The sequence below is a fragment of the Oryctolagus cuniculus genome, chromosome 6 (genome assembly GCF_964237555.1).
Source record: "Oryctolagus cuniculus chromosome 6, mOryCun1.1, whole genome shotgun sequence".
Lineage (NCBI taxonomy): Eukaryota > Metazoa > Chordata > Mammalia > Lagomorpha > Leporidae > Oryctolagus > Oryctolagus cuniculus.
The window spans coordinates 78,953,127-79,023,503 of record NC_091437.1 but is presented as its reverse complement, the minus strand read 5'-3'; the positions used below and the strand labels follow the sequence as shown (position 1 = coordinate 79,023,503).

The 70,377-nt window shown below is 43.5% G+C and overlaps 1 protein-coding gene and 1 long non-coding RNA gene across 2 annotated transcripts; one reads left to right on the top strand and one right to left on the bottom strand.

The window, feature by feature from the left end:
* Positions 1-45,848: 45,848 nt before the first annotated feature.
* Positions 45,849-57,020, bottom strand: LOC127487313 (large ribosomal subunit protein uL15m). The gene is made up of 5 exons (XM_051832529.2): positions 56,816-57,020; positions 55,885-56,039; positions 55,076-55,241; positions 52,040-52,163; positions 45,849-46,339 (listed from the first exon to the last, which is right to left on the bottom strand). The coding sequence occupies exons 1-5, from the start codon at positions 56,921-56,923 to the stop codon at positions 46,002-46,004; spliced, it is 891 nt and encodes a 296-aa protein (XP_051688489.2). The 5' UTR covers positions 56,924-57,020; the 3' UTR covers positions 45,849-46,001.
* Positions 57,021-61,323, top strand: LOC127487315 (uncharacterized). Its single transcript, XR_011389990.1, has 2 exons — positions 57,021-57,294; positions 60,847-61,323. It is a non-coding gene; the product is annotated as an uncharacterized lncRNA (long non-coding RNA).
* Positions 61,324-70,377: the final 9,054 nt, after the last annotated feature.

Here is a 70,377-nt window from a genome sequence, read left to right as displayed (position 1 = left end):
CCTTTTGTTTTTGCAATGACATATTTTAAATTTATTTTACAATCACAAGCTTAACCCTATAATAAATAAAGAATTGGACAAGTTATAAGTAAAAAAGCCACTGCTCCTCAGGAGTATACATAAGGACTATAAACAATCATCAAAACTCAAAAGGTAAGTTTCATTCACACACATTTTTTGTATGCTCTATTTAGTTACCATAAATCAGGGGGAAAATGATAGTTGGCTTATTTCACAAAGCATAATGGTCTCCAATTGCATCCATTTGGTTTTGAAATCAGGATTTCATTCTTTTTAATGGCTGAGTAGTGTTTCATCAGGTATCTATACCACAATTTCCTTCTGCAGTCCTACATTGATGGATATTGGGGTTGAGTACATATCTCGGCTATTGTGAAATAAGCTGTTGTAAACAAGGGCTACAGATGATTTCTTTATATTCTGTATATCAACAATTTATACAAGCATGCTTATTAAAAGAACCAAATATGCTGTTTTTATAGAATTTAAGAAACCAAGAGTTTTAAATTGATATAAAATATTTATCACATTTATATTCATCTAATTTAAATTTAACAAGTATAGTTACATTAGCTATGAAAACTGAAATATCAGGCAAGCATGGTGAAGTTAAACTGTTATCCTGAAACACAGAAGAACACTATATTGTACTCTGACATGAGCTTAGTTTGGATTTCTATTTTCATGATCTTAAACATCTAACATAAACAAATATGATCCAGATTGGCCAGTAAACCCAGGCACAAACATGTTAACAAACATAAAGACATCTTTATTTCACCAACAAACTTTAACTATTTATCAAGGATTTATAGAAGTCCCATGAACTAAAAGTAGATGGCTTATTAACACATTTAGAACATATATCACAAGAAAAAAACACAAGAGGCTCTATAACAGCTTTTTCAATTATTTGAAATGCAGAGTTACAGAGAGGTAGATGAAGAGAGAAGGCTTCCATCTGCTGGTACACTCCCCAAATGGCTGCGATGGTCACAGCTGGGCCAGTTCTAAGCCAGGAGCCAGGAGCTTCTTTCAGGTCTCCCACACAGGTGCAGGGGCCCAAGCGCCATCTTCCGCTGCTTTCCCAGGCCATAGCAGAGAGCTGGATTGGACAAGGAACAGCAGGGACAGGAACCTGCCCCTATAAGAGATGCTGACATCTCACATAGAGGCTTAGCCTGCCATGCCACAGCACCAGACCCTCCCTTGTTCTCATAAAGCCAGTTGGAAGTTGCCACAGAAGTCCCTGGTGCAATTGACAGTGGGGAGTAATAAGAATAATCATAATAATAATGCCATAGAAAGTGTTTCTCTTAGAGCACCAATTAAAGGCTCTGAAATTCAGTGGCTATTTCCCCTCTACACCAAAGTGCCAGCCCCCCTGGAAGAGCTTTAAAAAAAAAAACTTTTCCTTTCGTCTTTTATTAACATTAATCAATTAGAATTATCTCTTACTCTTAGATACTTTAATTAAACACTATTTTTAGTCAAAAACATGATAAGCAGTTTAAAATTATCACATTCATAACAGCTAGAAACAGCAGGGGAAAAAGTAGTTTCATACTTTATGTCATAACTATAATCCCAGAAAAGGAGGTGAATATTTTTTCACGCAACAAAAATAACACCTGAATTTCAGAGCCTTTAGCTGACACCCTAAAGAGACATGCTTTCTATGACATTACTATTATTATTATTATTATTATTATTCAGCACTATCAATTGCACTTACTTGCCACTACTGAAGTAAACTGATGGAATAACTGCTTATCCCTGGAATTACCTATAGTATACCACAGGAAAATTCACAATTGTTATTCATAGTAAGAACTAAAAATAGTTTTCTCCATTAATATCAAAACGAAATTATTAAAAATGCTGACATAAATGTATAAGAGAAGCTGGCACGTGGGTCATACCATGATCACTTTCAATAAATCAATGTAACAGTTTTGAGTCCTTAAAATTCTCACCATTTAAACCCAAACAATGATTAAAAAAAAAAAAAAACTACAAATAAGACCCCAAACAGCTCAGCACGGGTCCCCAGATCCCCTATGCACCCTGAATGAAAACAGCGATTTCCGCTCCCCAGCCCCTCCCCATCTGACACAGGTCTTCCCCAAGATCAACTCCTTTAGGTGCCTGCACTGAGTCCTACATTCTCAAGGTCAGGCATTAGGGCTGTGTTTCTGTCTCCTGTCTGCTCTGGCACTGTACCACGTATTAGACCGGCAATGGATCTGCGGAATAAATTTTAATCGTTTTAGCCACTTGGACAACAGAGGGTTCACCGAGCCCAATACTGAAATCAGTGCCATTGACATCGCTCAGGCGGGGAAAGTGGGGACTTTGGGCAGGAGTCCGTGTTCCCCTTTCCAACTGTCTACAGGAGGCGGGGAGCTGACCCCAAACCTGCACCCTGGTGTGTACCCAAAGGCGGACACAGCCCCAGCCCCACCCGCCTCCCCGAGTCCAGCGCTCAGGACTCGCACAAGAGGAGCACCTGGCACTGGCCTTGGGAGCGCTCCTCTCACTGCAGAGCCTGCGGAGCTGAGACGGAGCCGGGCTTCAGGCAGCAGCTGCCAGGCCGGGATGGAGAGCGCTGTCACCCCGGTCCGCCGCGATGGCCAGCGGGATGCAACGTCTCCCTGTGCCAAGGAGAGGTGTGGGGGGAAGGGGTGGTGCGCTGGGGCCGCAGCCAATCCCGAGGAGGGAGAAACTCCTGTATTGTGACGTCCGGAGACGGGGGCGGGGCGTCACGCCGGGAGGTGAGCGGCACGCGCAGAGGGGGAGGCGTGGAAGGCCGGCTGAGATGGGGTCTTGCTGGCCTTTCAGCGCGAGTCTGGCGCTCTTCTCCCTTCCGCTTCAGGTGCGCTGTCGGCCGAGTCGGTGCATGCGCGGTAATACAGTGTCCGCTCCGCTGCCCGCCATCGTTCCCGCCGCCCACCACAACCGTTTGGCCCGCCACCGGTAACCGCCCCTTACTAGCTGGAAGTCGCAGGCCATGGTGAGGTGCCAGTGGTCGGAGCGGCCGGGCCTGCGCCCTTCGCGTCCCTCAGCGTTGCGAAGAGGGTGCGACCCAGGACCCTCAGCGCCCCTCGAAGGGGCCATGCTTCTGTGCCTAAACCGCCTGGTTCTGCCGGGTTTGGGGATGAGAGAAGCGTAAATACACGAGGAAATCGATTTATTGTCTCGCCTTCCACTCTTGTCCTAAATGAAAGAAGTTTGACCATGTTGGGTCTTCATCGCATCAAAGCTGCTAGGGTTTTGGTTGTGTTGTTTTGTTTTGTTTTGTTTCCTTTCAGGAAAGCTGTGTATGAGAATCTCAAATTTATTTTCTGCCCCCGGAAGCTCCTATTTCTGATGGAAAAAATTTCAGTGTATGTGAGGCTTTGATGGTCTGGTTGAGACAGACCACTTCTCTTAGGACGTGGTAATCTGCTGCTGAGAATGCTGACCGGCGACCTGTGAGTGCTGAAACCTCACTTGCACTCTCCCAGGCACTGAAGGGGGAGAAGTTCATTCTTACTTGTGCTATTTAGTACTTCCTGAAGGAACCTGCATATGCAGATTCAGTATTGTATATCTTTGACAAGTAGATGCAAATTTAAAATGGGACTTCTTTCATCTGACAAGATCAGAATAGTGTCCTGCATTAAACTGTTAAAACTTCTCCCTTTTCTTTTTTGCCAATAAAGTTGTCAATAAAGACTGTCATAAATTAAAATCGTAAAAAAAGAAAATACTGCAAAGATTAACTGAATCATCCCAAGAAAGGTTCTGTAATGGTGTCTTGGGTTTTAAGAACTTGCATTCCAATTTTCCTAACGTGTTACTTCTGTTGCCTTAAAAATAGCTGTTTTGTTTTTTTAAAGCATTTAGAGTGGCTGCTCCATTGGGTTACAGCTGTATATTTAAGGCTAACACTGGTTTATGTGATTGTAAAATAAAATTAAGAGTAGCAGAATATCGTGGGAAAAAAAAAAACAAAAAGAAATGAATAATAATAACTTTGGAAAAATACTTTGGGGCACAAATAAAGATAACTTATGAAAAGTAGAGATTTAGCATAAAATACTATGCATTGCCTATATAATTGGATTGACTATTTGAAAGGCAACACTTTAACAGCCTCTCGCCCCCTACGTGAGTAACTGGAAAAGCCTTTGAACTACCAAGCATCTATGTCCTAAAGGCCTGGTACTTTTTCACAGTGAGTTTCAGCTTTCATATCTTTATCCAAATGTATATAAAAGAGCTATGAGAGGAGAAAATAGCCAAGGTTTTATACTTTAAGGACAATTATAAGATAACATTAAATTTTATTCTGTTTCTCTAGTTAACAGAAGTGTAAGACTTTCCTTCTCAATGAACTTATATAATGATTTTACAATGTAAAGTGTACGGGAATAACGTTTTCATTCATGTATGCCAGCCATGTTAATTCAAGATTTTTTAGATGCAGTAATATTCTGATTAAAATTGTTGAACCTGTATTCCATTCAGGGCTCTAGTAGGTAGATGGAAGATGATTTTGCAAACATGGCTTCTTTTTTTGTTTTTTGACAGGCAGAGTTAGACAGTGAGAGAGAGAGAGAGACAGAGAGAAAGGTCTTCCTTTTCCATTGGTTCACCCCCAAAATGGCCACTATATGGCCGGCGCACTATGGCCAGCGCACTGGGGCCAGCGCACTGGGGCCAGCGCACTGTGCTGATCGGAAGCCAGGAGCCAGGTGCACCCTCCTGGTCTCCCAAGCAGATGCAGGGCCCAAGCACTTGGGCCATCCTCCACTGCCTTCCCCAGCCACAGCAGAGAACTGGACTGGAAGAGGAGCAACCAGGACAGAATCCGGCGCCCCAACTGGGACTAGAACCCGGGGTGCCTGTCGCCATAGGAGGAGGATTAGCCAAGTGAGCCACAGCATAACTATGCATTCCCAAGCTACAAGTTGCTAATTAAAAAAAACCCTGATGTATACAGCTTCTTTAATTGTCCCTGAAGTCATTAACACAATTATTAAAATACAGAATACACTAATAATTAACTTAGATATCAAAAAAGATAGAAACTGACACAGCATACATAAAATGTTAACAGTACCCATGGGAAATATTTTATAACTTGGCTATACTGTTTTCTTTGGCAAGGATAACAGATAAGTTTGATAGTTTAAATGCAGCTTGGGATTGGTTTTTCAAGATGGTAGAATTGGGAGGGGGCTTACTGCTCTAGTCTAGGGAAATATTGTTTAAAAAGGGGGGGGCAGAGAGTAAAATCTCAAGGAAGCGTTAGGGAGAGGGAACACCACGCAAATTATAGGACATTGTGGACCTACAGGGAGGGTGTGGACATGCACAACTCAGGACCATTTCACGTTGCCATTTTTTTGTGTCCTACCCCTCTATCTGTGCGCCTCTACCTGGCCCACCTTCTTGGCTCACTGCTGAAAACCGAGTAATGCAGTTGTGTTGCTCTGGGCTATTACTGTCTATAAACACATATAAACAACTCAGCATGGCTAGGTGTACCTGTTTGTGGATGTGGCCATATGTGGCTGTGTAGCTGTGTGTGGTTGTCTGTGTGTGTCTGAATATTTGTGTGTGGCCACCTGCTGACATGGACACAAATGCAGATACCTCCAGTGTTGTCTGGGTCTAGTGGCAGTTCTTGGTGTATATTTCTCACCTCCACTATGAGTAGTGTCAGGTGGCTGGGACCCCTTGAGAGCCAAGATGCAGTGCTCAGGAGATGTACAGCTGAAGCAGAAGTGTATGTTGTAGCTGCTAGAGCCTGAGAAAGGACCTCAGACATGGAGAAACAGCAATGCAGCCACTTCTGACAAGAGTCAGAGAAGACAGCTCAGCCAGTGGCAGCTGGGGACAAAGAAAATGCCATTGATGTCATCACACTCCAGGTTACACAGAGTACCAAAAGATCACCCAAGAAGTGTAATGGTTGTGTTTTCTAGTTGTTGGGAAAATTCAAATCCTTCAGTGTTATTTGAGGTCTGATTACACCTGATTATTGAGTTTAGATTTGGATGGGGTCCTGTTTGTAGGGCTAAATCCAAAATAATGAAAGTTTCTAAGTGTGCACTCGGCTTGGGGCCCTGATTATGTTTTGATTTGGAAATGCGTGGTTTAATGTGATATCCAATATTTCTAACAATACATTAGCTCCATTCTGTAAACAATGGGATGATAGCCTGTGACTTGCCATGGGAGATGGAAGATAGACTGCTGGACTTTTGCACAATTAAGATGTTTACAATCTGATGGTGCCGGGCCAGCACCGTGGCTCAATAGGCTAATCCTCCACCTTGCAGCACCGGCACACCGGGTTCTAGTCCCGGTCGGGGTGCCGGATTCTGTCCTGGTTGCCCCTCTTCCAGGCCAGCTCTCTGCTGTGGCCCAGGAGTGCAGTGGAGGATGGCTCAAGTGCTTGGGCCCTGCACCCCATGGGAGACCAGGATAAGCACCTGGCGCCTGGCTTTGGATCAGCACGGTGCGCCGGCCGCAGCGCACCAGCCGGAGCAGCCATTGGAGGGTGAATCAACGGCAAAGGAAGACCTTTCTCTCTGTCTCTCTCTCTCACTGTCCACTCTGCCTGTCAAAAAAAAATAAATAAATAAAAAAAGAAGACCTATCTCTGCTGCTTCTCTCTCTGAGTAACTCTGACTTTCAAATAAATAAATCTAAAAAAAAAAAAAAAAAAAACAAACCTCATGGCACACAATCTGATGGTGCCAAATACCGTGATGGACTGAAGAGCTTAGCAATCATGACCAACTGGATTTGCAGCAAGTTGCTTGCCAACTCTGCAGCTCAGCTACCTTGGAAGGTGGCCACAGCCACTGACTAAACCACACTGCACTTGGTTAGCAAACTTCACTTGGACTCATCTAGAGACTTTAGTCCAGGAGCAATATAATGAAAGTCACTGTGGGTTGGGGTATTCTGTGTTGTGTCTTATACTTTCTCATTGTAACTTGCATTGTTGTTATGGCCTTTGGCTGTAATGTTCCACACCCCATGTGTACTCCTCACCCCAGCCTCAGATCTCTCCAGAAGAGGAAGCACACATAAGTTGTACAGCAAAGATACTGAATTGGCAGAGTGTTGAGAAGATGAATTTGGGAAGATGAAGGTATCCAGTTCCCATGCTTTTATGCCCTTGCCTTCATATCTCCATGGCAGCCATTATCCTGATAACCAACAGGCCCACATGCTCTGCCTACTGCCTTCAAAACTGGTTACATAAGTGCTTGGCTCTAGGTTACTATTGTCTATAAATCCATTAAGCAAAAGGGTGGTATGTTTAAGCATTGGTGTTTGTGCATGATTGTATTGGTAGATTTGGTTGAATTGGATATATGTGTTTTGTGGCTGTCTCTGAATGTATGTAGATGTCACTTGTTTATTTCTCAGTGCCACAGTGATTTAAGAGATGCAAACCAAAAAGCAACCAGAATTTATTCTGTGACATATTCAAGTTCCATCTCTGCTCCCAGCTCAGATACTGATTTCATCTTCCTGCAAATGTGCACCTTGTGAGGTAGAAAGTAATTGAATACCTTCCATTCACATGAGAGATCTGGATTGATTTCCCAGCTCCTGAAAGCTGCCCTGGTCATTGCAGGCACATGGGGAGTACGTGAAATGATGGGAACTTACTCTCTGTCCATCTATCAGTTAAATAATAAGTAAACAAAGTACTAATAAAAAAATTCTCCTGGCCGGCGCCGCGGCTCACTAGGCTAATCCTCCACCTTGCAGCGCCGGCACACCGGGTTCTAGTCCCGGTTGGGGCGCCGGATTCTTTCCGGGTTGCCCCTCTTCCAGGCCAGCTCTCTGCTGTGGCCTCGGAAAGCAGTGGAGGATGACCCAAGTCCTGGGGCCCTGCACCCCATGGGAGACCAGGAGAAGCACCTGGCTCCTGCCTTCGGATCAGTGCGGTGTGCTGGCCGCAGCGTGCCAGCTGTGGTGGCCATTGGAGGGTGAACCAATGGCAAAAGGAAGACCTTTCTCTCTGTCTCTCTCTCTCACTGTCCACTCTGCCTGTCAAAAAAAAAAAAAAAAAAAAAAAGAAAGAAAAAATAAAAAATTTTGCAATCTTGTCAATTAGTAAAACAGTATACAAAAACAATGAATATCTGATGAAAAATTCAATAGAAATTATTTAAGGGAGTGTTTTTAAAAAGTGTATTCATTTACTTATTTACTTGAAGGCAGAGTGACAGAAGGAGAGACACTGAGATCCTTTGTCCACTGGCTCACTTCCCCATATACACCCACAACTGGCTGGGCCATGCTAAAGTCAGGAGCCAGGCACTCCATCCTGGTTTCTGATGTGAGTGGCAGGAACCCAACTAATTGCACTATCATCCACTACCTTTCTAGGTGCATTAGCAGGGAATATGGTCAGAAGTTGGCAAACAGGACTCAAACAGCACTTTTGGCATGGGATGCTGTCATTGCTACACTGCAACTCTGATCCATAACAGAAATTTAAAACATACATACATTATGAAATAGCAGGTCTAACTGCCACTTGCAACACTGGCATTGTATATCAGAGAGACAGTTAAGGCGCAGTCTGGTACACTTCCAATCCAGCTTGCTGAGGATGCACCTGGGAATGTGTCAGAAGATGGCCCAGATGCTTGGGCCCCTGCCACTCCTGTGTGAGACTCAAACGGCATTGCAGGCCCTTGGCTTTGGCCTAGATAAGACCTGGCCAGTGGGGCCATTTGGTGAGTAAATCAGTTCATATAAAATCTCTCTTTCTCTGTCTTCTTTCTTTCTTTCCACTTTTCAAATAAATAAATAAAACTTTTGATACTATATATATATATATTTACTTACACAAAACGCTTGAAAAAACAATTTATTGATGTATGATATAAAAATATAGAAATATAAAATTTAATGTAGATTAACATAATTTAAATTATATAGTGTATATAAATTATATATGTTAAAAATAGGTGTGTATAATTCATATACATATTTTGCTGTATTTTGATAAGTATGCACCTGTGACATTGTTACTCCTCTCAAGGCCATAATCATATCCATCATCTCTCAGAGTTTCCTCCCATTCTCTACATGTTTATAATTGTTTTGTTGCTTGTTTTTTTTTTTTTTTGTAAGAATATATAAACTTGACTCAGCTTTAGTTTATACATTATTTGCAATGTTTTGCATGTTGATTTGTGTGTCTCCTAAAGAGCCATGTGTTAAAGACTTGGTCTGGGCCGGCGCCGCGGCTCACTAGGCTAATCCTCCACCTTGCTGTGCCGGCACACCGGGTTCTAGTCCCAGTCGGGGCACCAGATTCTGTCCCGGTTGCCCCTCTTCCAAGCCAGCTCTCTGCTGTGGCTCAGAAGTGCAGTGGAGGATGGCCCAAGTCCTTGGGCCCTGCACCCCATGGGAGACCAGGAGAAGCACCTGGCTCCTGCCTTCGGATCAGCGCGGTGTGCCGGCCGCAGCGTGCCAGCCATGGCGGCCATTGGAGGGTGAACCAACGGCAAAGGAAGACCTTTCTCTCTGTCTCTCTCTCTCACTGTCCACTCTGCCTCTCAAAAAAATAAATAAAAATAAAGGCTTGGTCCCTAAGCCCTTATGTTAATGGCTGATGAGTTAATATTCATGGTTTGTGTTTTATCATTAAAAACTTGATCCTGTTATGGTGTTTAGAAAGTGCCTATCATGGTATTTAGCAAGTGGGCCTAAATTTGGAGGCATGCTCTGAAAGGGTAGTTCTCACAAGAGGGTTGGTATAAAACCTGAATCTGACCTAGCCATTTTTTCACTGCATCCTGGCTTACCACTTGATACTTCTTGTACACTGCACCATCCTCTAGCATCCTGAGATGGCTGAACAAATGGGGCCTGTCCAAACTTGGACTGTGAATATCTGAAACCATGAGTCCAAAAAACCTCCTAGCTTCATAAGTAGCTTGTAACAGGTATTTTGTTACAGTAATGGAAGTATGATTATGACAGTATTTCAGTCATAGGCACTGTGCTATTTTGTAGATCACAAATAGTAAGAGTTATTTGTTTTGCTTGGATATTAATCTCTTATCAGATACATAATTACAAATATTTTCTCTAATTCTGTAAGTTTTGTTTTCATTTAGTTGATTGAATCCTTTGCTGCTCAGATGCATTTTGGTTTGATGTAATGCCACTTGCTTTATTTTTCTATTGTTGCCATGGTTTTGGGACTCTTGATTAACTCTTGGATCCATTTTAAGTTTATTTTTGTGTGTGATGGAAGGCAAAAGTTCATTTTCTTTCTTTTTAAATTGAATACATGTTTTTCCAATACCATTTATGTAATAGATTATCATCTCTCCATTGTGTTATCCTGGTGCTCTTGTCTAAAATCAGTTGACTGTAAATACATCAATTTATTTCTGAGACTCTTATTCTGTTCCAGTGCTCCATTGTATCTACTTTTATGGAAATATGTTATTGCCTTGGCTGCCTTCCAGTCATATTAGCAGGAGGCTGGATCAGAGGCAGAGCATTGTGGCACCACGGGTTAAGCCACAGCCTGCAATGTTGGCATCCCATAAGAACGCAGGTTTGAGTCGTGGTTACTCCACTTCCAGTCTAGCTCCCTGTTGATGGGCCTGGGAAAGCAGTGGAAGATGGCCTAAGTTCGTGGGCCCCTACACCCATGTGGGAGACCCAGAAGAAACTCCTGGGTTCTTTCTTCAGTCTGGAGCAGGCTTCATTATTGCAGTTATTTGGGGAGTGAACCAGCAGATGGAACATCTCTGTCTGTCTCTCTTTCTCTTTTTCTCTCTGTAACTCTGCCTTTTAAAAAATAAATTAAAAAAAAAAAAAAAAAAAAAAAAAAAAAACAAAACAAAACAGAAGCAGAGCAGCTAGAACTCCATCCAGGAATTTCTTAATGTGATGATGGCATTGCAATTGGTGGCTTTACCTGCTGTGCCACAGGATTGACCCCTATTTTATTTCTTTTTATTCCATTGTAAATGGGATTATTTTCTTAATGTACATTTTAGTTTGTTATTAGTGTATAATAATACAAATGATTTTGGGGTGTTGATTTTGATATGCTGCAACTTTACTGAAATTGTTTATATGTTCTAATATATTTTTCATAGAGTCCTTAGGAATTTCTGATATCAGCTACACAGTGCCAATTTTACTTTACATATGGAAAAGTTATATGAGCTGTATCAGGAAAATATAAAACCACCAAGGTGGAGGAAGGACAAATAATTGGACAGGCGTACCAAAAATTGTAAGATTATCAATTTTCCCAGAATTAGTTTATTAATGGAATGTGGTCCTGATTTTAAATCCCAATAAATTTTACTTTATTAAAAATGTTTAAATATCCTAATAATACTTTAAAATTTTAAAACATGAGATCATGAGAGCATTTCAGGCATGTAAAACCAAGACACTGTGGCAAAAATTGTTCTACATGAAGGATCTCTGTGAGTGAGACCCCAATGGAAAGAAGTGGCCATCAAAGAAGGACATACTTTTCTCTAAAGGGAGGTGAGAACTTTTACTTTGCTTATGGCCTTGTCTAAATACTGATGGAGTTTGTGGCCTCGAAAGGCTCATAGCCTAGGCAGCTCATGTCAAGAGCTTTGGCCAGTCACTGACACCATACATAAGCATGTTAACTGCTAAATTAACAGGCGTCACTGTGCACTAACCCCCATGCAGGGCCTCTGTCCCCAGTGAGTTGTATTATGAGAGTTAACTGTAAAACTCATTCTCAAACAGTTTGTGTGTGTGTGTGTGTGTGCAAATTGTTGAACTCTTTACTAATATAGAGTTGGTCTTCTGTGTATAACATTAATTGAAAATGAATCTTAATGGAGAATGGATCTGGGAAGGGGAGAGGGAGGAGGAATAGGGGTGATAGTGTTTATACAAAGATGAGTGTGGTGGGAAGAGTAACTATATTCCTAAATACATTCCTATCATAAAGTTGTAATTATGAAATTTGTATTTCTTAAAAAAATAAGTGAAAAAAATTTGAAACCATGAAATTCTTGAACCAAGTAGAATAAACATGCATATGTATTAGTGACTTTTAAAAGTTAAACTGAGTACTGAATCATAACCACCTCTACTAAATATATGACAGTAGGTAGTTTGACATAGTTGTAACGATTAATTGCCAGTCTAGGAAAGGACAGGCAAATCAAATCATTTTCTGAATATCCTCTTATGGGTACAGCAGAATTATTTTCTGAAAACTCATCTAGCTATTTGCAGTGATGTCTTAATATAAAAAAGATGACCAAAAAAGTGGAGATTGATCAAATTTTGGTCATTGGGAGATGGGGCCAGTGGGAGCCCTTTGGATCACTGGAGGTTTGATCATTTGAGTTCAGATTCTGCCTGTTTGTCTCCACTTCCTAGAACACTGCATGATCATGCTTCCACACCCATGAGCAACCTCCATTTATGGGGCCAACGGATACTGTTACCTGCAACTGTGAGCTGAAACATAACTTTGGTTTCCCAAAGGAGATCCTCTGTGGTATTGTAGTTAAAGTAATGAAAAGTGGAGTAATAAACACCCTTAGTTATTGGATTTATTTCTGGAACATAATTACACTATAGTGGAGAAAAAAAATCCCCACACCTACAAAAGAAAAACAAATATATACAAAGAGTAACATGATGTTTCATATCAGTTAACAATCATTTTTTCCATAAAAGATATTAACTGGTTATGTTTGAGAAAAAATTAGGCTGGTTCCTCCAGGATTCCTCCCACCAAATTTTAGGCAATTTCCCAAAGGGAAAATCTATATAACTAACATAAGGAAGTACCTGGAATTTGTAATAATTAAGGAAATGAACATTAAAATGTTAGCAATTTTGATTCATGATATTAGAAAGTTTGGAACATGGTGAAATTGTATATAGTGCAGATGAGAGTTTAAAGCTTATAAACCCCAGTGAACAACTTGGGAATATCTAATAATGTTGCTGATATGCTCACCTAAGAGCCAACAACTCTACCGTTGGGTGAAATCATACATGTCTACTTCGTGGATCACAGAGCATCCATGTAAAACATTGTGAGGCTGTTTTTGAATGAGATTAGACTTTGCATCAGCAGAATTCAAAGCACATTGTGTCCTCCAAGTGGCTGGGCATCATTCAATCCACAGAGGTTCTGAATAGAACAAAAAGCAGAGGAATGAGGAATTCTCCCCTTTTGCTTCCTGCCTGCTTGTCTGAGCTGAGACTTAGTTTCCTCCTGCCTCTGGGCTGGGATTGGCACTACTGTGCTCTGGTTCTCAGGGCTTTGGGTTCAGGTTGGAATTACATCATCACCTGTCTTCAGTCTCCAGCTTCTACAGGCAGATTGAGGTACGTCGTGATCTCCATTGTTTTTGTCAATTCCTTGTAACAAATCTCTTCCTGTATGTATCTTATTTTGTGTTTCTCTATAGAACACTAATATTGCTTCACATATAGGTGCACGATGAGATATACAGGAATATTTTAAAAAGATTTTTAGTTAGCTCTTTATTTAAGGCCAAGTACAAAAAAATAAAACAAGGAGCTGGGAGTCCAATTACTTCAGTCATCTTCCCAGACACAGTAGCAAGGGGCTGGATGGGAAGTGGAGCAGCTGGGACTGAACCAGCACTCCAATAAGGGCTGCTTGTCTCAAGTGGCAGCTTAACCCACTGTGCCACAGTGAAGGCCCCATACCAGAATATTAATAGCAGTGCTCTTTGAAAAATAAACAATTGGATGCTTATCAACAGGGCAATGGATAAATACACTGTTTTATAGTCATAGAATGAGATACTATCCAAAAGTTTAAATGATGTATAAATAATCAACAAATTTCAAAACTTCTGTTGAATTTTTTTTCTTTTTTTATTTTTTTTATTTATTTATTTATTTATTTATTTATTTATTTATTTTGCCAGGCAGAGTTAGTGAGAGAGAGGGACAGAGAGAGAGAGAGAGTTATAGACAGTGAGAGAGAGACACAGAGACAGAGGTCTTCCTTCCATTGGTTCACTCCCCTAATGGCCAGTACGGCCGACGCTGCGCCAATCTGAAGCCAGGAGCTGGGTGCTTCTTCCTGGTCTCCCATGCGGGTACAGGGACCCAAGCACTTGGGCCATCCTCTGCTGCCCTCCTGGGCCACAGCAGAGAGTTGGACTGGAAGAGGAGCAACCAGGACAGAATCCGGCACCCCAACCATAACTAGAACCCGGAGTGCCGGTGCCGCAGGCAGAGGATTAGCCAAGTGAGCCACGGTGCCAGCCAATGACTTAGATTTCTAACTCAAAAATCTAAACCAAAGAAAAGCAGAAGGCAGAAAATAAGGCTGAAGCAGAAATCAAAGGTGTCCAACTCAGAGTACCCATAAATAAGGCAGTATGTCAATTATTTGGGAAAAATTGATAGACCACTAATTAACCTAACCCAGAAAACAAGGGAGAAAGGGTAAATGTTGGAAATAAGAAATAAAAGAGGGATATAGTTTTTAAACAGAAAATTACATAGCATTTAAAAAGTACCTGTGGGAGCCTAGACTTAGCAGAAATTGCAATATGACAAAATTAATCCCAGCAGAGATAGAAAGCCTAGAAAAAAAATTTTTTTTCAGAAAAAATAAATAGCCATTCACACAAAAAAGGACGCAGGCCCAAATGGTTTCAAATTCCCAAAGACCTAATACTTAGATGGTACAAAACTGTTTTGGATCAAAAAAGAAAAACTTCCAAATTGTTTTTTTTTTTCATTTTCAATTCTCTTTATATACAGAAGATCAGTTTAGCATACATTAAGTAAAGATTTCAACAGTTTGCTCCCACACAGAAACATAAAGTGAAAAATAATAGATGATTTTTTAGATGATGATGAAATCAGATTAGACCTATTGTCATGTTTAATCCCAGCGAGAGTCAAGTTGGGAATTGACAATTTCTTCTTCTTTTTTTTTTAACAGAAGATCAGTTTAGTATACATTAAGTTAAGATTTCAACAGTTTGCACCCCCATAGAAACACAAAGTGAAATATACTGTTTGAGTACTAGTTATAGCATTAAAAGCAAACTATAAAAACTATTTTAATAAGTGTTTTAGAAACTCATAAAATACATTTTGTTTCTTTCAGTAATTTTATGGCATACAACTAATGCACAATGAACTATACATATTGAAAGTATAAAATTTTATGGTTTTGTTCTATGGTATGTGACTCCAAAGGCTGACCATCTATCACACACAACAATTCCTTGAGTTCTTTTGTAATCTATTCTCTTTATTCCCAGCTTGGCCACACCTCCAGAGAACCACTGATTATTTTGTCACAATAAATTTGTTGGCATTTCCAGCAGTTCTTCCATTTGGCATCATTGTTTTGTGAGTCAATCATGTTCTTCGATCAGTTGTTCATTTCTTTTTATTGCAAGTAATATTCTTCCCATATAGGTTTATCACAATTTGTTTATTCACCCAATTAGCAGAATATTGATTTTTTTATAGTTTGGGACTATTACAAATACAGCTGCAGTCAACAATCCCATACAAATTTTCAGGTGGATATGTGCTTCCATTTCTCTATGAATGAGACTGCTGTGTCATTTGGAATTTGAAATCTTAACTTTTTTTAAGTATTTGCATATAATTATTTTATTGCCAGTACTTAGTAAAGTAGCAAGCTATAAAATATATCAAAATTACTAATTTTCTTTTTTTAACTTTTATTTAATTAATATAAATTTCCAAATTACAGCTTAAGGATTACAATGGCTTTTTCCCCTCCCACCCACAACCCTCCCCTCTCCCGCTCCCTCTGCCCCTCAATTCACATCAAGATTCTTTTTCAATTATCTTTATATACAGAAGGTCAATTTAGCATATATTAAGTAAAGCTTTCAACAGTTTGCACCCACACAGAAACACAGTGTAAAATACTGTTTGAGTACTAGTTATAGCATTAAATCACAATGTACAGCACATTAAGGACAGAGATCCTACATGAGGAGTAAGTGCACAGTGACTCCTGTTGTTGACTTAACAAATTGACACTCTTGTTTATGGCGTCAGTAATCACCCTAGGCTCTTATTGTGAGTTGCCAAGGCTATGGAAGCCTTTTGAGTTTGCCAACTCCAATCCTATTTAGACAAGGTCATAGTCAAAGTAGAAGTTCTTTCCTCCCTTCAGAGAAAGGTACCTCCTTCGATGACCTGATCTTTCCACTGGGATCTCACTCACAGAGATCTTTCATTTAGGTCATTTTTTTTGCCACAGTGTCTTTCAGGCATGGCTTTCCATGCCTGAAATACTCTCATGGGCTTTTCATCCATATCCGAATGCCTTAAGAGCTGATTTTGAGGCCAGAGTGCTGTTTAGGACATCTGCCATTCTATGAGTCTGCTGTGTATCCTGCTTCCCATGTTGGATCATTCTCTCCCTTTTTCATTCTATCAGTTAGTATGAAATCTTAACTTTTTAAAGACCAGCCCAAATATTCTTCAAAATCATTACCATATATATCTGATCAAATTTTTTCGAATGTTTAATTGGATTGTCTTCTTATGGAGTTAGAAGAACTCTGTAAGTATTCTAGGTCCCAGTACACTTGTAGATACAATTTTTGGAAAAAAATTTCTCCTTACTGGTGGCTGGACATGTCATTTTCTTAAGTGTCTTTCAAAGAGAAATAGTTTTAGTTTATATGTATTTTTAAAGGCAGGATGACAGGGGGAGGGAGAGAGGGAAGGAGAAAGGGAGAGAGAGGGTGAGAAGAGAGAGAAAGAGAGAGAGAGTTCTTAATTCTCTCACTTGGACCAGGGATTGGACCAGGCTGAAGTCAAGAGCCAGGATATTCTTCCGGGTCTTCCCCGTAGGTACAGACCCAAGTACTTTAGTCACTCTGCTGGATTTCCAGGCACATAGCAGGAAGCTGGATTGGAAGTGGAGTCGGTAGAACTTGAACTGGCACTCCTATGGGGATGCTGGCATTGATGGTGGCAGCATAACCCACTGAACCACAGCACTAGCCTCCTGTGGCCTTTTTTTTCATACCTTGCTTCTATTTTAGGGTTTTTCACTAAAGAACATGCTGTAGTATTTTTTAAATGTTAAGAAAGGTACATTTTGAACCCAGCCATGTGTGTGTTCTCAAAAGGAACCCTATCCACATTCAAGTCTCTCCAGGGCTCTGAGGGATTGGGCTGTGGCTGCATAATTGTGTACAGTTAAGAAGATGTCACTGAGTCAGGGAAAAGCAGCCAGCAGCCCCGAAGGGCCTTGGTAGATCACCTTGAAGGAAGGAGTCCATGTCATGGAACACTGAAAAAGTGAACTCACCTCCTCTGTGACAGAACACAGCAGAACCTAGAATTCTGGTAACCAGGTATCCATATTCTAGTGACCGCTGTTATCAGCTCACTTGATGGCAGAAGCTCAAGGGAACAGTATGTTCTCCTGTTGCTGTCCATTGTTACCGGTTCTTACCTTGGGAGTACCCAGAGTGAGTGTCTCCTCCAGCACTTCACATCTTGGCTCGGTTCTTCTGGATTTCTGCCGCCATTTACTGGGAGGCACCCACAGGCAACTTAACAGTCCAGGGAAGTCCCATCCAGGCCTGGCATCACCGGGGAACCCATCTGGCCTTTCCTTCACCCCTTCCTTTCACCATGAGCAGAGTATAAGAGGAGAGGCTCTTCATGCACAGCAACTTTAGGTGGTGGAAGTCAGCTGTGCCTATCATTCTATCATGTTCATACCCCTTTCATGAATCGCTGGTTGGGAAAATGGCTTTGGGGGCCATTTTGTCTACTGTGATGTTATTCCTAAGACCTCTTCTTGTGGCGTCTTTCCTGCTTGGAGGTGTATACAGATTTATTTGCCTCACTTGGAGGGCAGAATTTCTCAAGGGGGTGTTCTGTGTGGGACAGCCATGGATGACAATGATGCCTTTACCCGGCTGCCTGGCACTCTCTTTGCAGAACTCCACACAGGGGACCACTGATGATTAATATGATGAAACCAGATACTTAGTCGATGGACAAGTGCATCTTGCCAACACGGCTAATGCTGGTCTGAAGTGATGGAGGGTACTAGAGGTATACATAGGGGTATCAACAAGTGGGGATTCAAGAGGACCAGGGTGGCCCCAGGACCAAATCCTGGAAATAGGAATACCCTAAGTCTTGGTTTCAGTTTCCTTTAGGACTTCCTCATCCCCAAGCCCCTGTTCAAACTTGTGAACATGGGAGGGGTTTTGTCCCAGCCTGGGTCAAGGATCCTCTGTGATCCCTGTGCTTCCACTGACTCATGTTCCTCCTGGCCCTCCTTAGTATGGATCTGCATCCATGCTGTACAGAAAAGAGGTCTGTACCATGCAGACTCTGCAGCCAGACAAAAGGGAGAAGCTGGTGGATGCCCTGGACCCTGCCTCCCCAGGCAGACCCATAGCCTACTTCTCTACCTTCCTGTGCAATTACAGTGGCTTTTCATACACACCATATTTTTGGGAGAAGATATAAGAGGTGAGCATCTGACCTTTCCAGGGCACACAGGAGAATCTCCCAGTCAATATCTGTGTCTTGACAGCTCTCAGAGCTATGCACTGTGGCTGGGGGGGAAAACAAGACATGGGTCTTACACTTTCTGTGACTCCTCTGAGAGCACTGAGGACTGGGGACTCCCAAGCCCTAGAGGAACAGAGTAGAATAGAGCTGGGGATGGGATTGGAGACATCCTAAGAAGGAGAGGGGAGACTGCAGCTTAGCGACAGCCCTCAGGGATCCATGCCCAGCACAGCTGGGTACCAGCTCTGCCCACATTCCCATTCACCCATCAGTGTCCCCACCGGGAGACCCAAGACTGGAGTTATCAGGAACAACTGCTCCTAAATCTATGTGCAGCCTCAGTGCTAAGTACCCAGGAAAGATTGTCAGCAGCTTCCCCTCAGGAAAGATTGTCAGCAGGAGATGCAGTCCATAGTATCTGGACCTGCCCTGCTGAACCAGGTCAGCCTCTGCCAGGGCAGGCAAGGTGAGCTTGGGAATGTGTGGTCATCCTCAAAACAGGAGGTGGGGGCCTCAGAGATCCAGACATACACATAGCATCCTGGGCAGGCAGTGTGGAGGGACTGACTGTGCAAGGAGACAGCTTTATTTAAGAAGCCAACATTCTTAGAGAAAAAGCAGACCTCTTTGATCCCAAATAAGCTCTTTCCCAAGAGTGCTAGCTCCTTAAAGGAACCTGTTGCCTTTCGCTGACTCCATCACTGGTGAGCAATGTATCCAGTGGTGAGCAGCCTCACCACGTAAGTGGCACGTAACTGCTAGACCATGTATCCATTACTCGTTAGTAAGTTTTAAACAGGCTTTATTGTTATCCCTTTGTACTATCATATAACCTATAATAACTTCTCAATTACTACATATACATATGCTTAAACACATACACACACACATACACACACACACATTTCATACCCTTACCTGGAAAGAGAAAGACCATTTAATTCATACTAAGAACAAACAAACAAAAAAAGCTCATTGGAGGATGTGAGACTTAATTGAATCATGTGGGAAGCACAGGCAGCAGCTAAGACACCTCAACTTGACCTGACTTCCTTGCCACTTACTGCAGTAAACTGATGGAATGACTGCTTGTCCCTGGAACTAAATATTTTATAACAGGAAAATTAATAATGGAGAGTTGTTCATAAGAAGCACTAAAAATAGTTTCCTCTACTAATATCACAGTGAAAACAAATCAACTTAACATTTGAGTCCAAAAATTCTCACCATAAACCGACAAGAATGTTAAAAGCCATATGAATAAGACCCCAAACATCTCAGCACGGGTCCCCAAATTCCCTATGCACCGTGAATGAAAACAGAGATTTCTGCTCCCCAGCCCCTCCCCATCTGACACAGGTCTCCCCCAACATCAACTCCTTTAGGTGCCTGCACTGAATCCCACACTTCTCAAGGTCGGGCATTCGGGCTGCGTTTCTGTCTCCTCTCCCCTGTGGCATTGTACCACGTATTAGACCGGCAATGGATCTGCGGAATAAACTCAGTTTTAAACGTTCGAGCCACTTGGGCAGCAGAGGGTTCACCGAGCCCGGTGCTGAAATCAGTGCCATCGACACCGCTCTGTCGGGAAAGTGGGGACTTTTGGGGACAAGACTGTTTTCCTTTCCAACTGTCTACAGGAGATGGAGAGCTGACCCCAAATCTGCTCCCTGGTGTGGACCCAAAGGAGGACACAGCAACAGCCCCACCCGCCTCTCAGAGTCCGGCGCTCAGGACTCAAGAGGAGCACCTGGCACTGGCCTTGGGAGCGCTCCTCTCACATCACAGCCTGTCGACCCAAAGACTGAGCCTGGCTTCATGAAGCAGCTGCTGGTTCAGAGCTGGTAAAGCCATCCCCGCGGACCGCCCCGACGCCCGGCAGGAGGCGACCTCTGGTTTGACCCGGCCAGGAGTGGAGCGAGGGCAGATGAGCACGGGCCGCAACCAATCACAGAGGAGAGAGAAATTCGGGCTTTGTGACGCGCACAATGGGCGGGGCGCGCCAAGCCTCGAGGAGTGCGGCGCGCGCATAGTGGGAGGCGTGGCACCGGGTTGGCGCACATGCGCATCAGCACGGCACCAGCAGCGAGCGGGGTCTGGGCCCTTGCACTCCTTTGCGGACAGGTGTGGCGCTCGTTCTCCCATCCGCTTCGGTGGTGCTGTCGGTAATACCACCTCTACTCCGCTGACATCCTGCCCGCCTCCCGGAGGCCACCGCCGCGGAGAGTGCCAGCAGCTAGGGTTCTAAGAGGCCCAGTCGGCCCGCCGCCCGCAACTGCCCCTCGCGCTGTGGGCGTCGCAGGCCGGGGTGGGGTGCGGGTGGTCGGTGCGGCAGGGCCTGCGCCTTGCGGGGCCCTCGACGTTGCGGAGGGGGTGCGACCCCGGAACCCCGGCGCCCCTCGGAGGGGGTGCGCGTCCGTGCCTCTACCGCCTGGTTCTGCCGTGTTTGGGGCTGAGAGAAGCGTAAATCCGCGAGGAAATCGCTTCATTGTCTCGCCTTGCACCCTTGCCCTAAATGAAAGACGTTTGGCGATTTGGGGTCTTCAACGCGTGTGAGGTGCTGGTTTTTAGGAAAGTTGTGTAAGGATCTCAAACTAATTTTCTGCCCCGGAAGCTCCTATTTCTGATGGAAAAAATTTCAGTGTATGTGAGGCTTTGATGGTCTGGGTGAGACAGACCACTTCTCTTAGGACGTGGATATCTGCTGTGGAGAATGTTGACCAGGACCTGTGAGTGCTGAAACCTCACGTGCATTCTCCCAGGCACTGAAGGGGGAGAAGTTGATTCATACTTCGCCATTTTGATTAACCCCAGAAAGCGTTCCGTAACTGTGTCTTGGGTTTGAAGCACTTGCGTTCCCATTTTCCTCATGTCTGTAACCTCCTGTGTATGTTTGTTTAGGCTTTGTTCATTAATTCCCCCCTCTTTTCTTCTAGGCAGTTTTCCTTTATGGTTTGGGAGACACTGGGTAGTTACCGTTAGGCAATGGGATCATGTTATTCTCTCTGCATTGTGAAAGGTTCACTGATTAAGAACACTAAGATCTTAGTAAAAAACAATGCTGGAAACAGGAGACAGAAGAGGAAGAAGTGTAGGAGTGTGGGTGGGAAGAATTAGTATGTTGCTAAAGCTGTGTGTATGAAATGCATGCAAATTTTAAAAAATTACAAAAATAAATATTGCAGTGCAGACACTTTATAACTCTTAGTGGTGCAAAAACAAATTGTGTTTTTTTAGGCCGGCACCGTGGCTCACTAGGCTAATCCTCCGCCTTGCGGCGCCGGCACACCGGGTTCTAGTCCCGGTCGGGGCGCCGGATTCTGTCCCGGTTGCCCCTCTTCCAGGCCAGCTCTCTGCTGTGGCCAGGGAGTGCAGTGGAGGATGGCCCAAGTCCTTGGGCCTTGCACCCCATGGGAGACCAGAAGTACCTGGCTCCTGCCATCGGATCAGCGCAGTGAGCTGTTTCTCTCTCTCACTGTCCACTCTGCCTGTCAAAAAAAAAAAAAATTGTGTTTTTTATGACACTGCCAAATAAATGGATATAATGAGCCCATAGTTTCCAAAACATATGCATTCTATATGTGATTTATAAGCTCTGTGGTACTCTTATCACACAGCCTCACTGAATAAATACTTGTTACCCTTTAATTTCCTCCTAAGGCAGGATAAATGGAAACAGCTGTCCTACCTGTCTGTTGGAAATGAGCAGGTATGTGAAAAGGGGTACTTACTATAGTCACAAGACAAAATTCACTCTGCATACAGAAATAAAGGACTAGAATTTTTTTTTTTTTTTTAGAAAAAGAACACTATTTGAAGTTGTATGGAAAAGGATTGCTGGGCATGTTGCTCACAGTCTAGTGCTGAGATTCATTCAGGCAGAGTGGACAGTGAGAGAGAGAGACAGAGAGAAAGGTCTTCCTTTGCCTTTGGTTCACCCTCCAATGGCCGCCGCGGTTGGCGCGCTGCGGCCGGCGCACCGCGCTGATCCGATGGCAGGAGCCAGGAGCCAGGTGCTTTTCCTGGTCTCCCATGGGGTGCAGGGCCCAAGCACCTGGGCCATCCTCCACTGTACTCCCTGGCCATAGCAGAGAGCTGGCCTGGAAGAGGGGCAACCAGGACAGAATCCGGCGCCCCTACCGGGACTAGAACCCGGTGTGCCGGCGCCGCTAGGCGGAGGATTAGCCTAGTGAGCCGCGGCGCCGGCCATTCCTTTCTCTCTTAAACTCCCAAGATTTCCTCAGGTATCATCTTGAGTTTATCATTTTTAACTGTTATTTCTGTAACATTTTAAAAGTTGCAAAGCATTCTTAATTTGCTCTGGGTGTTGGATGCCAGAAGTGAGTGAATCTTTATAGACAGTGTGCAGCCCAACGCTGTCCAGGGTACTTAGAATTTCACAGCTGGTTGAAATCAACTGGTTGTATTTGTTAACAGGAAAAGCGCAATTTGAGGCTTAAGTGCTCCAAAAGGAGATATTTAGTGTTCCCTTGAAAGAGAAAATCAGAAGGCAGGGGAAACAACAGGATGATTTATCTGGAGCCTTATCAAACACATTTGTACTAACTTGACATACACTGTTTACACTTAGTCATTTTTTCATATTTTTCTTGTATTTAAAGAGCTGATTATTTGAAACTTAGGTAAAATATGAATGTTTAAAAGTGAAGAATTGCAGCAAAATGTATTTTGAGAGAATAAATGAAAAATCACAAATCATTGTTAAAATGAGGCATTGGGAAAAAGAAAAATAACTATTTATTTATTTATTTGAAAGGCAGAGTGGCTGAGAGAAAGGGCAAGAGAGAGAGAGATACCCTCCATGTGCTGACTGATTCCCCAAATGCCCAGGGCTAGACTGAGATCCTGGCTTCAGCCTCAGCTTTTCCAGGCATTTGGGGAGTGAACCAGTGGGTGGCATCTCTCTCTGTCTCTCTGTCCCTCAGATACTTTTCATATTCTTCTTTTGTCCTTTTCTCTCTAACTGTAGTCAATAGAACCCACTATATGGAGCAGGCCTTTATCTTAGTGATTAAGAGGCCCACATCCTGTGTCAGAGTGCCTGAGTTCAATTCCTGGATGCAGCTGCTTACTACAGCGTCTGTCTCCAGGTTCCAATTGATGCAAGACCATGAGAGGCAACAGAGAAGGCCCAAGTAATTGGATTCCTGCCATGCAGGTGGGAAAGCCGGATTGAGTTCCTGTCCTGGCTTCAGCCTCAGCTGTTCCAGGCACCTGGGAGTGAACCAGTGGGTGGCATATCTGTATCTATCTCTCTGCCTCTGAAATATTTTTTAAAAAGCCAAAATAGGGGCCGGCGCTGTGGCGCAGTAGGTTAATCCTCCGCCTGCAGCACCAGCATTCCAATTCCGATCCAGCTCTCTGCTGGGACCTGGGAAAGCAGTAGAAGATGGACCAAGCACTTGGGCCCCTGCACCCATACAGGAGGAAGCTCCTGGCTCCTTGCTTCGGATTGGCTCAGCTCTGTCTGTTGCAGCCAATTGGGGAGTGAACCAGCAGATAGATGACCTTTCTCTGTCCCTCCCACTGTCTAACTCTACCTCTCAAATAAATAAAATCTTAAAAAGAAAAAAGCCAAAATAGTGTGTGATTTGTCTGTCTTATGGAGAAAACATGACCTGTATATCATGATTCATCTGCCAAAAATCCTTTCTTGTCATAGTTGAAATGAATCTTTTCCTCTTCTATATTTTGACTTTTCTTCATAACATTTTAATAGTGATTTGATTTGTATGGAGGTATATTTATATCTTGTTTGCCAAATGGCAGACCCACCAAGAGAACAGTTTGTATCTGCAGATTTGTGAGGTCAGTGGGCATAAATTTTTTTTTTTTATTTCTCTCCTACTGGTTATTGCTGTTGCTTTAAAAATAGCTTCTCTTTTTAAAGGCATTTGATGGGCTGTGCTGTTACAGATGTTAGGCAAAGAATGTGTGTATATTGAGGGTAAGACTGGTTTATGTGATTGAAAAATAAAATTAATATGGTAGAAGGGGCCAGTGCTGTGGCATAGCATGTGAAGCCACCACCTGCAGTGCTGGCATCCCATGTGGGTGCTGGTTAAGGTCCCGACTGCTCCTCTTCCAATCCAGCTCTCTGCCATGTCCTGGGAAAGCAGTAGAAGATGGCTCCAGTCCTTGGGCCCCTGTAACTGTGTGGGAGACCTGGAAGAAGCTCCTGGCTCCTGGCTCCAGGCTCCAGATCAGCTCAGCTCTAGCTGTTGTAGTCATTTGGTCAGTGAACCAGCAGATGGAAGACCTCTTTCCCTCTCTGCCTGTCCTTCTCTCCCTGTGTAACTCTAACTTTCAAATAGATAAATATATCTTTAGCAAAAAATTAATATGGTAGCAGATCTTGAGACAAAGTACAAAGTGGAAATGAGTAATAATAAGTGTGAAAAAATACTTTGGAGCACACAAAAGAATAACATTGCCCATATAATTGGATTGAATGATTGAAAGGTAACACTGTAACAGCATCTCACCCCGAACAGTGAGTAATGAGAAAAACCTTTGAACTGCCAAGAATCTATGTCCTAAAGAGCTTGTACTTTAACACAATGGGCTTCAGTTTTTGTATCTTTAGCCAAATGTATAAATAGGAGCTATGAGAGCAGAAAATACCTGAAGTTTTATGTGTTAAGGACAATTATAACATCATATTTTCTCTGTTTCTCTGTTATAGATGTAAGGCATTCCTTCTCAATAAACTTCATAAAGTGACTTTACTTTAAAATGTAAGAAAACAAGGTTGTCATTCATCTTAGCCAGTCATGTTAAGTCAAACTTTTATTATATGCAGTAATGTTCTGAGGAACATTGTTGAACCTGTATTCCATTCTGGACTCTAATAGATAGATGGAAGATGGTTTTGTGAATGTGGTTTTTAGTGACAATGCATTCCCAAAACTGTAATTCGCTAAGATTATACCCTGATGTCTATGGCTTATTTAGTTATCCCTGAGGTCATTAGCACAATAATTGAAATAGAAAACACACTAATATAGATATTGAAAAAGAAGAAACTGAAACAACATACATAAAACATTGACAGTGACTATTTGAAATATTTTATACCTTGGCTGTACTGTTATCTTTGGCAAGGGTAACACATGGGTTTGATAGGATAAATGCTGCTCGGATCACTTTGTTGCAAAGGTCTCTAAATGTTAATTCTCTGGCGGAGAGCCTTGATTGCTTCACCATGTCGGATCTGGGCCCATGATCTGGGGGTGGCAGCTAAATCTATTAGGTATTCATTACTGCTTCATAATACTGCTTATTGTACACATTAAAATCTAAGATACAATTCGCAAAGCTAATTTTGCATATTGTAAAATACTGTTCCTAATTCTACACAAAACGTCAGTAACACAGAAAAAAAATGCTGAGTTATATATAAATTGAAGCATAACATATAAAAAGAAATGAAAAACCCATTAAAGGAGTTGTTTAACATAGGGCTGTTACATGTACTTGTCAATTAATACATTTCACTTAGTCAATTAATACATTTAATACATCAATTAATACATTTCGCTTAGTATGGGACAGAAGGTAATTCTATCTGCAAAACCTGTAATCTTGTTTTAAAATGATTTCCCAATTCTTCTCAGACTAATCTCAGGAGAAACAGCTCATTTGCCTCTAATTTATCTCTGTACTGCTTTTCCCAGGTCCTTAGAGTCTAGATCATTACTGAGCAGCAGGGGGCACAAACAAGCCACACTCAGCCAATTCCAGTGACTTAGGCTGAATACTTCAGCAGTGGTTGAATCCATCAGGTAGAGGAGACTTTGTCAACTGGTTTGTGACTCATATGCAGTTCTGAGATTGGCTCAGTCTAAGAACATTTTGTGCTGGATGTGCTACTTAAAATTACTTTGAGAATTGTATTGGGGCAAAATATCATCAAGTATTCAAGTCTTATAAATATCCAAATAAACATCATCCTGGTGAATATATTTTCAGTTCCCTAGAAGTTTCCTTTATTCCCTTCCCAGCCTTTACCCTCCTACCTGCAGAGGCAACCATTTTTCTGACTTCTATCAGTATAGAGTAATTGTGTCTGTCCTTGACCTTCATGTAATATGGAACCACACAGTAGATCTCTTCTGCTTCCAGCTCCTATTGCTCATTGTGTTTGTAAAATTTATACATTTGAACACAGTTTTCTATTAAATATACTATTATATAGCTCACTGTAACTTTTAAAATTAATGTATTTTTTAAAGTTTTTTTAAATATATGGAAGAGTTATAGGAAGGGGGAAATGGATAGAGAGATCCTCTATCCATTGGTTTACTCCCCAAATGGCTGAATGGCTGGGTCTAGGCCAAGCCAAAGCCAAGAGCCTGGACCTCCATCCAGGTCTTCCAAGTGGGTTGCAAGGACCCCAAGCACTGGACCATCCTCTGCTGATTTCCCAGCTTATCTAGCAGGGAGCTGGATCAGAAGTAGAGCAGGCAAGACTCCAGCTGACACATGTGATGTAGGTGCCGCCGCCTTAACCAATTTCATCGTACTACACTGGCCCAATAAATGTACTTTTTCTGGAAAGAATTCCTGTATCACTATCACAGAAATTCCCCAGCTGTTAATTTTCACAGCAGTTGTTTCATTGTGTGTGCACTCAGTGTGTGCTTTGTGTTCACGCTGTCTCTGTCACTTTCTGTTTCTTTGCCATAACTGTGTATGTGTATATATTCCAGGGCACTTCAAAACTTTAATGTTTTTGTGCAAAAGAAATTTGAAATTCATGTATATAAGAGGTGCTCAAAATGTCTGTGGGAAATGTTATGAAAAACAACTATGCATGGCTTTTGAAATTTCTGCACCAAAATAAATTTTAATTCCATTTTTCCACGAATGTTTTGAAATACTTGGGTGTGTGTGTAATTGTTATATAAAGATGATGAATCTATTTTTAACTCTTGTAGTCAATGTGCAACTTGACATTTCATCACCTGTAAATACTCCATTGTGTATTCCCCATGCACAAGGGTGCTTCTATGTAACCAGCACACACCCCTCTAAATTAGGAAATCAACTGATCCAACACTGCCATCTAGTCCACGGACCCCATTTAGGTGTGGCGTACTCACTCAACTATATCTGTTTCCTTCCTGACCCAGGATCCTTTCCAGTTTCATGTGTTACTTTTGGCAGCCATGTCTTCAATCTGAAGCAGTTTGCCAGTCTGCCTTTCATGTCCTTTACAGTTTTTAAAGAGTACAGCCTTATTATGTTTTGTGTGTTTTGTAGCCTGACACTCAGCTAGAGTTTGTCTGATGGTTCCTCATAACTGTGTTCAGTTATTCACTCCACCTCTCCTTCCCTTTGTATTGAAATATAATTCATAAAGCACACAGTTCATCTGCATAAATTGTGCAGTTGAGTGGTTTTGAATATATTCATCACAAGTTGTGCAGCCGTCACCACAATCAATTGTAGAGTATTCCACTGCTCTTTCATCATAACTCCTAAATTTCCCACAGCCCTAGACCTAGGCAACCACAGTATGTTTTCTGTCTTTATAATTTGCCTATCTGGGCCTTCCTTATAAATAGAGTAATAATACAAAATGTAACAATAGAGCCGGCGCCGCGGCTCACTAGGCTAATCCTCCACCTTGCGGCGCTGGCACACCAGGTTCTAGTCCCGGTCGGGGTGCCGGATTCTGTCCCAGTTGCCCCTCTTCCAGGCCAGCTCTCTGCTGTGGCCAGGGAGTGCAGTGATGGATGGCCCAAGTCCTTGGGCCCTGCACCCCATGGGAGACCAGGATAAGTACCTGGCTCCTGCCATCGGATCGGCGTGGTGTGCCAGCCGCAGCGCCCCGGCCATGGCGGCCATTGGAGGGTGAACCAACGGCAAAGGAAGACCTTTCTGTCTCTCTCACTGTCCACTCTGCCTGTCAAAAAAAAAAAAAAAAAAAAAAAAAACTGAAGATGGGGACTGACACTGTGGCTCAGCAGGTTAAAGTCCCAGCCTGCAGTGCTGGCATCCCATATTGGCTCCCGTTCAAGTCCTGACTGCTCCACTTCTGATCCAGCTCCCTGCTAATGGCCTGTCCTGGTTGCTCCTCTTCCAGTCCAGCTCTCTGCTGTGGCCGGGGAAGGCAGTGGAGGATGGCCCAAGTGCTTGGCCCTACACCCGCATGGGAGACCAGGAGGAAGCACCTGGCTCCTGGCTTCAGATTGGTGCAGTGCGCTGGCCATAGCAGCCATTTGTGGGGGGTGAACCAACAGAAGAAAGACCTTTCTCTCTCTCTCTCTCACTGTCTAACTCTGCCTGCAAAAAAATAAATAATAGAAATAGAAATAATATTAGCAATAGCATTGAGACAGATACATGAATATGAAAGAGGGAATGGGAAGAACTATATCTGAGAAGATTAGGTAATAAAGCATTCTTCTTTTTAATTCTGAACTAAAGGGGCTATGACCTCTATTATTCTGATTAAACAAGAGTTTTTAATTATGTTGGAATTTGTGCCATGTTATTATCTACCTCAGGATTGAATTACTTTATGTCTATTTCCCAGCCCAAGGAAGTTTGTGTTCTCAATTTTTTAAAAGATTTATTTATTTATTTGAAAGGAAGAGTTAAAGAGAGCAAGAAGGAGAGACAGAAAACTTTGATCTCTTGTTTCATTCCCAAAATGGCTACAACAACTGGGGCTGGGCCAGGCCAAAACCAGAAGCCAAGAGCTTCCTCTGGGTCTCCCAAATGGGTTCAGGGGTCCAATGATGTGGATCACCTTCTGCTGCTTCCCCAGGAGCATTAGGAGGGAACTGGATAGGAAGTAGAGCAGCCAGGATTCAAACAGGCACCCAAAAGGGATGCTGGTACTACAGACTGTGTCTTGACCTGCTGTACCATAGGGCTGGCACCTCAAAAGAATTTTTATATGGTTTTGTAACCTGTCAGGTAGACTGGCTTCATGCACCAGGAAGATAATGTTAGGATGTGGATATAGTGTGTGTGTATGTATGTGTGTGTGTGTGTGTGTATATATATATATATATATATAATTTCCTTTCGTATTTAGCTTAATTCATAAGCATAGCTTTCAACCCACACTTGAATTGGATACAGTGGACTCTTAGACAAATCTTATATTTCCTTACTTATTTAAAGACTTCCTAATCAAGCAGATATATAGCAGAAAACTAGGAAATAAACAAAACTATGATGTGAGCATACGGGAATTAGTGCTGTGTTATCTATGCAATAAACGGCTCATGTCCTTACTACTAGAGCTTCCTATTTTGTACACTTGCAATCATCTTTTTTTTTCTTTTTTTTTTTTTTTTTTTATGTATTTGAGAGGCAGAGTTACAGAGAGAAGAAGAGACAGATCTTGCATCCGCGTCCTTATTCTCCAAATGGCCTCAACGGCCTGAGCTGAGCTAATTCAAAGCCAGGAGCCAGGAGCTTCTTTCAGGTCTCCCATACAGGTTCAGGGCATTTGGATCACCTTCCACTACTTTTCCAGGCCATAAGCAGAGAGCTGGATAAGCAGAGGAGCAGCTGGGACTTGAACCGGCACCCAAATGAGATGCTAACACTACAGGCATGTGCAGGCCAGCCACACAAGTTGAACAGAACCTGAGTGGGGGCGTGGGAATGAAAAGAGGGACAAGGGTGGAGAGAATGGAGCCAAGAAAACAAGACTGATCAAGGCTCGTTTATTCCAGCATCTCAGAGATATTTATACATAACCAGCTGCAGCTCAAGGCAACACAGAGGATAACAACATACACAAGTAACTTATTGGGCTTCTGCAACACAGTCATAACAGTTTTAGCAGAGTGTTCTTGTTTGATCATTCTCCTTCACCATGGGAGTATGTGACTTTTTTATCCCAGGAATTCCATAAGCCGAGACTGACCTTGACTTGTCTATGACTTGTTTATGGGCTGCCTACACAGGCAGAGGCTTAGCCTACTAAGCCGCAGTGCCGGCCCCCAACTGTCTTGATTCCTAGTTTCCCTTCTTATGTTTGAGAATTTTAAATGACTTATTCTTAAGTAAGGGTGTTAATAAGGGGAAATTTTTGTATTTGCCAAATTTAGTCCTTCACAGCTGTTGCTTTGTCTTCAGGACATGGGAGGCATGGAGAACAGATTTGTTCAGATGAAAACACAGTAAAACAGCTCAGATGTTCAAAATGTAGCAAACAGGGCCGGCGCCGCGGCTCACTAGGCTAATCCTCCGCCTAGCGGGGCCGGCACACCGGGTTCTAGTCCCGGTCGGGGCGCTGGATTCTGTCCCGGTTGCCCCTCTTCCAGGCCAGCTCTCTGCTGTGGCCAGGGAGTGCAGTGGAGGATGGCCCAGGTGCTTGGGCCCTGCACCCCATGGGAGACCAGGAAAAGCACCTGGCTCCTGGCTCCTGCCATCGGATCAGCGCGGTGCGCTGGCTGCAGCGCGCCGGCCGCGGCGGCCATTGGAGGGTGAACCAACGGCAAAGGAAGACCTTTCTCTCTGTCTCTCTCTCACTGTCCATTCTGCCTGTCAAAAAAAAAAAAATGTAGCAAACAGTTTCATGTGAGCCTCAAGTAGTTAGCCATTGGTAAGTGGAATTTGTCAGATTCTAGACTACACATTCTTATTTTCTTGGTGTTTTTCTTTACTACATAGGCCAGTTATGCCTGCTATATTAAATATGAACATAGCTATGCCTTCTTGGCAAGTAAGAATTTCCCTTTTCAACAGAACTTTTTAGTATTATTAGAAGTGCTGTTTTGTACACAATTTTAATTATTTTTGAATTGCAAAGTGCCATAATTTAAATTTAACTTTATTAATTTAAATTTTTATACTTTAGACTTTGGATAAATTTAAGGAGCTGTCCAAAAAGGTAGAGAAATGGGCCCTGTGTCAATTGTTTTAAAAGATGCATTGAGATATAACTGGCATATTAAATTTTCCAATTTGTAGTTTATAGTTTAGTTTAAGAATTGTTAGAGTTCTACAACTATCACTATAATCTGAGTTTGAGTTATTCATATCATGTCAAATAGAAAACACACACCCTAGAAAAACATACATCTACTTTCTGTCTCTATAGATGTTCCTGTTGTGGATGCATCATATAAAAAGAATTGCCGTACTCACTTCACATGATGTTTTTAAGGTTCATCCAAATTTTAGCATGTATATGTACTGCATTTCTTTAAATGCTGAATAATAGTACTCCACTGTTCACTATACTGGTGGATATACTATATTTTGCTCATTTACTCATCAATTGATGAATATTACACTATTTCCACTTTTGGCTATTATGAATTATGCTTAAGAACTTTCAAGTAGAAGTCTTTGTGTATATGTTTTGAATTTTCCAGGGCATATATGTGGCAGTGGGATTGTGGGCTCATTATGGCAACTTGATGTAGATAACATTTGAGGGACTGCCAAACTGCTCTCCACACCAGCTGCCCATTCCACTTTCTCACCAGCCATGTATGAGGGTTCTAATTTCTCCATCCCCTGGCCAACATGTGTTATTGTTCTCTTTTTGATTATAGTCATCACAATCATGGATTTGAAGTAGAACCTCCTTGTAGTCTTGAATGGCACTTCCCTAATGGCTAATGATGCTGAGCAGCTTTTCGTGTATCACTGACCATCTGTATACCTTCTTTGGAGAAACACCTATTCACAATTTTTACCTGTTTTTTCATTCAGTTATTTATCTTTTGTTATTAAGATGTAAATGTTTTTTAACACATTCTAGATACCAGTGTCTTACCAGATGTGTGATTTCCAAATACTTTTCTCTCACTTTGTGTGTTCTCTTTGCATTTTTCTGATGTATCATTTGTGGTACAAAAAAGGTTTAATATTTTATAATCTTATTTACCTTATTTTTTATTCATTACATGAGCTTTTGGTGACATAACTAATCAACCACCAACTAATGCAACATCACATTTACTCATGTTGTCTTTTAAAAATGTAACAGGTTTTTTTAATCTTTTCTTAAGGTTTATTTATTTATTTGAAAGGCAGAGTTACAGAGCAGAGAGGCAGAGGCAGAGAGAGAGACAGAGACAGACAGAGAGAGAGAGAGAGAGAGAGAGATCTTCCATCTGCTGGTTCACTCCCCAGATGGCTGTAACTGCCGGAGCTGTGCCAATCTGAAGCCAGGAGCTTTTTTCAGATCTCCCATGTGGGTGCAGTGGCCTAAGATTTTGGGCCATCTTCTACTGCTTTTCCAGGCCATAACAGAGAGCTGTATCAGAAGTGGAGCAGCAAGGACTTGAACCAACGCCCATATGGGATGTCAGCACTGCAGGCAGCGGCTTTACCCGCTATACCACAGTGCCATCCCCAAGTTTTTTTTTAATCTTAAAATTTAAGTCTAAAGTCAATTTTGTTTTTTTTTTAACTTTTATTTAGTAAATATAAATTTCCAAAGTACAGTTTATGGATTACAATGGCTCCCCCCCCCATAACTTCCCTCCCACTCACACCCCTCCCATCTCCCACTCCCTCTCCCATTCCATTCACATCAAGATTCATTTTCAGCCGGCGCTGCGGCTCACTAGGCTAATCCTCCGCCTAGCGGCGCCGGCACACCGGGTTCTAGTCCCGGTTGGGGCGCCGGATTCTGTCCCGGTTGCCCCTCTTCCAGGCCAGCTCTCTGCTGTGGCCAGGGAGTGCAGTGGAGGATGGCCCAGGTCCTTGGGCCCTGCACCCCATGGGAGACCAGGAAAAGCACCTGGCTCCTGGCTCCTGCCATCGGATCAGCGCGGTGCGCCGGCCGCAGCGCGCCGGCCGCGGCGGCCATTGGAGGGTGAACCAACGGCAAAGGAAGACCTTTCTCTCTGTCTCTCTCTCTCACTGTCCACTCTGCCTGTCAAAAATAAAAAAAAATAAAAAAAAAAAAGATTCATTTTCAATTATCTTTATATACGGAAGATCAATTTAGTATATATTAAGTAAAGATTTCATCAGTTTGCACCCACACAGAACATAAAGTATAAAATACTGTTTCAGTACTAGTTATAGCATTAATTCACAGTGGACAACACATTAAGGACAGAGATCCTACATGAGGAGAAAGTACACAGTGACTCCTGTTGTTGACTTAACAATTTGACACTCTTGTTTATGGCGTCAGTAATCTCCCTAGGCTCTAATCACGAGTTGCCAAGGCTATGGAAGCCTTTTGAGTTTGCCAACTTCAATCTTATTCAGACAAGGTCATAGTCAAAGTGGAAGTTCTCTCCTCCCTCAGAGAAAGGTACCTCCTTCATCGACGGCCCCATTTTTTCTACTGGGATCTCACTCACAGAGATCAGAGATCTTTCATTTAGGGTTTTTTGTTTTTTGTGTGTGTGTTTTTTTTTTTTTTTTTTTTTTTTTTTTTGGCCAGAGTGTCTTGGCCTTCCGTGCCTAAACTACTCTCACAGGCTCTTCAGCCATATCCGAATGCCTTAAGGGCTGATTTTGAGGCCAGAGTGCTGTTCAGGACATCTGCCATCCCATCAAGGTTGCATGTACCAATGCCATCTCACTAGTCCAAGTGATCAATTTCAGTTCACAGTTGATCATACTGATAGGTCTAAGAGTCAAAGGGATCACACAAACAAGACTAGTGTCTGCTAATACTGATAGAATAAAAAAGGGAGGTAACGATCCAACATGGGAAGCGGGATACATAGCAGTCTAAAGTCAATTTTGAATCAATTTTGTGTATAACAACTGGAAGAAGTTCAGTGTCACTCTTCTACCTGTGGGTAGCCATTTCTTCCAGCACTGTTTATTTAAAACAGTGCTTTCAAACCCCCCTTTGAATTGCATATTGTTTTTAAAAATTTATTTCCTTATTTGAGAGGTAGACAAATACAGACAGTTCATCCATGAATTTGTTCCACAAATGCTTTAAACAGCCAGAATAGCCTGGGAAGAAGCTAGGATCTGGGAGGGAATTTAATCCAGACCTCTCACATGAGTGTCAAGAACCCAAACACTTAAGCATCACTGCAGCTCCTCAGGGTCTACATTAGCAGGAAGCTGAAGTGAAGAGCAAGAGCAGGGATCAAATCCAGTTACCCCAGTGTGGGATGCAGACATCTTAACCATTTGGCATGGGCTGGTGCTGTGGGGTAAAAGGTTAAACCTCCATCTGCATTGCTGGCATCCCATATGGGTACTGGTTTGAATCAGGGCTGCTGCACGTCCAATCCAGCTTCCTGCTAATGCACCCGGGAAAGCAGCAGAGGATGGCAGAAATACTTGTGCCCCTGTACCCACGTCAGAGACCCGGAAAAAAGAGTTCCTGGCTTCAGCCTGGCCCAGCTCTGGCCCTTATGGCCATTTGGGGAGTGAACCAGTGGATGGAAGAGCTCCCTCTCCCTCACTCTCTCCTTCTCTCCGCCTTCTCTCTATCTCTGCCTTTCAAATAAATGTCTTTTTTTTTAAAAAAAAAGTGATTATCTGTGATCGTATTCTGAGAGGCGAGTAACCAGGCTCATTTACTGTGTTCTCACACCCCAGTATGTCTGGGACTTGTTAATTCTGTGAGACAAACTTACCCCAACTCATTTGTTAACAAACACAAGAACTGTATTTAATCTTGCCAAACAATCCGAGAACTTGAACCACTTTTGTTTGCTGTAAATACTCTGAGCTATGAGAGGCCTATTGGTTCCTATTGAAACTCATCCAGGAGTATTTGTTGAAGAAGCTGGGTGACTGATTTTCCTGTTTTACCCATGACCTCTCTCAATACATGCATTTATTAATTTCCATGAATTGTGGCTGGTGGGAGGTATGTGGCAGCCGCCACTTATGTGGATAGAATATGTAGGCTGCCAACATCAGGCCATTAAGACCACTCAGGCACTCCCTCCCAGCCCCATCATTGTGAATTTATAGCACTTCTGGGCCTACCATCTTGCAACAGAGGGAAGAATGGGGCACTGGAGTATTCTTCAGGCCAATTCTACTGCAGCAGGCTCTAAGACATCAAATGAGGCCTTCACCTTCAGGGCAGTTCAGAGAAAACCAGAGCTGGACAGTTGTTTAAAGTGGTAAAAAACAGACTTCACTCTGGAACTGTTTTAACTCTGGAAATAACAGGCAAAATGAGTCCTGGGCTCAACTCTGGCATGAGGAAAGGTGAGATTTATGGCCAAGGAGCAAATTGGGGGTCAATGGATATAAAATGACTGAGAGGAAGCAACAGAGGTCGGGGATTCTGGTTAAGTGGAGATGACTGGATTCTCAATGAAGGCTGGCCAGGGTGACCAGGAAGCCCCTGGGAAATGGTGGATGGGGTACGGTAGGCAGGTGGCTGGATATTGAGGGTGGGGATTCTGGCTAAATCAACTTTATGGGATTCTTTCTAAAACAGGGTAATACACAGACAAGGAAGTCCAGTGATCAAGGTACTGTTGGGAAGAGGGTACCGAAGATTCTGCCAGAAGTTTGGTCAACAGAGACTCCTAGTCAGGGCACCGACTCAAGTGAGTCATTCCAATTCTCATACTACAAAGTGAGAGCCATGAATATTCCCAGACTAGGACACTTGTACCATGATGTCCACAAGTTCTGAGTGTGCCCTGGAGACACATGGTTCAGATCCCACACCCTATAAATGTGACAGGTGCCTGTTCTTTCTTAGGTAGGGACATAGAAAGAATTAGAATCCCAGGGAAATAAATTTGGAACAGTAAAGATTCTGGAAAGTCCTTTATGTACAGATGAGGCCCAGAGAGTTAAAGAATGTTGCCATGTAAAGTATTGGGAGCATATTACTGCTTTTAGTGAAATCGCTGATTTAAGAAATTTTTCATTCAAAACCTGATAGCTTTGAAAATTATCCAAACTTGGAGACAGTGTTATGGCATAGCAGGTTAAGCTATTGCTTGAGACACTGGCATCCCATATCTGAGTATCAATTTGAGTCCTGGCTACTCTACTTCCAATCCAGTTCCCTGCTAATGTGCCTGGGAAAGCAGCACAGATGGTCCAAGTTCATGGGCACCGTCATCCATGTCAGGATCTGAGATGGAGTTCTGTGTTCTGGCTTTAGCCTGGCCCAGGGCTGGCTGTTGTGACCATTTGAATAGTGAACCAGCAGGTGGAAGATTGTTTGTGTGTGTGTGTGTGTGTGTGTATGTATGTGTAGCCTTCTCTTTCATCCTGCCATTCAAATAAATATCCAAACTCTGAAGCTGAGGTTTTGATAATTGTCGCTCCCCCTCTTCGCGGAGGAACGACACAGGACCCTGCGTTGTTCTTTTGTCTGCTCGGCCCTCCCCAGGTTTGCTGCTGGTTCTTCCTGGGTTGGCTACCGACCCTTCCACCTCCGTGGAAGGGCGGTTCCCCCTGCCACTTTCCCCACTTCCGCGGGGGAGCGGCACACCGCCGGCCGGCTCTCTCAGGGGCTGCTCAGGTGTTATTCGGATAGATGTTCCTGGTGCATGTTGTCTCTCTCCTCCTTTATAGTCCTCTTCCACCAATCCCAACTCTGCTACCCACACGCCGAGTACACTGCTCTCCTCCAATCAGGAGCAGGTCCTGCTGTTTATTGGTTGAACTGAAGGCAGCTGTGTAGAAGCTGTTTGCTCCTCTCCCAGCGCCACATTGTGGGAGAGCAGATGCACAGAATAAGTCTTAATTCGAGTAACAGTCTAGTCCCAGTTGCTCCCCACAATAATTAATATCAAGTGCTAGGTAAGATGCAGGGGGAGGAAGAGGAGGAATATATTCAGTCACTACAGCTTAAAAACACAAATCTAAATGTAATTCCCAACTACCTTGTAGGAACACAAAAGAAGGACATCCTCTCACTTCTCTTTCTCTGCATTAAATACATAACCATGAGAGCTCAATTGACCTTTGTTCCTTGAATAATCTTGACATTGTTCACAGAGCCCCCAAGTCTGCATGTCACAGAGCCCAGGTGCTGAGTCAGCCCGAAACACCAGTCCCCAGACCTCACTGTCGCATTCAGTGAGTATTTTCTCCCTCTCTGCAGCTGTACACAGAAGACTTCCTTTGTGGACCACCAGGCATTTCCTGTGATAGAATATCAGAGCGCTACTGGTGGCACAGAGGTGACTTCTCAGGGCAAAAGTTTCCTTTCTACAATAAACATTCTCAGTGTGACCATGTAGGAGACTTCCTACACACACCCCACACCTACAAGCCGCTTGTCATCTTGACACCAAATAGCCAGAGGAAGAAATAAACCTTTTTGAAAAGATTATCTTTTTTGAAAGTGAATTTGTCTAGTGGTTCTGAGCATATCAATGTCATCATGAAAATCTTGGAAGAAAAAGCTGACCTGAGAAGGACTTTAAGAGAGCCCATGGATTTTATAAAGCAAACAGCCAGCCAGTTCACAGTTCTGTGTGAAATGAGCAGAAGACCCTTAAAAGCCCTGACACACCTTCCAAGATGCTCAGACTGGGGTGGAGTCTTGCTCGCCCCCTGGAAACCTGATTTCTCAGCCACATGGCCCTATGGGAGGCCTGACATGCCAGACTTTTTTCAAACAATCATTCCAAAAAGCTACATTTTGGAAGAATCAGTAAAGAGAGACACCAGACAGGTAGATGCACAACAGTAGGAGCTGTTCTATCTTGGGACACCTACGATCCATGCAGGTTTGGGATATGTGGGCCAAGAGGAAGGGGGAAACCAGCACAGAGCTGCACACTGAGACAATGCTGCCAAAATGTATGTGGAAATCACCAGAGGCAAAACTTCCTTTAAGCCTCCTTTTCCAAATGCCACTCTCCACTCCTTGATTTATTCTAAGTGCCCCGACAGCACCATGGATTCCCACACACAGACTGTCATTGCAGAAACTACCAGTGTCATCGCCTGTGAGAAAAACTGATGAGTTTAAAACCAGCCAAAGCTGGAAGTGAGCTTCAGCTCTTCTGAGCTTTAAAGTGGTCCATATCTGGAAGGCAGAGTTAGAGAGAGACACAGAGGGAGGGAGAGATCTTCCATCCTCTGGTTCACTTCCCAAATGCCAACAACAGCCAGGCTGGGCTAGACCAAAACCAGAAGCCTGGAAATCCATCCTGGTCTCCTACTTGGGTGGCACAGACTCAAGAACCTGGGCTTCTTGAACCTTCCACTGATTTCCCAAGTGCATCATCAGGGTGCTGGATCAGAAGCAGAGCAGCCAGGAATCAAATCAAAGCTCTGATATGCGCTGCTAAACCTGCTGTGCCATGTTGCCAGGCCCCAATAATCCACATTCTTACCTGTACACTGATGCTCCCTGCCACCTGGTTGATGACTTTGACTTCAGACTTTCACTTGTGTTCCCCATTCACATAATTATTCTCTTGGATGCCTAACAAGCTCCTCTCCTTTTTGTAAAACAAGACTTGATGGCCTCATTAGGCTTAGGCTGCTGTGTGAGTGTTCTTTCTCACCACTGTGGAGGGCCTGAGTTTTTTTTCCTAGGCCTTCTGGAGAAAGATAACAACTGATGGAGTTGCAGGTGGAGTAGGCAGCTGTCTTGGCAGAGCCACTCCTACCTGCTGCCTTCTCCAGGCCTTAGCTCCCCTTTGGGTCAAAGCGCACTGTGGGCTGTGGCTGACAATCACCCATCTCCTATATGTGTGTGAGCTGAGCTTCCCATCTGTATCTTGATTTTGACCATTTCTGTATGAATTGGGGTCTCAGGCAGGACTTCATAGCAAAATGCCCGTACATGTTATGCCTGTTCTAGGCAATATACAGTTTATAATTTTTTTCTTCCCTTTTATTTCAAGGAGAGATCCTACATCTGCCAGTTCAGTCCCCAAATACTCACAACAGCTGTGGCTGGGCCAAGTCAAAGCCAGGCGCCTGGAACTCCATCTGGGTCTCTCATGTAGGAAGCAGGTTCCAAGTGCTTGAGCAATCACCTGCTACAACCCAGGATACATTAGCAGAGAGCTGGATCAGAAGTTGTTGGGACTTGAACCAAGCACTCCTATGTGGGACATTGAACATCCCAGGTGGTGCATTAACAACTGCAAAAAGCTGGACCTACAGTTTGTCTTTAATGTCCAAAGCCTCCCTCAAAGATTAGCAGTGGCTCCTTTCTAGAACATGCCTGGGGGTGACCCAGCCTCCACTCCTATAGGGTTCCTAGAAAAGGCAACAGGGCCCACGGGTGCCCAAGGGAGATGAAGCAGCACCACCACACATGACATGATCTCAGGCTCCCCCCTTGTCCAACATCCAACATGTTCAGAGATGTCTGTTTTGGATCCCTCTGTTAAGTAACCCAGCCCCAGCACTCTCACTGGTAAGGGCATGGGAGGGAAGTGTTGGGCATCAGGCACATGTGGAACTGGCTTCTCTGTGCAACTACACTGCCGTCTCCCAGGGCAGCACCACCCTGGATGGCAGGTGCACTCTTGGCTGCATTGCTGTTCTATTCTCTTTCATTTGCTGCTGCTGCTTCCCCAAGATGCCTGGGTTCAATCTTAACTTCATTCATGGCCCATTCCCTCCCAGTGAGCACCATAACCTTGGCTGAAGCGTAGCACATAGTAGCTTAAGCTGCTGCACCAAAATGCTGGCCCCCATACAGTCTTGATTACTGTAGTTCTGTAGTAGTTTCCAGGCTCCTGGCTTTGATTAGGTCCAGCTGAAGGGGTTATGGCAATTTGGGAAGTGAACCAATGGACAGAAGCTCACTCTCTGTCACTCTGCCTTTCAGATAAATAAATCATTTTTAAGAAGTGTTTAACAGAACACATACTCATCAAGAAAACATGTATTATTTAAACATACACTGGGCCGGCGCCGCGGCTCACTAGGCTAATCCTCCGCCTTGCAGCGCCCACACACCGGGTTCTAGTCCCGTCGGGGTGCCGGATTCTGTCCCAGTTGCCCCTCTTCCAGGCCAGCTCTCTGCTATGGCCAGGGAGTGCAGTGGAGGATGGCCCAAGTGCTTGGGCCCTGCACCCCATGGGAGACCAGGAGAAGTACCTGGCTCCTGCCATCGGATCAGCGCGGTGTGCCGGCCGCAGTGCTCCGGCCGCGGCAGCTATTGGAGGGTGAACCAATGGCAAAGGAAGACCTTTCTCTCTGTCTCTCTCTCTCACTGTCCACTCTGCCTGTCAAAAAAAAAAAAAAAAAATTTAAAAATTAAACATACGCTGACATGAGTAAGTCCAAATTTACAATTATGTGGTTTAGTAATAATGAGAAAAAACGGAATGTAAATTGAGCAAACTGTAGTACATCATTACAAAGGAACATGACTCAGCAGTAAAATCCAGGCAAAAGAAGGAGAGCCTCTTCGAAGAGGAGGAAGGAATTGTCTTTCCAATGGGACAGAGCTACAGTGGACAGGGTTTGCCAAAGGCCAACATCACCAAGGGGATTGGAGGCAGCAGAGGCGAAAGACAGACACAGTGTCCAAAGTTATAAAGACATATGAAGGCACATCAACAAGTTCATGGGAAATGGAATGAAGATATGTTTATTTATGGTGCATAACCACTTTGAAATCCATGCATACAAGAGATTTTCAGAGTTCACAGAAAATGCATATTATGGAAAAAGCCATCTGCAGCACTGGCATCTCATATGCACTCGTTTGAGTCCCAGCTGCTCTACTTCTGATCTAGCCCTCTACTAAAGTACCTGGGAAAGCAGCAGAGGCTGGCCCTAATCCTTGATCCCCTGAACCCACATGGGAGACCCAGAAGCTTCTGGCTCCTGGCTTCAGACCAGCTCAGCTCTGGCCATTGCGGCCATTTGGGAAGTGAACCAGCAGATGGAAGATCGCTCTCTCTCTCTAACCGTACCTTTCAAATAAGGAAATCTTAAATATATATATAGGGCCACTGCTGTGGCATAGTAGGCTAAGCCTCTACCTGAGGTACCAACATCCCATATGGACACTGGTTCATGTCCTGGCTACTCCTCTTCTGGTCCAGCTTTCTGCTTACGGCCTAGGAAAGCAGTGGAAAATGGCCCAAGTGCTGGGTTCCTGCACCCCTGTGGGAGACCTGGAAGAAGCTCCTGGCTCCGGATCAACTTGGCTCTGCTCTAGCCTTTGTGGCCATCTAGGGAATGAACCAGCAGATGGAAGACTTCGGTCTCTCAAATAAATAAATAAACCTTTAAAATTTTTAAAATTTTATGTGAGAGGCAGAATTAGAGAAAGATCTTGCATCTGCTGGTTCACTTCCCAAATGGCTGCAATGGCCAGGGCTGAGCCAGGCTGAAGCCAGGAGCCAGGAAGTTCATCCAGGTCTCTTACACAAGTGGCAGGGGTCCAAAGTACTTGGGCTAACTTTCACTACTTTTCCCAGACACATTAGCAGGGAGCTGAATTAGAAGTTGAGCAGCCAGGATTCGAACTGGCTAACATATAGGATGCTGGCATGGAAGGCATAGGCCTAACCCACTATACCACAACTATGTCTCATAGTGAAACTTTTAATATGCATATTAACTCAAATTTTTGTCTTAGAAACACACTGGCCAGGTAAACTGAGAATAGCTGATACCACATACCAGGAAAGAACTAAGATCTAGACTTAAGCCCTCTTGCTTTTATACTTAGAGTTCCAAGTGATGTTAAGTATTCACAAGATAAAGCTACTAGGGTATAACCATTTGGCACAGCACTTAACCATTGCTTGGGAGATCTGAATGGCATATTGGAGTACCTCGGTTCAAGTCCCAACTACGCACCTGATTTCAGCTTCCTGCTAATGTACATTGTGGGAGCCAGCAAGTGATGGTTCAAATACTTGGGTCCCTGCCATGCATGTGGGAGTCCCCAGTTGACTTCTGGGCTTCTGGCTTCAGCTCCAGCCTAGCCCAGCCCTAACTGTTGCATTTGGAAGTGAATCGGTAGATAGAAGAGTGCTCTCTACCTTTTAAATATATAAATAATTATTTATTAAAAAAGATAAAGGGTCTGGGGCCAGCACTGTCGTTTAGTAGGTTAAGTATCCGCTGCAGTGCCAGCATCCCATGCCTGTTCATGTCCTGGCTGCTCTTCTTCTGATCCAGCTCTCTGCTAATGGCCTGAGAAAGCAGTGAAGAAGGCCAAAGTGCTTGGGTCCCTGTATCCATGTGGGGGACCTTAAGGAAGCTCCTGGTTCCTGGCTTCGGATCATCCCAACTCTGCCCATTGTGGCCCTTTGGGGAGTGAGCCAGCCAATGGAAGACCTCTCTCTCTCTTTCTCTCTGTAACTCTGCCTCTCAGATACATAAATAAATCTTTTAAAACAGGAGGGGAGGAGAGTAGGCAGCACTGCAGTGTAGTGGGTTGGGCCACCATCTGAGCTCTGGCATACTATATTTGTGCCAGTTCATATCCTGGCTCCTTTACTTATGATCCAGCTCCCTGCTAACGGCTTGGGAAAAGCAGTGGAGGATGGCCAAAGTGTTTGGACCCCTTCTGCTCACTTGCAAGACCCACATGGAACTCTTGGCTCCTGGCTTTGGCCTGGCCTATTGCTAGTCACTGTTGCCATCTGGGGAGTGAACCATCTGTGGATGGAAGATGTCTCACTGTGTCACTTCCTCTCTGTAACTGACTTTCAAAATAAAAATTTAAAAAATAATAAAAACGTCAAAGCCATGAAGTTACCGTCTACCAAGGTACTCTGTCCTACAAAACCCTTGTTAATGACATGAATACAACCAGACACCAGTACCTTATAGTCCAGATGACTGAAGTTAAAATAAACCTGTCTCCTGCTCCCCAGTCATTTAAGGATTACCTTTACTGAACACAATGGATGGGCTGTGTTGAACATGCCTGCTTTGGCCAAGAATGAGCTACATGATTATAACATGAAGACTGGGATACAGCTATTGGTGACTAAGCCCAGGCTCCTTAAGTACTGTCTGAGCATGACACCTAACATACCTGTCTCCTCTTTTCCTCCTTCTCTTTATTATTCTATCTCGATTTCTTTTCACCTATAGGTCACCTAAGACAACCAAGTCAAGCAAGTCTATGTTTAACTCTTTTTCCTTCCATGAGTGTTGTCAGAGTAGCTTAGTCCTTCTACTTGGAGAAGCCAGAGAGGGGCACGTAGGGACCCCCAAAAGTACACTGCTGAGGCCAGCACTGTGGAGTAGCAGGTAAAGCTGCCACCTACAGTGCCATCATCCAGTATGGGCGCTGCTCCACTTCTGATCCAGCTCTCTGCTATGGCCTGGGAAGGCAGCAGAAGATGGCCCAAGTCCTTGGGCCCCTGCACCAGCATGGGAGACCCAGAGGAAGTTTCTGGCTCCTGGCTTCGGATCAGCACAGCTCCAGCTGTTGCAGCCAACTGGGGAGTGAACCAGCAGATGAAGACCTCTCTCTCTGCCTCTCCTCTCTCTGTGTAACTCTGACTTTCAAATAAATAATAAATCTTTTAAAAAAAGGAGGACCTCTCTCTCTTTCTGCAGCTTCTGGCTCCTGGCTCCTGGCTTCAGATTGGCTCAACTCCCACTATTGTGGCCATTTGGGGAGTGAACCAGTGGAGGGAAGACCTCTCTCTGTCTCTGCCTCTCTGTAACTCTTTCAAATAAATAAATTTAAAAAAAAAAAATAAAAAAGGCTAAATCCAATCTATTTAGGCCTTTAAATTTTTAAGAAAATACACAACTAGGAATCATTTCTACTGTGGCAGAATTATCATTAATTATTATTCAAGATAAATCTTTAATTAAGCTTAACTGCCAAATCTTCCACATGAACTGAGTTTAATTTTCACATTTCCAATTGTTGCTATGGCTTAATTAATCTTCAGTTTTTCCAAGACTCTTTGAAATGACTGAAATACAAAGGTCTACAATGTCTGAAATAAGTAAACTTACCTGAGTTTGAATCAGAACTTATCTTTCAAGAAAAAATGTTACTGGTTTGGTTATTGTCTAATCAGAGTTAAGAAAATGAATTCACTTGAAATTTGTTTCTCTAACCTCCGATGTTGCTTGCAAATGTGCTACCTGGAAGCTATTCACAGCCTGAAACCTTCCTCTCATATCCTCTGATCTTCTTACAGGCTGAGCCTTTGCCATTCTGATGCCCAAGGCTCATGTGAACCTGTCCAACCTTGGCTGCGCCTACAGTTCAGTCCCATTCTACTGTGGCTTCATTCTGACTTGCAACAATAAGAGGAGGGGCCAGCGCCATGGCTCACTTGGCTAATCCTCCGCCTGCGGCGCCAGCATCCCATATGGGCACCGGGTTCTAGTCCCGGTTGCTCCTCTTCCAGTCCAGCTCTCTGCTGTAGCCCGGGAAGGCAGTGAAGGATGGCTCAAGTGCTTGGGCGCCTGTACCCGCGTGGGAGACCAGGAAGAAGCACCTGGCTCCTGGCTTCAGATAGGCGCAGTGCCGGTGGTGGCAGCCATTTGGGGGGTGAACCAATGGAAGGAAGACCTTTCTGTCTCTCTCAAAAAACAAACAAATAAATAAATAAAAACAGTAAGAGGACATCCAGAGGGAAAAGATCATAAATCTTATGGTCCAAAATGGTTACAATCTAGGGCCGGCTGTGGTGTAGCAGGTGAAGGTGCTGCCTCTAGTGCTAGCATCCAGATGAGCACTGATTCAAGTCCCAGCTGCTCTACTTCTGGTCCAATTCCCTGCTAATGAGCCTGGGAAAACAGCAAAAGATGGCCCAAGTCCTTGAGCCCCTGCACCCACGTGGGATACCCAGATGAAGCTCTTGGCTCTTGGCTTCGGCATGGTCCAGCCCTGGCAGTTACAAACATTTGGAAAGTGAATCAATGGATGGAAGACCTCTCTCTATGCCTCTGCCTCACCCTCTATGTAACCCTTTGAATGAATAAATCTTTAAAAAAAAAAATGGGGGCAAGTGCTGTGGCACTGCGGTTAAAGCTGCCACCTGCAGTGCTTGCATCCTTTATGGGAGCCAGTTTGAGCCCCGGCTGCTCCACTTCTAATCCAGCTTTCTGCTATGGCCTGGGAAAGCAGTAAAAATGGCCCAAGTACTTGGGCCCCTGCGCCCATGTGGGAGACCCGGAAGAGGCTCCTGGCTTTGGATTAGCACAGTTCTACCCATTGTAGCCAACTGGGGAGTGAACCAGTGGATGGAAGACTTTTCTCTCTGCCTCTCCTCTCTCTGTGTAACTCTGATTTTCAAATAAATAAATAAATAAATAAATCTTTTAAAAAAATGGTTACAATCTTCCTTCAATAGACCACCAAGGGGTTTGCAACTCTGAGACAGATCACAAGAACCCAGTTCCTCCATGGAGTCCCTGCTTCCTGCAGTTTTATTTTAATTTTAGGTGAAAATGAAAAAACAGACGATTGTTCTGAAAACTGACATCAACATCTCAAGAATTATATATTAGGAAAATGCAATGAGAAATCTTTATGGTTTGGTCTCTTCTGGAATTCATGAACTATAGTATTTGAGGAGATTCTCATCTGTAGGTTTCAGGATTTTCTTATCTGCCATATTTACCACCCATCCTGGGGCAAGACCAAAGAAAATCTGCCTTGGATCCTTTCGAGTACTGAGCATTTTGAAGAGTTCATCTTTAGTAATATCAGGTAAAATATAGCCGTACTTCCTGGCGAGTTCAAGTCTTGCTTCAGGAAATTTGGCAGGATCTGCCAGATAACCACGGTTTTTGGCATCAGTGTAGTAAGGCACCAGTGCTTCAGGTGGAAGCATTCGCTTTGGGATGGGTTGTCCACGCAGAAAGAATGGAACAGGTTTGCACAGAATTTCTTAAAAAAAAAAAAAAAAAAAAAACAGACACGTAAATATTGGCTCTATACTTAATGACTATTATAAATTTTCTAATGTTCATTTATTTACTTTCATATTATCGAAAGGCAGAGCATCAGAGAGATCTCCCATCCACTGGTTCACAACCCAGATGCCCACAATAGCCAGAGTTGGGCCAGGCCAAAGCCAGAAGCCCAGAACTCCATCTTGGTCTCCCACATGGGTGGCAGGGTCCAAGCACTTCCAATGCTGCCTTCCCAAACACATTAGCAAGGAGCTGGATCAAAAGCAGAGTTCTGCTTATGGCCTGAAAAAGCAGCAGAGGACAGCAAAGTGCTTGGGCCCCTGCACCCAAGTGGGAGACCCAGAAGAAACTCCTGGCTCCTGGTTTCTGATTGGCCCAGCTCTGGCCATTGCAGCCATTTGGGGAGTGAACCAGCAGATGGAAGACCTTTCTGTCTCTCCCTCTCTCTCTCTGTAACTCTACCTGTCAAAAAATTAAAAAAAAAAAAAAAAAAAAGAGCAGCCTGGACTTACACCAGTGGTCAAAAATGGAATGCTGGTGTCAAAAGCAGGAGTTTAACCTGCTACACCAGGACTCCAGTCCCCATGAAGACGTTTTAAATCTTCACTTGGATCTTACCATTACATATTAGGAAGAATCATTACGATTTCTGAAAAAATAGTGTTACAAAAATGAAATCTCTTAACTAAAGAGCAGGTGAAGATATCTTAGTGATACCAACCAACAGAAGAATGCTGCCCAATCCTGGTTTTTCAGGTATTTTAAAAATACCTGAAACATGTTCTGAAGGTGAAGTAGTGAGAAAAGGCCTATGCACAAAATACCACCAATGCCACGAGGCTGCTAATTAGTTTAGAACACAAATAGATAACTATAAATATGATGATGCTCTACTGTGCTTTAAATAATACAATCTTACCCACAGCTGGAAGCATTAAACAAAGTCAAAAGACTACTAAAGAAACTTACTGAGAACCTATAACAATATGTACATTCACAAGGCTGTTATGAATTCTACCTGATTTAATCCACATAATCCATTCACACATGCACAGTACCCAGTATTAAATAAAGTAAATATTAATGCTCATCACCAAAATATAAGCTCTGTGTTGGAAAGGCCTCCTGACTCTAACCAGTGTCTCTCTAACCCCTTGGACAGGGTCTGGCAAACAAACCTCTGACTAAATAATTGATAAATGCAAGAAGCTGACAGTTATTCTAATATCTCTCATTTTTGAGCAGTATTCCCAACACAGGACAAATGAGAAAATGCCACCCAAAGAAATGAGAACTGCAGCTGCCTGCTAGGATCAAGCCTAGAATGACAAAAGCAAAACCATGCAAAGCCAACTGATGCTCTGGATGAAGGATCCTACAGACTTCACCTCTAACAGGACAATTAAACATTTGAGTTCTTGACTCAGTAAGAGATTATCACTAGGGTCAGCACTGTGGAGCAGCATGTTAAGCTGCCACCTGCAACACCAGCAGATGTGTGCCAGTTCAAGTCTCAGCTGCACCACTTCCAATCCTGCTACTGTGCCTATGAAAGCAGCAAAAGATGGCCTGAGTCCTTGAGGCTCTGCACCCTTGTGGGAGACCCAGATAGAGTTCCAGGATCCTGGCTTCAGGCCTGGCCCAGCCCTGGCAGCCATTTGGGGAGTGAATCAGTGGAAGGATGACCTCTCCCCTCTCTCTGCCTTTCAAATAAATATTTTTGAAAAGGAAAGAAATTATCATCAAACAAATTTAAGAAAGAACTTTGTGGCTTAACTAAAGTGCTTCATAAAGTATAGCTTTGTGTGTTTTATTCCACAGCCACCAAATAAATGGCACAGGCTCCCCACTCCAAATTTGGTTAGGTCCAAAACACACTGGATATTATAGACACTCATTCCAGTAAGTTGGGGGAAATGTGCTTCTGGCTACCGAATCCCACATACATGCAGAATAAATAAAGCAATGACTTGCTATGAAGAAAGTATTCTCATTAAAATAGGTAGCAAACCTCAATAACAAAATACTTATTCTAAACATTTAAAAATGTGACTGAATAAACTTGCTTCCGCAGGGTTCACACAAGAGAAATAATTCTTATTCTGAAAATAGCCCTCACAGATAGAAAAGAAAAATCTGCACTAAACATTTATTCTGGGTTGGGTATCTGGTATAGTGGTTAAAACAGCTCAGGATGCCTGATCCTGTATCAGAGTGTCTGACCCTTGTATTGAGTCCAGACTCCACTCCCAATTCCTGCTCTGTCTGATACAGAGCCTGGTTGCAGCATGCAGGAGACCCAGATTGAGCTCCTGGCTCCAGGCTTCATCATCCTGGCCCAGTTGCAGCAGTTGCAGGCACTTGGGAATTGAACCAGCAGACAGTAGATCTCTGTCTCTGTCTCCCTTCCAAATAAATAAATGCATTTTAAAAATTTCTTCCATAACTTAGAAAAATAAAGTACAAGCAAGTAAATTATTCTGATATGAAATTACAACTCGGCCGGCGCCGTGGCTCACTGGGCTAATCCTCCGCCTAGCGGCGCCGGCACACCGGGTTCTAGTCCCGGTCAGGGCGCCGGATTCTGTCCCGGTTGCCCCTCTTCCAGGCCAGCTCTCTGCTGTGGCCAGGGAGTGCAGTGGAGGATGGCCCAGGTGCTTGGGCCCTGCACCCCATGGGAGACCAGGAAAAGCACCTGGCTCCTGGCTCCTGCCATCGGATCAGTGCGGTGCGCCGGCCGCAGCGCGCTGGCCGCGGCGGCCATTGGAGAGTGAACCAACGGCAAAAGGAAGACCTTTCTCTCTGTCTCTCTCTCTCACTGTCCACTCTGCCTGTCAAAAAAAAAAAAAAAGAAATTACAACTCAGTGGTCAGCCTATGATAAGGCTTGTTTTACTGCTTTTAAAAGAACAGCTCTCAGGACGACAGAGCTGCCCAGGGGACCAAGCCCAACTGTCTTAGGGTGATGAATCCACCCAGGACTCCAGTTCATGACCTCGGGTGGCATCTGGCTGCTGCACAACCACCACCACCAAACTCTGTAATGACAATGACCTGAAAAATACTCTATGCCTCAAGGCCTTCAAAAAGACTAGTGACTGTTTTACAGAAAAACATTCATTTTCGTTTCTGAAGCAACTCACTGAAAATGATCAGTGATGGACCAAAGAAAGAAAAACTCCTTGGTGGTGAATATTTCTACAAAGCTCTCAACTATGAGGAAAATGGAATGGTATATATTTGTTTGAAACTCCTGACATTCAGAAAATATGAATATATTGCTTTTTCCCTTTTTATATATTGACATTAAAAACATTTTCAATTGCGCAATATGATCAAGAAATGTTTAATTTCTATTTGAGTGTAAAAGCACCCAAGACCTTGTAAAAGCATTTAGCCAGGGGCTGGCATTGTACTGTAGTAGGTTAGCATCCACCTGCAGCAACGGCATCCCATATGGGTGCTGGTTCAAGTCCTGGCTGCTCCACTTCTCATCTACCTCCCTGCTGTTCCTCATCTGATCTAGCTCCCTGCTGATGGCCTGGTAAAGCAGAAGATGGTCCAAGTGCCTGCCCTCCTACACTCATGTGGGAGACCTGGAAGAAGTTCTTGGCTCATGGCTTCTGACTGGCCCAGCTCTAGCCGTTGCAGCCATCTGGGGAGTGAACCAGCGAATGGAAAACCTCCCTCACTGTCTCTTCCTGTCTCTGTAACTCTGCGTATCAAGTAAAGATATAAATCTTTAAAAAAAGTATTTAGCCAACAAGTGACATCTGATTTTCACCCCTGTAGCTTACAAAAGTCCAGTTCATTCATTCAACAAATTTTAAATGAGTCTCTACTACACATCAGGAACTGTGCACCATGCTAGAAATAGAGCAGTGAAAAAAGGCCCCCATCATCATAAGACGGGAAAGACAACAAACAGGAGTCAGAGAAATAATATCATACTTTTCTCAGCTTCTGACAACTGCCACAGACAAACAACACACAGGGCAAAGGGACAGGGCATGACTGTGTGTGTGTGTGTGTGTGTGTGTGCAGACCTGTGTGTCTATGTGTGTTCTTCTGTTTAGCAGAGGCAGGGATGATCTCCCTAATAAGCAAAGAGAAGAATGGGGCTCAGAGTCATGAAGATTCCAGGTGAACAAGTCTCCAGGTAGAGGGAATAGCAGGATCAGAGGCCTGAAGGTGGAAGGAGAAAGGCTAGGACAGGCAGCCAATGATAGAACTGACAGGCAGCCAACGACAGAACTGAACAAGCAGAGGGAGCATTAGGAGGGGTAGGAGGTGGTGCAGATTACAACCAGCGTCATAGAATGGCATGAACACCACTGGAGGCTCTGTGCGGAGGAGTGACAGTCCATGCCTTCGAAGAAGCCCTGTGCTGTGTGACTTCACTGTAGGCAGGGGTGGCACCAGAGTCCAGCTAGAAGGGAGCACGGACATCAAAGCCAGAGGATGGGGAAGGGCAGCAGCTGGAGAGGCAGGACGATCATGGACAGGCTGGAGACAGAACTCACAGGATGTGCAGGGTATAAAAGAAAGAGTCCAGAGGACTCCACATTTTGGTATAAGATCAGAAAAATGGCATTGTTGGGGCCAGCACTGTGGCGTAGTAGGTAAAGCCACTGCAGAAAGATGTCATTGTTGGGGCTGGCACTGTGGCGTAGCACGTAAAGCCGCTGCCTACAGTGCCAGCATCCCATACGGGCATTGGTTGGAGTTCCAGCAGCTCCATTTCCTATCCAACTCTCAGCTATCACCTAGGAAAGCAGCAGAAGATGGCCCAGGTCCTTGGGCCCCTGCTCCTGTGTGTGAAGACCCAGAGAAAGCTCCTGGCTCCTGGCTTCAGATCGGCACAGCTCTGGCCATTTCAGCCAATTGGGGAGTGAATCAGAGGATGGAGACCTCTCTCTCTCTCTGCCCCTCCTTATCTCTCTGTGAAACTCTGACTTTGAGATAAATAAATTTAAAAAAAAAATGGCATTGTTATTTACTCAGTGTGCAAGCACACATGGAAGTGAAAGACAAAAAAGATACATCAGAAACACTAGGCTTGAGATCCCTATGAGGTATTGAGGGGGAGGTGCTGGGGAGAATCTGGAGCGCAGAGGAGTGGACCAGAGGCTCTCTGCCCCTTGGCCCATCAGTCAGCAAGAAGCTTTACTCATTACATCATAATAGCCCATGTGATACATGCAGCCCAAACAACAACTACCAAGGTTTACTCTTCACCAACTAATTCAAAAGCAGCAGGTGCTGGTGCCGCAGCTCACTAGGCTAATCCTCTGCCTTGTGGCGCTGGCACACTGGGTTCTAGTCCCAGTCGGGGCGCTGGATTCTGTCCCAGTTGCCCCTCTTCCAGGCCAGCTCTCTGCTGTGGCCAGGGAGTGCAGTGGAGGATGGCCCAAATACTTGGGCCCTGCACCCCATGGGAGACCAGGATGAGTACCTGGCTCCTGCCATTGGATCAGCGTGGTGCGCCGGCCGCGGTGCGCCGGCCACAGCCCGCTGGCCGCGGCAGCCATTGGAGGGTGAACCAATGGCAAAGGAGGACCTTTGTCTCTCTCTCTCACTGTCCACTCTGCCTGTCAAAAAAAAAAAAAAAAAAAAAGCAGCAGGCAATATGAGACAAAGAGGGAAAGAAGAAAACGACCAAACAGCAAGCTTACCCAGACTTCTCGGGTCATAGAAGGCTGTAGTGACAACACCGCCGTTCTTCTCGATTGCAGCAATGGCTAGTTCTGAAGCCATCTGTACTTCAATATTAACTTTTGCCTTGAAGGTGTCAGCACCCTACATGGTGTCCAAACAGAGTCAGTTAGTAAATACAGTAGCCAAAAGTAAACAAATGACAGACTTCCTTTCTAAACTGTGTTTTCCCTCCAAAGTACCTATGATATAACAGTTAATTTCTATTTTAAATATCTCTGCTTTAGGGGCCAGCATTGTGATGCAATGGGTTAAACTGCTGCCTGTGATGTCAGGATCCCATATGTGTGCCCATTCAAGTCTCAGGTGTTCCTTTGCAAACCAGCTGGTTGCTAACACATCTAGGAAAGCTGCAGAAGATGGCCCAAGCATTTGGGCCCCTTCCACCCACATGGGAGACCAGGACAGAGTTCAAGGCTCCAGGCTTCAACCTGGACCAGTCTCAGCTGTTGCAGTCATTTGGGAATAGAAGATTTTTCTGTCTCTCCCTCTTTCTCTGCAACTCTTTTTGACTTTCAAATAAGTAAATCTTTAAAAATAAGTGTCTCTGCTTTCAGGTGTGATGTATTATACTGCTTTACATTTTATTTAGGATACTGTGTTTCACCAATTTCAATCACTGGCAATACAAAGGACTACATTTCCATCCATTTTATGTACTCAGAAGACACCCATTCCTGGTACTTCATTAAAAAAGGATTATTGATTGTCATCACAGCCCATGACAGGATCACTACCATACCAGCTTCACAGATGAGGTTGCTGAAGCACAGGTTTAAGCAATATGCCTGAGATCACAAGGCTAGAATTCTACTCCAGCACTCTAGTCACAGTGTTTGTGAGCACACTGTGCTGCATGATGTAGGTGAGAACGATTTTTCCTTCTCCCTTTGTCAGTAAGGAAAGAGCCTAACAGAAAGGTAATGAGGAAGAGAAGTGAGCTGGAACAGAAAGAACAGAGTATCTGACACTGCGCTCCACAGGGGTCAGCCCCTTCCAGGGAAAAAGGCAGAAGACAACAGATACTAGCTTTGCATTCCCCACTTTTATTAAAGCCTTTAAGCAAGGCGGGGGGCGGGGGGGGGGGGTGAACATTTCCCTAGAATGTTCAACATTAGAATATATAATAGTGAACTTTTCAAAGTTCTGTTTTTAGTCATATTTAGTTAGGATGTTATATTTTTTCATACTTTCAAAATAAATTCTAATAAAAATAAAATGAAGACAACTAATCCACTCTCGATGCAATATAAATCATTTACTGCAGCTGAAATAAATCGGCTCCCAGGCTGGCTCCTTTTGTAAGTTAATAACTTTTCATGTATTTCAAAAACACACCATCAATTCTAAAATACACTTTCTCACATATTTTACATTTTGACATGGTTTGCATTTTTTTCAAGTTTTATTTATTATTTGAAAGGGAGAGTGATGAGAAAGTGAGAGAGATAGAGTGAGACAGAGTGAGAGAGAGAAAGAGAGAGAGAGAGATCATTTACCTACTGCTTCACTTCCCAGATGCCCACAACAGCCAAGGTTGGGCCTAGCCAAAGCCAAGGAGCTAGGAGTTCAATCCAGGTCTCCTATGTAAGCGGCAGGAACCAACATACTTGAGCATCATCTGCCTCCCCGGTGCATTAGCAGGAAGCTAAATCACAAACAGATGCAGGCTCAATCCCAGGCACTCCAATGGGGGATGTAGCTAACCCAAGCAGCAGCTTAGCATGCTATATCACAACACATTTTTATAACCAATGTATTTTTAATTCACTAGGAAAGGGCCTTGCCATGCTACATGTTCTACTTCATAGACAAGTTCTACTTCATAGACTGCTCAACCATCTCCCTTTTCTTAGACACTGGTGTAGGTTCCAATATCTTCAGTATTATAAATGGCATTTTTAGGACTATCTTTATTTCAGGCTTCTTTTCATTTTTCTTTTCCTTGGGAACATATATTCCCAAATTGGTTGATTCTTTACTAAAGGACCAAAACAGTGTTACTATGCACTATTTCCTGAAAATCTTGACATCCAGAAAAGGTAAACCAATTTACACATTTGCAAAGATGTAGAACTCACTCTTCAATCACTGCCTTCAGGCAGAATTTTCAGGATTGTTTTTGCTGGTTTAATAGACACAATCCTCCAGGACTGTGGGATATGCAGTTAAGCATAAGGTCATGGATTTTCCCATATGTTAAGGTACATGTGTATTTCTTTATATAGCTAGGGTAGACAAATAAGGCTTAATCATGTATTTGGTATTCTTTTTTCAAATTACTTCATTTAGAAAGCTTTTATCAGTAGATTGGCTTTTTCAAAGCAATCTACAAACTTCTTCCAAAAAACATATGCTTCCCTCTAGTGGACACAAAGTTATCTACACAGCTATACAGAAGAAACAGTACAAAAACTTAACTATGAACTCCAGGCTAATTCTTAAAACAAATAGAAAATGTCTTTACTGCAATTGGAGTGGGATTTCATCCATTCCTTTTCTCCATAAACAAAGGTTGAGTGACTATCATGAGAAAATATTTCCACTACTGAAAATGAATCAATGAATCAAAGTAGTGCCCTCAAGAGAGCTTGTACCATATAAAGGAAACAATGAAAAATAAAAGTACAACTTGGTAATAAGGGTCAGATGCTCATTTATACTCAAAGAAAAATGCTCTAAGCAGGATAAAACAGTATGTCTGAAGGGATGAAGCAAGTACTCTTTTACAGAAAGCTGTCAAAAAAAACTATTCTCATTTGTAGACATTTGAGAAGAGAACCAAAGGAAGTGAGAGAGCAAGCTGTTTGGACACTCTGAAGAGCAGGGCAGAGCCACTGGCTTTTCAAAACCACAGACTGGGCTAATAACAACTACGTGATGGTTATTTATGAACACAACTCAAATGGGGTGAAAATAAAAAAGCAAAGTGTTAATTATATGGCACTGAGGAAATACCTTTGTATGCAGCACTGAAAGACCTACACCAGTCTTACCTCCTCTACCAGCTGGACACCATAATCCCTTTTGAGGGGCTGGATGGTCACACCTCTCCCATTGACAAGCTGGGTTAAGTCAATAGGTTGCGTAGGGTCAACTCGTCCCAAATCTATAAGATACTGCAGTCTATTGAGACTCAGAGGCTGATACTGGCGTCTGAAGCTATAAAATGAGAATGTAACAGTTCAAAAAACTCAAATTAAGATTCCTGTAACTTCTCTAAATCAACTCAAAACTTTGTCCTGTGTTTTCTTCCATTATGTTTGATGGTTTAGCAAAATAACATCCTCCTGTTAACAATGTATGTATTTAATTTTCACTTTTACTTCATTTTACATAATTATTTGAGTTAGGGTAATAAAACCAGTACTTCTTTTGTTCCACTAAAAAGAACTTGTCTAACCATGCACTTCACTCATTTACACAAAAGACAAATTTCTATTTAAATAATGAATTAGTTGAGCTCAAAGTAATAACAGTAATTATCATTTATTGGATGACTACAATGGCTTAGACTGTGTATTTGTAAATATTTCCAATCCTATACATAGCCATAGGAGAGCAGACATTATCATGATCATTTGCAGGTCCAAGTACAATGTCCTCTACTAATCCAGACCAATTTTCAATACCAAAAACAGTTCAGACAAAACAATACCAAGAGCTTGCTTCAAAATGAATTTAAAATTTCTACCAAACTATTTTCTGGTTTTTTTGTTCATTTTTTTTAACCAAACTATTTCTTTAGGTAACTCTCAATGGAAATTAGAGGGGGTCTACACTTTAAAAAGTAAAGCAAACTTACCTGTGTCCTTCATTAAACCCGTATTTTGGGATTCGGATGTAAAATGGAGTCTGGCCTCCCTCAAAGCCTAGTCGGGGCCGGGTTCCTCTCTGTCTTTCTCCTTTATGGCCTCTGCCACATTTTCTACCTCTTCTCCGACCTCTTGGCCGTCTCTCCTACAAGCAAACAAGAGAAATTTATGTCTATAGATGCATTTGAGAAAACTGTATATACTTCTCCTCTTCACTGTGTATTTTCTTGTGATGCCACCTGTTCATTCCACTAAACACTGAAAGCTAACACTCTAAGGCCAACATCCAAACACCCCATCAGTATCTTTGAAGACGTAGCTAATTCCTGAATCCAAGGCAAGTTCCAAGGATAGGATGAGGACAAGGAATCTATAATAAGCCAGGACTGGAAAAAAAAAATCCTAGATCCTCAACAAATGTAAATGATAGTCAAGAAAATCTTCATTTTGAAATTCTAAACATGTAATTGTTACAAACATTATTTGGAAACAAACAAAAAGATTTTCCGTATAATGTTACTCCTGTGGCTTCACAAAAGCAACGAATTAATTCTGTTGATGATGCTATGTCAACTAACAGCTTTTCCAGTTATATTCAGTGAGTTGCAAAACAAACAGCTCGCACAACAATCAACTCTTTCCACCCAAGATTCACTGGAAAATCACTTCATTTTGAATCCAATTTTGAACGACACAATCATTTTAGTTTGTGCGTTTGCCCCTCTTACCTAATGAACATTTTCATGCTTTAAAATAGAAATCTCATTAAGATCTGGGAGCTCCTTTGTCTTTCCTCTGCAGTTTTAAGGAGGACACAGGGGCTCGGCAACCCTAAATTCACTCCCAACACCCTCCAAAAGTGAAAGGCCACGGACATCTCTCGGGTCCCCAGGGCTTCCCCGCCCGCCACCAGCCATTTACCGGTTTCCTGGAGCCGGGATTAGGTTTTAAGTTGGCCAGGCTCACACGCGGTAAAGCCCGCAGGAGGTCCAGGGCCCTGGCCCCACCGCCCGGTACGGACCCCGCCATGACCTTCCCGGCCAAGAACTTCCAAGGGCGTCTGTAGCCGCCTAGACGCCACGGGGGACCCCGCGCACTGCTTTACGGCCGCGGCCCCGCCCCTGTCGCGCTGCAGCCGCATGCGCCGCGAGGCCGGTACCCGGCAGTGGCTGGCGAGTTTGTAAGCTGTGCGCTGTTACCTTACCCTTTACACGTGTTTATTTGCTCATTTTTTAATCTTCGTGGATGTGAACCTGCGTATTTTGGGCTATCATGTTTTGTCCTCGGACTCCCGTTCGACGTGCTTGGTTGTTGTCTGGCCTTGCATATAGGCAGGTGTAGTATAATGCACATGTCTTCTCTGAGCTCAGAGTGGACCCTGCAGTTTTAAAGCGCGAGCGGTACGTAAATTATCAGTTTTTGCACTGGGGTAATTATATACCGTCATATTTGAAAATAGTATCCAAAATCCAGCCACTAAAACGCCTGGCGGTTGAGATGCCCGCCTCCTATATCTGAGGCCTGGGTTTGATTCCCGCCGATGCAGGCCCTGGGAGGCAGCGGTGATGGGTGAAGTGATTGGGCCCCTACCACACACGTAGGAGACCTGACCGAGTTCCCTGCTCCACCCTGGCCCGGTTCTGCACTTGCACATTTAGGGTGCTGTCTCTCGGCTTCCCAATTTAAAAAAAAAAAAAAAAAAAAAAAAAGCCTTCTACTACCTACTACCATCCCTTGAATCAGATTGAAACTGTGTATTCTTATCTACGTGCGTCTGTATTGTGAATCACTATATGCCTGTCTACATCACAGTTACTGATGCAGTTTTATATATTTGAGAGATAGACAAGCTGGAAAGTTCACATTTGCTGGTTCTTTTTCCAAATACCAGAAACTGTGTTAGGGATAGGAAGAGTTGGAGAAAAAAGCTGGCAAGGATCTCAGTCTGGGTCTCCCATATAGGTGGCAGGAAACTGTCACCCCTGCCTCCCAGAGTTTGCATTAGCAGGAAGCTGCTCTCAGGTGCTGGGGGTAAATATGGAATGCAGGCACTCCAATATATGCTGTGGGACCTGTGAACCACTAGGCCAAACACCGATCTGGAACTCACTTAATGATAGGGGCCATACTGAGCGCTTAGCATGTGCCAGAAACAGTGTTAAGTTACCCACATTCAATTTACTTAAGTAACCAACCTCTCTAGAGGTAGATGTTATCACATTCCACAGAGAAGGTTAAGGCTTAGCAAGGTCAGATGGCTTGACCAAGATCTCATAGCAAGTGCAGAGCCAGGATTCAAATTTACCTTGCCTTCTATTTTAAAAATAGTAGTTTGGGTGCCAGTGTTGTGGCATAGGAGATAAAGCCACTGCCTGCTGTGTCAGCATCCCATATAGGTGCCAGTTCATGTCCTGGCTGCTCCACCTCTCTCTCTTTTTTAAAAAATTTATTTATTTGAGAGGTAGAGTTGCAGACAGAGAGGGAGAGACAACAAGAGAGGTCTTTAATCTGCTGGTTCACTCCCCAAATGGCCAGTGCTGAGCTGATCTGAAGCCAGGAGCCAGGAGCTTCTTCAGGGACCCAGGCTTCAGCCTGGCCCAGCCTTGGCCATTGCAGCCATCTGGGTAGTAAACCAGTGGATGGAAGATCTCGGTTTTTACCCCACGCCCCTGTATAACTTTCAAAAAATATTTTAAAAATACGGGAATAAAGATAGAAATATATTTTTATAATATAAAATATCTACATCACAAAATACTTAACATTATTGTTCTAAAAAATACCAACTTTAATTTTGTTATAAGTGAGTTTAATAAAGGAAAAGCTGTGTTCCTTTTTTTTCTTTAATATTCTGTTGGTATTTCACCATCCTGTTAGGGATTGTTCCTGCTTACTCTTAACAAATAATCATGAATAGTGACATAGAGAGTATTTTGGAGGACAGTTGTTTCGATGTTTAAATCTTTTTTTAAAAGTTAAAATAGCAGTAATAACTACTTAAGGAAAAAAATCCATTCATTCCTTTAAGTAATATTTATAAACAAGAGATACTCTACTTGTTAGAACACACATGGGTGATATCAAATAGGGCCAAGTTCGCAGGTTGTTTGAAATATATTAGGAGGGGCCGGCACCATAGTGCAGTAGGTTAATCCTCTGCCTGCGGCACTGGCATCCCATTTGGTGCGCCTGTTCTAGTCCCAGCTGTTCCTCTTCCAATCCAGCTCTCTGCTATGGCCTGGGAAAGCAGTGGAAAATGGTCCAAGTGCTTGGGCCCCTGCACCCACGTGGGAGACCGGGAAGAAGCACCTGGCTCCTGGATTCGGATCGGCGCAGCTCCGGCTGTTGCAGCCATTTGGGGAGTGAACCAGCGGATGGAAGACCTTTCTTTCTGTCTCTCCCTCTCACTGTCTGTAACTCTACCTCTCAAATAAATAAATCTTAAAAAAAAAGAAAGAAATATATAGTAGGGTAGAATTCCCGATAGTATATTTTTAAAACTATTTATTTATTTATTTATTCATTCATTTATTTAAGTCAGAGTTAAAGAAAAAGATCTTCCATCTGCTGGTTCACTCCCCAAAATGGCTGCAATTGCCAGGGCTGGCCTAGGCTGAAACCTGAAGCCAGGAGCTTCATCTGGGTCTCCCAGGTGGGTGAGGGAACCCAAGTACTTGGACCATCTTCCACTTCTTTCCCAGGCACATTAACAGGGAGCTGGATAGGAAGTAGAACATCTGGGACTCAGGCACCCATATGAGATGCCGGCATCACAGGCAGCAGCTTAACCCGCTACACCACAGTGAACCCCCTTAACACAGTAATTTTAAAAAAAAAAGTAGGCCTCCTGTAACCTAATTAACAAAAAAGCAAGAAAAAAACAAAATATATGAGCTCCGTAAATGTAAGGCTCAGAAAAGCAGAAGAAAGGGGCAAAGAAAATAGAAGCTAGTTCCTGCCTTCCATGATTTTTACTTAAATATTTATTTTTTTTCATTAGAGAGTTTAAAATTTGGAAAGAAAATTGCAAAGTATAATTACAAACCTTATCCTGATCTACAGAAAAAAAAAGATACAAAAGATACACTATTTTCTACCTTAAAAAAAATCATTGTTGGGGCCGGCACTGTGGGTCAGTGGGTTAATGCCCTAGCCTGAAGAGCTGGCATCCCACACGGGTGCCAGTTCGCAGCCCAGCAGCTCTGCTTCTCATCCAGCTCTCTGCTGTGGCCTGGGAAGGGCAGTGGAGGATGATGACCCAGGTCCTTCGGCCCCTGCACCTGCATGGGAGACCCTGAGGGGGCTCCTGGCTTCTGGCTTCGGATCAGCACAGCTCTGGTTCTTGCAGCCAATTGGGGAGTGAACCATTGGATGGAAGACTCTCTCTCTACCTCTCCTCTCTCTGTGTAACTCTGACTTGCAAATAAATAAATACATTTAAAAAAAAAAAATCATTGTTGGGAGGCTGATGTTGTGACTCAGCAGGTTAAGCCACTGCTTTTGATGCCAGAATCTTATATCAGAGTGCTTGTTGGAATCTGGGCTACTCTGCATCTGATCCAGCTTCCTGCTAATGCTCCTAGGAAAGCAACAGATGATGGTATAAGTATTTAGGCCTCTGACACCCATGTGGGAGACCTGGATGGACTTCCTGGGTCCTGACTGCAACCTAGTGCAGCCCTGGCCTTGGGAACCAGTGGGTAGACGATCTCTTTGTCTCTGTTGCACTGCCTTTCAAATAAATAAATAATAAGTAGATATAAATAAATCTTTTTTAAAACATCGCTTATATTAGTGAATTTCTGATTGAATATTAATATCAGTAATTATTTTATGGTAAAAGCTTTTACTTGGGGCCAGTGCTGTGGTGTAGCAGGTAAAGCTGCTGCCTGCAGTGTTGGCATCCCATATGGGCACCGGTTTGAATCCCAGCTGTTCCACTTCTGATCCAGCTGCTATGTCCTGGGAAAGCAGAAGATGGCCCAAGTCCTTGGGCCCCTGAACCCGTGTGCACATGTGTGGGAGAGCCGGAAGAAGCTTCTGGCTCCTGGCTTCAGATCAGCCCAGCTCTTTGTTGCGGCCAGTTGGGGAGTGAACCAGTGGATGGAAGACCTCTCTTTCTCTTTTTCTGCCTCTCGTCCTATCTGTGTAACTCTGACTTTCAAATAAATAAATAAATCTTTTTTAAAAAAGGTTTTATTGAGTAAATGAGATACAGGAAATGTAAAGTAATATGATATAATTTTTTGAGGTATACAATATCTTCACAGTATGAATTATGTAATGCTATTGGTGGACACTGCTAATAGTAATGGGAATAATAAATGTTTGCAGTTAATAGTAGGCTGCATGTTTGTTTATCCCAAATCCAACAGGTTGATTAAGCTTATAAATCTGTCAAAATAATTTAATAATAAAGTAAGGTTGTGTGATGACTAAGTTCACAATACTTGATAGATGTAAGAGGACCTTGTTATCTGAAAACATTTATTTCAGCAACAACTGAAAGTCCATCCTGATTCCAGACCCAGTTAATAGTGACTACTGGAGGCCAGCATCCCATATTGGTGCCGGTTCAAGTCTTGGCAGCTCCACTTCCATCCAGCTCTTGGCTATGGCCTGGGAAAGCAGTAGAAGATGGCCCAAATCCTTGGGCCCCTGACCCATGTGGGAGACCCAGAAGAAGCTCCTGGCTCCTGGCTTCAGATTGGCCCAGCTCCAGTCTTGCGGCCAACTGGGGAGTGAACCAGCAAATGGAAGACCTCTCTCTCTTTCTCTCTGCCTCTTCCTTCTCTCTCTGTGTAACTCTGACTTCCACATAAATAAATCTTTTAAAGAAAAAAAGTGACTACTGAATCATTGCATTAAAAGAATAAAATGAGCCTCTGAAGATAATATAACTTGAAGTCTCTTGGGAAAACCTTGCACATTCCCAAAGACTCTTCCTCATTGTGTTTCAGTGCATGATAGTCCAATAGTCTGTTAACATAGGGTAATTCCGTTGAGGTCATTACTTTAGAAAATATTGTTATAGCCAGCATGGTGGTGCAGGTTCAAGACCTGGGTGCTCCACTTCCAATCCAGCTCCATGTTCATATGCCTAAGAAATCAGCAAAAAATAGCCCAAGAACTTGGGCACTTACAACCATGTGGGAGACCCAGATCATTTTCCTGGCTCCTGGCTCCTGGCTTTGGCCTGAACCAGCTCTGGCAGTGCGGTCTTTTGGGAAGTGAACCACTGGATGGAAAATCTGTTTCTCTTTGTCTCTCTGTAACTCTTTCAAATAAATAAATAAATAAATAAATAAATAACAGGGGGCTGGCACTGTGGTACAGCAGGTTAATACCCTGGCCTGAAGCACCGGTATCCCATATGGGCACCGATTCAATACCCAGCATTTCCAATCCAGCTCTCTGCTATGGCCTGGGAAAGCAGTGGAAGATGGCCCAGGTCCTTGGGCCCATGCACCTGCATGGGAGACCTGGAGGAAGCTCCTGGCTCCTGGCTTCGGATCGGCCAACTGGGGAGTGAACCATTGGATCAAAGACTCTCTCTCTCTCCACCTCTCTCTGCCTCTCCTCTCTCTGTGTAACTCTGACTTTCAAATAAATAAATAAATCTTTAAAAATTTCAGGGTGAACAGGGAATGAGAGTGGCAAATGAAAATAAAGGAATAAATATACCACTTGAGCCATAATATGCTACAAAATAGCCAGTCTTACCCAGCCATTCCACTCCTGGGAATTTATCCAAATGAATGAAATTAGTATCTGAAAGAGTTATTTGAGGGCCGGCACTGTGGCAAGCATCCACCTCCAGGGCCAGGATCCCATATGGGTGCCAGTTTGAGTCCCAGCTGCCCCTCTTCCAATCCAGCTCTCTGCTTATGACCTGGGAAAGCAAAAGATGGCCCAAGTGCTTAGGCCCCTGCACCCAAGTGGGAGACCCAGAAGAAGCTCCTGGTTCCTGGCTTCAGATCAGCCTACCTCCTGCCATTGCAGCCATTTGGGAAGTGAACCAGCAGACGGGAGACCTTTCTGTCTCTCCCTCTCTCTGTTTGTAACTCTACCTCTCAAATAAAGTCATTAAAAAAAAAGTTATTTTGGCTGGTGCCGTGGCTCAATAGGCTAATCCTCCGCCTTGCAGCACCGGCACACCGGGTTCTAGTCCTAGTCGGGGCGCCGGATTCTGTCCCGGTTGCCCCTTTTCCAGGCCAGCTCTCTGCTGTGGCCTGGGAGTGCAGTGGAGGATGGCCCAAGTCCTTGGGCCCTGCACCCGCATGGGAGACACCTGGCTCCTGGCTTCGGATCAGCACAGTGCGCCGGCCGCAGCATGCCGGCCGTGGCGGCCATTGGAGGGTGAACCAATGGTAAAGGAAGACCTTTCTCCCTGTCTCTCTCTCACTATCCACTCTGCCTGTCAAAAAAATTAAATTAAAAAAAGAAGTTATTTTACCCCCATATTTATCACAGCTCACTTTGTGATAACTAAGATATGAAATCAACCCAGATGTCCATCAACTGATGACTGGATGAAGAAAATGTGGTATCTACACACTATGGATTACTAATCAGCCATAAAAAATGAAGTCCTGTCTTATGCAACAAAATGGATGCAACTGGAAACCATTATGCTTAGTGAAATAAGCCAGTCTCAAAAAGACAAATATGTTTTCTCTGATATGGGGCAGTTAATATAGAATACCAAAGAATGTATAGGAATGAAATGTCATTTGGGGATATGATTGTTTTTAGCCCTTATTTATACTTCTGTAGAACTGTGGTCTTCCTACTTCTTACTTCTTGAAAATCATGATTAATGACAAATTAAACCTGTGAATATAGAGTAGATTAAAATTGTGGCTTTGCAAAAACTGATGAAGAGAGGGAAGGTGTGGGGAGCAACTGAGACTAGACTAAGTTACTGGAATTAAGGCTTATTCTATGCATCTGCTTTCCCACAATGTGGTGCTGGGGAGGAGTAAACTTCTACGCAGCTGCCTCTCGCCAATTTGACTGATAAGCTGCGGGAGCTGATCCTGCTCCTGATTGGAGGAGAGCAGCGTGCTCGGTGTGTGGGCAGCAGAGTTGGGATTGGTGGAAGAGGACTATAAAGGAGGAGAGACAACATGCACCAGGAACATCTGAAGGAACACCTGAGCAGCCCCCGAGAGAGCCGGCCGGCGGTGTGCCGCTCCTCCGCGAAAGCGGGGAAAGTGGCAGGGGGAACCGCCCCTCCACGGAGGTGGAGGGGTCGGCAGCCAACCCGGGAAGGACCAGCAGCAAACCCAGGAAGGGCCGAGCAGACAAAAGAACAGCGCAGGGTCCTGTGTCGTTCCTCCGCGAATGGGGGAGCGACAGGAAGGGAGGAATGGGGATTTGGGGACAGCAGGAGAGTGAGGGAAGCATGGTTGTCTTCTTGAAACTGTACCTTATGGAAAGCATAAAATCTGTTCTCATTATATTAATAAAATTTTTTTAAAAAAATAGCCAAAAAATGACCAGTCTTGATTAACTTAATCCTGCATTTGATATTTAAAACAACATATACACACACTTCCCATTTGATCTTCCTCAGTGAGATAACACATTAAATCATATCTTAATAGCTTGGCACAGATAAGGGGGAGGATAAAGGAATTTCAGTTATTAGACTATTACTAAATTTTACTATGAGTCAAGAACAAATCACTTCTAAAATGGGACCAGGACTAGGCTGATTTTGTGATAATCAGAGGGGCAGAAAACAACTAGGTAAGTGACATTCCTTAGAGAAGGTAAGAGGAAGCCAAGAGCTGGAGAGTCGTCAATTCCTTTGATAACTGGGGCAAACTAATAGTAAGAGAAAGCTGTTATGAGGTCATGGAAAGGGACTGGGAACAATACCTGGTAGGTTTTATCAACTTTAAGGTCTGCACTCACACCTAAATAGGCATTTGTTTTAATTTTTGTAGTATGCCTATATGTTATGGAAAAAAAAAAACTGCTGAAGGGCTTATGAGAAGCACACCAATCTCATTTCAAGTTTCACTCCTTATAAGCAATCACTATTAACTCTTTTTTTTACACTAGTGATTGCCTCTTTTATAAATTAATAAAATGTCTCTATCACTCGTTTTATTAATTTTTTAGATTTATTTTATTTATTTGAAAGAGTTACAGAGAGAGACAGGTCTTCCATTCCACTGGTTCACTCCCCAAATGACCACAATGGCCAGAGCTGAGCTGATCCAAAGCCAAGAGCCAGGAGCTTCTTCCAGGTCTCCCATGTGGGTGCAGGGGCCCAAGGACTTGGGCCATCTTCCACTGCTTTCCCAGACCATAGCAGAGAGCTGAATTGGAAGTGGAGCAGCCAGGACTTGAACCAGTGCCCATATGGGACACCAGCACTGCAGGCTGGGACTTTAACCCACTGTGCCACAGCAGGTCCCATTTTATTAATTTTTTTAAAAAAATTTATTTATAATGGTTTCAGACATTTAATGTATTTATTTGTTGTTTGATTAAATATCTTTCAAAAAATGATTTGTTTATTTGAAGGAAGAGTTAGAGAGAGACCTTGCATCTGCTGGTTCACTCCCCAGATGGCTGCAACTGCCCAAATCCAGGAGCCAAGAGCTTCTTCCTGGTCGTCAATGTGGGTACAGGGGCCCATGCACTTAGGCCATTCTCAGCTGCTTTTCTAGGCACATTGGCAGGGAACTAGAACAGAAATGGAGCAGTCTCTAATTGGCTTTACCCACTACGCCATAATGCTGGCTCCTGATTAAATTTCTTTTGAAAGGCAGAGTAATAGGGAGAGATAGGAAGATCTTCCATCCCCAGGTTCACTTCCCAAATGACTGTAACTGCCAAGTCTGGGCCAGGCCAAAGCCAGGAGCCAGGAGCGCCATCTCGGTCTCCCATATGGGGAACCCAATGTACTTGAGCCATTATCTGCTGCCTCCCAAGGTGTGCATTAGTAGGAAGCTGGATTGGAGACAGAGTTAGGACTCAATCCCACTCACTCCATGTGACAATGGCTGCCCCTATTTTATCCATTTTTTAACATTACAAATTTACTTGTCGTAAAAAAGATAAATATTAAAATAATCTGAACTATTTCCTCCTAGTATTTTAGGTCTCCGGATGAATTTTCTGATTTAAATAATGCCACTTAAGTACTTTAAGCTTCTATTTTGGGGCAAGTGTTTAGCATAGCAGTTGTAACACTGGTTAAGACACTATGTCCCATATTGGAATGTCTGGGTTTGATGCTCGGCTCCAGCTCCTGACTTCAGCTTCCTGCTAATGCAGATCCTGGGAGACACCAGCAATAGCTCAAGTAGTTTGTTTCTCAGATTGGCAGTGTCATACAGCCAATTAAGTTGCCACTTGGAATGTTGACATCCCGTATTAGAGTGCCAGTTCAAGCCTGGCTCCGCTGTTTTAGATCTAGTTTCCCACTAATGCACCTGGGAAAGCAGCAGAAAATGGCCCAAGTATGTGTGTTGCTGCCACCCATATTGGAGACCAGGCTGGAGCTCCTGCCACCTAGATTCATCCTTACCCAGACCTGGTTGGTGCCAGCATTTGGGGATTGAACTAACAGATAAAAGATTTTTCTCCTCTTTCTCTATGCCTTTAAGGGAAATGAAAATAAAAAAGCATTTTTCAAATGAAAGTAAAATAAAGAAGGAATAGTTCAGATATATGAGGACTAGGAAAATTCATCACCAGCAGAGGCCAGTATTATAAGAAATGTTTTTAAAATCTTGCAAGCAGGACAATTATACTAATGATAAATCTGGAAACATAGAAATAAAGAGCACCAGAAGTGAGAATTTTGTGAAAAACACCAATTGAAAAGTAGAAACTGTTCTAATATGTGGAAAAGCAGGACATGTGTGTGGAAAGCAGAACATATATGTGGAAACTAAAAATGTATTTCTGAATAGCCTATGGGTCAAAGAATTTTTTTGAATGGAATGAAAATTTTGGGGGTGTAGCTAAGCAGTTCCTAGGGGGAGATTTATAGCATTAAAACATTTATATTAGAAATGAAGGAATTGACCTAAATTTAAGAAGTCATAAAAGAAGTTAAGGGGGCAGCACTATGGCATAATGGGCTAAGCCTCCGCCTGCAGTGCCAGCATGCCATATGGGCGACTGTTCGTGTCCTGGCTGCTCCTCCTCTATTCCAGCTCTCTCCTATGGCCTGGGAAAGCAGTAGGAGATGCACCTGCAACCACGTGGGAGACCCAGAAGAAGCTCCTGGCTCCTGGCTTCGGATAGGCCCAGCTTTGGCTGTTGCAGCCATGTGGAGAGTGAACCAGCAGGTAGAAGACCTTTCTCTCTGTCTCTACCTCTCTATATAACTCTACCTCTCAATATAAACAAATTTTTTAAAAGAGAGAGCAAAATGAAACCAAAATATCCAAAACAAACAAAAAAGATCCAGGAAATAAAGGGAATCAATTAAATGAAAAGGGATTATGTAAAAGATCAATAGAATTGATAACCTCAAACCAGACCAACAAGGATAAAACAGAAAGACAAACTCCTAATATCAAGAATGAGAGATCCTTCAGGCAGTTAAGAATGGTATGTCTCTCCCTCTCGGTACTTCTTTTAAATAAATAAATTGAAAATGTACCAATATTATTTAACTGCATACTTTTAATGTGTGAGTTGTGTAAGAGAATTATATTTTTATATAGCCATTAAAAGAAATTAAAAGATAGTTGATCCGGCGCCGCGGCTCACTAGGTTAATCCTCCGCCTTGCGGTGCCGGCACACCGGGTTCTAGTCCCGGTCGGGGCGCTGGATTCTGTCCCGGTTGCCCCTCTTCCAGCCGAGCTCTCTGCTGTGGCCAGGGAGTGCAGTGGAGGATGGCCCAGGTACATGGGAGACCAGGATAAGTACCTGGCTCCTGCCATTGGATCAGCCCAGTGCGCTGGCCACAGCGCGCCGGCTGCGGCGGCCATTGGAGGGTGAACCAATGGCAAAAAGGAAGACCTTTCTCTCTGTCTCTCTCTCTCACTGTCCACTCTGCCTGTCAATAAATAAATAAATAAATAAATAAATAAAAAAGAAAGGAAAGGAAAAGATAGTTGAAAGCAAAAGAGTAGAAAGAGATGGGGCCGGCACTGTGGTGCAGTGGATTAACGCCCTGGCCTAAAGCACCAGCATCCCATATGGGCACCAGTTTGAGACCCGGCTACTCCACTTCCAATCCAGCTCTCTGCTATGGCCTGGGAAAGCAGTAGAAGATGGCCCAAGTCCTTGAGCCCCTGCACCCGCATTGGAGACCCAGAGGATGCTCCTGGCTCCTGGCTCCTGGCTTCGGATCGGCGCAGTTCCAGCCATTGCGGCTAGCTGGGAAGTGAACCAGTGAATGGAAGACTCTCTCTCTCTCTCTCTCTCTCTGCCTCTCCTTTCTCTGTGTAACCCTTTCAGATAAATAAATAAATCTTTAAAAAAAAAAAGAATAGAAAGAGATACAAACAGCAACAATAAGAGAGCTGGAGTAACAATGCTAATATCAGACAAAAAAGGCTTTAATAAAGATAATGAGGAGCCTGCATTGTGCCAGCATTCCATATGGGCCACAGTTTGAGACCTGGCAGCTCCACTTCTGATCTAGTTCTCTGCTATGGCCTGGGAAAGCAGTGGAAGATGGCCCAAGTGCTTGGGCTCCTGTACCCGTGTGGGAGACCAGGAAGAAGCTACTGGCCCCTGGCTTTGGATCAGCCCAGCTTTGGCTATTGAGGCCATTTGGGGAGTGAATCAGCAGTGTCAGCATCCCATATGGTCGCCAGTTTGAGTCCTGGCTGCTCCACCTCCGATCCAGCTCTCTGCTATGGCCTGGGAAAGCAGTAGAAGATGGCCCAAATGCTTGGGCCCCTGCACCCGCATGGGAGACCCAGAAGAAGCTCCTGGCTCCTGGCTTCGAATTGGCACAGCTCCGGCCATTGCAGCCAATTGGGGAGTGAACCAGTGGATGGAAGACCTCTTTCTCTCTCTCTGCCTCTCCTTCTCTCTCTGTAACTCTAATTTTTCAAATAAATAAATATTTTAAAAAAAGAAAGGTAATGAGAAACATTGTAAAATGATAAGAGGGTCACTCAGGAAATATAAACAAATAACCAAAGTACTTTAAGTAAAAACTGATAGAAATGAAGGATGAAATGGACAATTCAGTAACAATGGGGAACTTCAATTCCTCACATTCAGTAATGGACAGGAAAAATGGCACAGTATTGCTAGGTTACAGATGATTCCAAAAACACTATAAATCAATTAGACCTAGTAGAAATCTGTTGAACATTACCCAACAACAACAGAATATATATTCTTCTTTAATGCACATGGAGTAGTCTCCAAAATACTTCATTTATTAGAGCATTAAACAAACCTCAATAAATTTTAGATGACCAAAATAATATAAAGTATGTTTTCCAATCACATTGGAATTTGTGTAGGAAATTCAAAAATATATTGAAAAACATTGAAAAAATATATTGAAAACAATTCTAAATAACCATTGTGTTGATACAACTGGAAAATTACCAGTTGAGATGCGTGCATCCCATATCAGAGTGTCTGGATTCAAGTCCTGACTCCAATTTTGATTCTAAATTTCTGCTAATGCATACCTGGAGAGGTAACAGTGCTTGGGCCCCTACTACCTACATGGGAGACTCAGATTGAGCTCCAGGTTCCTAGCTTCAGCCTGACCAAGCTCCAGCTGTTGCAGGCATTCGGGGGAGTAAGCCAGCAGATGAAAGATCTTTCTCTATCACTCTCTCTCTCATTCTATGTCTTTCATAATACACTTTTCCATGAACTTTTTAACACCATAGCTATAATTGCTTATAGTAAAAAGGAAAGCTCTAAATCGATAACTTTCCATCTTTTTTTAATAAATTTTTCTAAATGTTTTAATCATTTTATTGTATAAATAGTTTGTTCTTCTACATAGTTGTTAATGTCAGATTCTCACACTGCTTCATCCTTAAAAGTAACTAACCATTTTTTTTAAGATTTGTTTTATTTTACTTGAAATTCAGAGTTACACAGAGAGAGGAAAGGCAGAGAGAGAGGTCTTCCATCCTCTGGTTCACTCCTCAAATGGGTGCAAAAGCTGGAGATGGGCTGATCAAAGCCAAGAGCCAGGAACTTCTTCTGGGTCTCCCACCCGGGTGCAGTGGCCCAAAGACTTGGGCCATCTTCTACTGCTTTCCCAAGCAATAGCAGAGAGCTGAATTATAAGTGGAGCAGCCGAGACCCAAACCAGTGCCCATATGGGCTGCCAGCAATGCAGGCGGTGGCTTTACCTACTATGCCACAGTGCGAGCCCAAGAAGTGATCATTTTATTTACTCATGAAAGTCTGGCAGCCCTTGATGTCAGGTATTTTGTATATATTTTTAGATACATCAATGTTTTAAACTGTATTTTGTTGTGAAGAGAACAGATTTTTAATGAAATTTTTAAAAAAT

What these genes read in the sequence shown, in the direction of transcription:
- LOC127487313 (XM_051832529.2), bottom strand. Translation starts at nt 56,923, where the DNA reads ATGGCGGGGTCCGTACCGGGCGGTGGGGCCAGGGCCCTGGACCTCCTG. An exon ending in GTGTCCAGCTGGTAGAGGAG is followed by an intron (nt 52,164 to 55,075) that starts GTAAGACTGGTG and finishes GACACCATGTAG; the next exon opens with GGTGCTGACACCTTCAAGGC. An exon ending in CTATGACCCGAGAAGTCTGG is followed by an intron (nt 46,340 to 52,039) that starts GTAAGCTTGCTG and finishes TTTTTTTTTAAG; the next exon opens with AAATTCTGTGCAAACCTGTT.